This window comes from Quercus robur, chromosome 5, assembly GCF_932294415.1.
Source record: "Quercus robur chromosome 5, dhQueRobu3.1, whole genome shotgun sequence".
Lineage (NCBI taxonomy): Eukaryota > Viridiplantae > Streptophyta > Magnoliopsida > Fagales > Fagaceae > Quercus > Quercus robur.
In genome coordinates, this window is record NC_065538.1 from 16,050,975 (window position 1) to 16,123,063 (window position 72,089).

At 34.1% G+C, this 72,089-nt stretch overlaps 3 protein-coding genes, 1 long non-coding RNA gene and 1 pseudogene across 4 annotated transcripts; 3 read left to right on the forward strand and 2 right to left on the reverse strand.

Annotated features, from left to right (window-relative positions):
* Positions 1-4,737: 4,737 nt before the first annotated feature.
* LOC126727881 (uncharacterized) lies at positions 4,738-5,547 on the reverse strand. Its single transcript, XM_050433782.1, has one exon. The coding sequence runs from the start codon at positions 5,545-5,547 to the stop codon at positions 4,738-4,740; it is 810 nt and encodes a 269-aa protein (XP_050289739.1).
* Positions 5,548-21,708: 16,161 nt separating this feature from the next.
* Positions 21,709-27,109, reverse strand: LOC126725268 (LRR receptor-like serine/threonine-protein kinase IOS1). The gene is made up of 13 exons (XM_050429832.1): positions 26,976-27,109; positions 26,355-26,889; positions 25,763-26,238; positions 25,486-25,624; positions 25,318-25,389; positions 25,132-25,203; positions 24,976-25,056; positions 24,601-24,767; positions 24,287-24,510; positions 24,064-24,190; positions 23,792-23,854; positions 23,520-23,709; positions 21,709-22,344 (listed from the first exon to the last, which is right to left on the reverse strand). The coding sequence occupies exons 1-13, from the start codon at positions 27,055-27,057 to the stop codon at positions 21,933-21,935; spliced, it is 2,640 nt and encodes an 879-aa protein (XP_050285789.1). The 5' UTR covers positions 27,058-27,109; the 3' UTR covers positions 21,709-21,932.
* Positions 27,110-46,032: 18,923 nt separating this feature from the next.
* Positions 46,033-53,495, forward strand: LOC126727882 (putative F-box/LRR-repeat protein At4g15060). The gene is made up of 5 exons (XM_050433783.1): positions 46,033-46,866; positions 47,727-47,891; positions 48,027-48,161; positions 51,437-51,510; positions 53,372-53,495. The coding sequence occupies exons 1-5, from the start codon at positions 46,033-46,035 to the stop codon at positions 53,493-53,495; spliced, it is 1,332 nt and encodes a 443-aa protein (XP_050289740.1).
* Positions 53,496-53,627: 132 nt separating this feature from the next.
* On the forward strand, positions 53,628-55,290 carry LOC126729021 (uncharacterized). Its single transcript, XR_007656458.1, has 4 exons — positions 53,628-53,893; positions 54,164-54,212; positions 54,788-54,872; positions 55,133-55,290. It is a non-coding gene; the product is annotated as an uncharacterized LOC126729021 (long non-coding RNA).
* Positions 55,291-70,757: 15,467 nt separating this feature from the next.
* Positions 70,758-72,089, forward strand: part of LOC126725269 (mediator of RNA polymerase II transcription subunit 6-like) — an 18,043-nt pseudogene continuing 16,711 nt past the window's right edge.

Below are 72,089 nucleotides of genomic sequence, written 5' to 3' on the forward strand. Positions count from 1 at the left end.
ATAGATCTGACTATACTATTTTAACTAATTTTTATTTTTATTTAATAATTTTAATAAAAAAATTTTCAATTCCAATAAAATAAACCAATACTAAAGCCAACCTTTCCTACGTTCAAACAACCCAGTAAATTAATTTTAAACTCCTAGTCAATGCATGGGACAAACGTCATGTATGGGTTAGCGTCCGTAATACTCTGCTACTTTGTCCGTAATACCAATTGGTGTGTAAAAACGTGTTGCTTATTTTCGTCGCTTACTTGACTTTAAGTTTTTTCATAGCATGCACAGAGGGTTGGAATGAAACGGTAGACCTGAGTCACCTGACTTTTTCAAACGCCGTAGCATAAACAGTAATAATTTCAATCAATCAATTTTTCCAAGCACCAGCAGTAAAGTGGATAGGATACATCCTATCAATCACAAGTCCTAGAAAGTAGTGCTTCGAAAGAGTTGGCACGTTTTTTATGACTAAAGAAAAAATTGGCACGTAAGTGGTCGTAAGATTTAAGATCACAACCATCTGCACGTTTAGGGTTGTTTGGGATAGGAATTTAAGTTATGTGGGTAGGGTATTTTTGATATATAATTAGGTGAAAAAATATATAAAAATATGTGTAATGTTGTTTAAAATGTGAAAAAAATTGCTAAAACTTATCTCCCAAACAGGATTTATTATCCCAACTATAAATGTGATTCGCTGTATGTTATTTTTAAATACACAAATAATTCAAAATCAACCACATAATTTTGAAATAGATATATAATTGATTGCAGTCTTAAAATTTTTCATTTGATAAAGATAAAAAACAAAACTATAACAAAGATTTCAATAATAGCCAAAGCGGTATAAATTTCTGAAAATTAATTGACAAAAGTTTGATCTCCAAATAGAAGGATGGATAGTTGCACACAATGATGCCATGTGTCTTTCTTTCTCTAGCGTATACTATTAATTGCTTAAAATATTCTTCTAAAAAATGGCCATTATATGTTTTTTTTTTTACTTTCCTTAAACCTTATCTCCCTATATCTCTCTATCTTCTTCTCCATTAGTAGCACATAAGGTTAATTTCTCAACAAAAAAAACATATATATTTTTTCCTTTCCAAACTCTCTCTCTCTCTCTCTATCTCTCTCTCTCTCTCCTTTTTAATTAGCATATGAGTCTGACAATTGTTTTTTCACTCAAATCTTTCTATGTTGATAATGATTTATGAACGCAAAAAAAACGTAAAAGACAATCTACTATTCTACCACCACTCCATTTCCTCAACACAACATACAAAATCTCAAATCTTTATATTTTTGAAATTTGCATACAAAAAATTCATTTCTTAAAAAAAAAAAAAAAAAAGAATAACCATTTATATTTTTCCTCTCTCCCTCTCCATTAATTGCTAAAAAATTACCTTATTTATTTATTTATTTTTACTTTCCTTAAACCTTTTGTCTTTATATATCTCTTTCTCTTCTTCTAGATTAGTAGCATATAGCATTAATTTCTCAAAAAAAAAAAAAAAAAAAAGACTATTTACAAGTTTTTCCTTTCCATCTCTCTCTCTTTTTTAACTAGCATATGATATGAGTGAACAATATATTATTTTTTCTCTCCAACCTTTCATACGTTGAAATGACCATTATGAAAACGTAAAAGATTTCAACTCTTCTACAATCATTCACCTCCCTCGACAAAACATGCAAAGTCTCAACTCTTTATATGTCTCAGATTTACATTGTCTCTCAATCTCTTTTTAGCCATCCTATAAACGTAGAAAAATGTAGGCAAATATTGGAATTTTTTTTTCTAATCTGGATTTCTAATTTTTTATGATTATGTTATTTTGGATGACTATTTTTTTTAAAAAAAAATTTTCTATCATCGCTTCAATCTTTTTCCTATAATTTATGTTTTAGGTAGTGGTTCTTGTTATCTTGGAATTTAATTATTTGATAATTCTTAGAAATCTGAAATATTTTATTTCACTTTATAGTTTTTAATTGTGAGTGATTTGCTTTATTTACTTCAATTGGTGACTAAGACAATCATTGGTATTGGGAGCTTTGCAAGGAATATTAAGGAAATAAAGGAGATGCTTTCGTTCTATAGAGAGGAGGGCTTTAGTCCCATGATTGAAGTTGTTAAGATGGATTTTGCTAACAGGGCCTTCAAGGTTCAAAAGGATGTAAAATACTGAACTTAAATACAAATTCCTAGTGAATGTTGCTAGAAGTAATCACGACCAGTGAAAAAAAATACAACAAAATGAATACAAAGATTACATAATAAGAAGTTGAAGTGATATTTTCTTAAAAATTGATTTGATGTTTGTGTTATGAATTCTTAAATTATAACGAAATATGATCTTATCCAAACAACTATATTGAAATGTGGGGGGGGGGGGGGGGCCGATTTTTGATGATGATGATTATCATCGTTGTATAGACAGTCTATATATTTAGGTTGATATGGACTTTCTTTGAGATAAACTCAACAGGTTTCATCTTGTTTGTTTATAGAAAATTTACATATTTGTTTATGTGATCCTGGATCACGATTTATTTCTTCAGATTGAATTCTTGAACATTTGGAGGGATGTTCATCAAGCATTGAAGTATCAACATTTATTTCTACAGCCACATTTGTTTCTACAGTCATAGGTGTCCTAAATTTTGAATTGCTAACATCTTTTTTCTTTAAGAATGCATCAATTTTTTTTCGTTTGCTCATAATTCTTTTAGCTTTAAGAATATGACTCAAAAATTAACCTGAAAAGAACTTTAAAAAAAAAAAATCTTAATTAGAAAATTTTGCTTAATTATATGGATGTTATTCATACTCAAGAAAAAAAATAAAATTTCCACTATAATTTAAACAGTCAACCCATCATCATTCCTATTATTCAAATTTTCCTGTATTTTTTTTTTTTATTAAGAATAACCCCTCAAACAAAAGAAAAAATTAAACACACAAGTACACAACATAAACCCAACAATTTAACAACGCCCACTACCACATGATATCTAACTAATCAAAAATAGGTAATAAATAAATAAAAAAATTACCTTAGAAACTTTATCTTCACAAAGTGCAAATTTTATCTTCCTTTCAAGACTCATCACAAACAACCTCCCCATGCCCACGCCTTCAACCATATATTTCTCTAAAAATCTATGAAAAATTAAAGAGCATGTGAATACTTAAGTGTAGATAGTTGAGAAAAAAAAAAACACTAAAAAGAGATGAAGCGGAAACTGAAAACTCACCCTCTGGCTATACGCCCCTACTCTAAATGATCCATTTTAAGAAAGCAAGAAGAAAGAAAATAATGGTCATTATTTTTTTTGGGATCGTGAGGACTGAGTTTGAGAGGAGGGCTGAGCTAAGCTGAGGGTTTTTTTTTGGTTTGAGGGCTACTGTAACCAGTGGAGTGGGCGGTGGCGTGTACACAATAGACAAGAAGAGAGTAAAAAGAGAAACAAAAGAAATGGTTTTGAATCTTCTGATTTTGAGTTGGAGAATGGGTGATAAAGTGTTGTTTTGTTGGGTAGTGCTTTGGGTATTTAAATATAAGTGGGCTGTGGGCCATGTTTTGTTTTATTAGAGTATAAAAAGGCCTACAACTGAAACTAGGGCCTGTGAGTGAATTGAAGTATTGAACAGAAATAGGAGGGGGGGTTGGATGTACATCATTGTGGGGGCCCAATTAAAATTAGTATATATGCTGGTGGACATTTTTTCTTTTTTGCAGGGGCCACGGCCCCCCAAGGGGGCAATGTGGCTCCGCCCCTTATTTGTGAATGATGTCCAATATGGTTGTTCAGTTCAATATTTGTATATTTTGATTAGAAAATAGTTTTATACAAATCAGTTTATTTTACTACCATTTTGAGTATCTTCCATATTTTAATTTGTATGGCATGTGGTAGTAAATAAGGTTTTTGTTATAATTTTTTTCTTACGGGGTATGCCTAGGGCCCTATGATGCCGTATTGATAAAAGCTTGGGAAAATTAGGATGAGAAGCATGGTTTAGAAAATTATCACTCTAAATTACCATAGAAACAGGTTGCTTATTTTCTCTGTGGTTTTTGCTCTTACAAATTGTGTAAATTACCTCTACTTCTTATGCACATGAGACACACCGAAACACTCAAACAGATGTACTTTAATTTCGTGTTATATAATAATTTTTTCATGTCACTGATTTTTTTTTTTTTTTTAATGATTTGAATGTAAAGTATTATTCTTATTTTTCGCATGTGTTATGCATATTTATATTCCACATTTATTATCTTCAACTTGATATTTTACTAACTTAATACTCTTTTTGTCTCAAATTGTTTGGCCTGTATTTCATTTTGGGATGTCCAAAATTATGTTCTGTTTGAAAAATCAAACACCATTAATTTATTATCATTCCCTTTATGCCCTTAATTTATTTTGGGGAGCATTTTTTAACTAAAAAAAATTAAAAACCTAAATTTTGAAATCCACTATAAACGCATCTTTATTTAAATTGTAAAAAATAAAATAAAATGAACTTCAACAAAGAAAAACAAAAGCTAAACGTCTTAATCCCTTTACACACCATTCTTATTCAGATTTTTTTTTTCTCAAAAACAAAAAACCTTCAACAAAGAGCCATCTACAGAGGATGCAAGAAATACGTACAAGAGCAAAGAAATTGGGAAAAAAAGAGTAAAATAGAAGTTGCTAAAAATGAATGAAAACCATCTACTAGAGGTGAAGGATGGCTTTTTCCACAATATCGCGATCACATCCAAGTTGAAGGGGAAGAGGACCAAACTTCTCCAATTTTTCTTTACCCATATGTGTCAACTTGTAATTGTTTCCCCTAAAATATTTTATCACCTCAATCATGCATTGTTGCAAAGTTAAGAAAACGTGATTTAGGCTTTGTGATGGCAAATCGTGAAAAGCTTTTTCTATTGCATTGACGAAATCATCAACTTTTGAAGGTGCTTCTAAATGCTGCAGTGATTGAATAGCTCTAAAAAATCCAAGATACAAAACATTCATGTCTGGACTATTAGGCAGTTGACAGGATATATTTATATTAAATCCATCACTTGATGCAACTTCAAGAAATTCAGGGTCATTCGGCTCAATTTGAGGCTTAGCATTGTCTTGTTGAATGAATATGATATTCTTCGTATCATGTGGACATTTAGCTCGAATTGCTAGAAAAACTTCAAGAACTTCCTCAATTAAGCATGATCTTATCACATCTTTGGTCACTGATGATACCAGCTTTGTCTCTACTGTGCCAGCTACACTATTCTTACTGGTGCGTTTGGCAGGCTCCTTGTATGTGAATGGAAAAATTGGAATTTTTCCATTAAATTCTTGATTTCCAGATGAATCAAATCTTGGTTGAGCTACTGCATCAAGAACCACTACGTTGGTAATAAACCGTTTGCTTTTACGAGCATGTAAAGGCTCTTGTTCTCGAGGGAGAAGATAATACTTTTTTGATTCCTTGGACATGTAAAACCACTTTTCATCGACATGGACATAATTGAACATACTTTTAAAAATTGATTGTTGTTGAGACTATTGGGTTCAAGCATGGATAAGCAAAATTGAAGTCTCGCTTTCTTGTTCTCCATCGAAAGATATGGCTTCAAAGCATTTGAGTGTGGCCTAATAGCACCTTCTTTAATACGTCTATGGAGTGTTGATTTAGCCACATTCATAACATCAGCCATTGATCGAATATTGGTTCGTCAATGAAAAGGAATTTTTGAAACTTCGTTGAAATCTATTTGGATTCGTTTTGGAAATTTACAATTCACATCAGCAACAAAATTCTCAAGTTGAGAAGCTTTACCTTGTTGCCAAATTCTTCGAATTGTTTTGGGGCTGGTAGACACTCTAGTGGCAATCTGACTTATGCAGCCTCTTCTCAACTTTCCATTCTCACTTTGCTTGAGCAATTCTTCAAAGATTGCTTGACGTTCTGCATTGCTAATTATTTATTTGGGCTGTAAAAATTTTGTTTCTAACAGGTCATTAATTTTTTATTGGAAAGGTAATAATTGAAAAGAAGAGAGGATAATTGTGGATAACAACTAAGTAGTTGAGGCAAGGTAGGGATAGAATTTTATGTTGGCAAAGAAAACCTAGAAGTAGCAAGATAGTAGAAGTACTAAAGTTTGATAGAATTCTAATCTACCGTATAGTTTCAAAGTTTACTAAGTACTCGTAAAATTGATTTAAAGATACTTGTGGGGTTTCTTTGAAAACTTTGTTATCCACTTAACCTCTGGACATAATTCTAATCTAAGCTTGATTTACTTAGTAAGAGTAAAATTGATTTACTTTTAAAGATACGGAGTAGTAGATAGTAGCAAGATAGAATTCTAATCTACCATATTAAAATTTGATTTAAAGATAAAGATTGAATTTGGATTAGGCTTGGTGGCTATAGAATTTGGATTTGAATATAGGTTTGCAAATTGTAAGAGTAGTACACTAATAGAATTTGAAATTGACAATAACTTTGAAAGTTGCTTGGCAGTTGGTGCCAATACTAGAAATGTTATTTTTTCTTAAATAATTTTTTTATAAATTTGTTTAAGGTTAATTTAGGAAATTTTTAACTTCTTTTAAAGACATGAAGTAGTTAATGGTGTTTCCCTAAATAATTGGGTTTTTCTAACTAGGCTAAACAATTTGGGACATAGGGAGTAAATCATATTGAAATTAAATTGAGGAACAATATAGCTTAGAGTACAAGTATTGCAAACATCTAATTTTTGGGCTTTGCAATATTAGACTAATGGTTTGTTTGAATGGAAGGGAGTAGAGTAGAATTGGCTAAAAATAAGTTAATTTTGCACTAAATCTACTCTACTCTACTTTACTCTCCCTCCCTCTCCCTTAATCCAAACGGACCATAAGAGTAAAGGATACAAGAGTTGAATTTGTAGTGAAGACACATGCTCATGTGTTTTTTTTTTAAAAAAAAAAAAAAAAAAAAAAAAAAAAAAAAGAATCATTAGGATTAATTTTATTAAAAACTAAATTTTTTTTTTTTTTTTTTTTTTTTTTTGGTGTGTGTGTGTGTTTGGGCTTTTTTGTTTGTTTGTTTTGGGTGATTGTTCACACTTCAATGTTGTTATTATTGTTATTGTTATTTTTATTATTGCTATTGTTATTGTTATTATATATGTTTTGGGCAATTACTAATTTTTTTCCTTTTTACCAATATTGTTGGATATAGATAAAGAAATGATGATACGGTTATTTGAAAATATACATTTTGATAATTTAACTTTTAAAGATCGGAGGCTATGTAATTATAAAACTTATGCTCTTAAATATTTTTTGTGGGGGCCAGAGGACTTACGACCCGGCCCACTTTCCACTAAGGCCCAGGGCCCGTGCCGAGGAGGGTAGTTGCCGAGGACGAGTAGGGAAAGGTCAAATAGCCTAGATACACAGCCGAGGATGACCCTGTCCTCGGCATCCCAAGACTTCAAAGGGAAGAGCGACATCTCGTCGAAGGCTGCCTCCAAAATGCCTCCAGAAGAAGAGGCGAGTAGAATGGGACCCACATGGGGGTACAGAGTGGGGGTGGTTCAAGGTAAATACGTCACCTCCGTATTGAATGTGCCCACAAACGTCCTAGCCATATTAATGAGAAAAGACGCCTGAACAGTGTGGCTTCGGTTAGTGCAACTAACAAAAAGCAGGGGGAGGTGGCTAATGGGACAGGTATTCGACTAGGAATCTGCCTGATAAACAAGTGGAGGGTCAGGATCAACCGAGAAGGGCTATATAATGTAAAGACTTGTGCGCCAAAAAGGGGGGCTTCGAGACCAGGGAATCCTAAAAAATGGAGAATAATAAGGACATGAAACTCCTTGGACGAGGTCGAAGGACCGGAGACATTCATGGCGTATCGGAATAGATTATTATTAAACACGCCAGGTTCAGCCTTGTGCAAATCGCTGTGGAAACCCTGATTTACTACCGTCCGGTGACCAAGGCCTAGCCTTTCAAGCCTACGCTCTACAAATTATATTGTTTGGGCCTTTTAACGTACGAACCCAATATCGTTTTGGGGTCGTTACGAACTGAGTCCTTACAATTGGCGCCATCTGTGAGGAAGGCTTGTGTGTTGACACAAGCGGTGGGTCGAGAAAGTCCCCCCGTCACTTCCAATGGCCCATTGTAGTGCTCTAACACAAAGTTCTATTCGGGGCTACGCTTTTCCATTATGGGCTACGCTTCGAAGCGTCAGTAGCGTGTATGGTTCCAGGGGCTTGGCCGAGGGGCTAATCCCCCCCCACTTAAAGAAAATATCTAAGTTTTGGACAGAACCAAGATATTGCATGGTCCTCGAACTCAAACCTTTGGGGAAACCAACTACTTAAGGAAAATATCTAAGTTTTGGACAGAACCAAGGTATTGCATGGTCCTCGGACTCAAACCTATGGGGAAACCAACTACTTAAGGAAAATATCTAAGTTTTGGACAGAACCAAGGTATTGCATGGTCCTCGGACTCAAACCTATGGGGAAACCAACTACTTAAAAAACTAAGTTTTGGACAGAACAAAGGTATTGCATGGTCCTCGGACTCAAACCTATAGGGAAACCAACTACTTAAAGAAAATATCTAAGTTTTGGACAGAACCAAGGTATTGCATGGTCCTCGGACTCAAACCTATGGGGAAACCAACTACTTAAGGAAAATATCTAAGTTTTGGACAGAACCAAGGTATTGCTTGGTCCTCGGACTCAAACCTATGGGAAAACCAACTACTTAAAAACTAAGTTTTGGATAGAGCCAAGGTATTGCATGGTCCTCGGACTCAAACTTATGGGAAAACCAACTACTTAAAAACTAAGTTTTGGACAGAACCAAGGTATTGCATGGTCCTCGGACTCAAACCAATGGGGAAACCAACTACTAAGGGAAATCTGGATACCAATTTAGTCCTAACAACACATAGGACATCTCGGATGATGCCTATATCCCCACTGAAGTAGGTTCAGACACGAATTCAACGTTCTATGGGTGTGGGTAAGTTAGAGTTCCGGGATATGATCCCAGATAGCTCATATGCACAACCATTCATATATGTTAAGATAACTAGTTCAAAAATCAGGAGATCCGCAACAATAGTAAGCATCAGCAAGGGCAACTAACATGTAATTTAAAGAAAGAAAAGAATTTCATATATATGGTTAATAAGTTCAACTACCATCAAACTATAAAGTTTTCAAGACAAAAGGGAAACAAGTTAAGTAATTAAACGGGAAAAAAATACGAAGGTCGGCAAGGGCTGCTACTTCTTCAATATCGTCTTGTCCACGTCCTCGAAAGGCAGAGCAGGACTAGTCTCGGGGCCCAGGGAGACATCCCCTTCTTGGGAAGGCTGAGTGGGGTCGATTTTGATGCTCTTGGGGACCTCAGTAAGGCGAATTACCTGTAGGGGCTGAGCAAGAATGGCTGGCTCCTCGGCAACAGGAATCTAAGCTCCAACCGTAGGCACGGCAACCTCCTTAGGCATCTCGGGATTCATACCTCCAGGTGCTTTTATCACATCATGAGGCTCTTCCCCTTCAAGCGACTCGCCAGGAGGGACGCTGATCTGTGCAGCTTCTGACTGAGTAACCCCTGCCTCGTGTTGATCGCTCACAGCCTCGGAGCTGGCGGAGGCAGTCTCACGGATGGCTGGAGGATAAAATATGCTCTCCGCCTTCCTTAAATCAGACGAAGCATCCACCCCAGCTCGTTTTAAGGCCTCTTCCCAAACCTGGGAGCAGTATAGCCTACATACTCCAGGAATTTGGGCTTTAAGGGAAGCTTGGGTTTCAGCTATCCCCGTCTCGTAGCCCTCCTCCTCGGCCTTATCCCTAGCAGCTTCGGCCTCGTTTCTGGCAAACTCAGCCTCCTGCTTGGCCCTCACGGTTTCGTCCCGGGCAAACTCCGCCATGCCCTTAGCATTCTCTGCCATGATCAGTTTTTTCTTCAAATCACTGATCTGCTCCTTGGCTATCTACAATTGATCCTCGGCTTCGAGTAGACGTTTTGTCTGTTCCTCGGCCTGTTTTTGGGCGCCATTTAAACCTGCCGAGGCACTATTCCTCTCTCGGATAGCCTCCTTTAAGTCCTCCTTAGCCTTTGCGAGGTCGGTCTCGGAAGCTTTGAGGGCCCGCGCAGCATCTATGCGTTTGGCGCGTTCATTCTCAGCGGCCTTACTCTACTTATTTACTTCTTCCTCCATCCTATAGGTGGCCTGGAGAGCCTGTCAAGTGAGATAAATACATCGTGAGTGAAAGACCGGGAGCAGGAGTTAATAGAGTTTTAGGTTTCAAGAGTCTTACCATACCCAAGTACCTCTTCACGCTGAGGAAAACCTCCTGCATCCTCATGTTTTTCAACTCTTCCACATCGGTGGGAAGCAGCATGGTTCTCCCTAATGCGTCGGCCACATAACCACCCTCGCCATCTCCAAGGTCCCTCATGGACGTGGTTTCCAACAGTGGCTCCCCGTGGAGCATGGGGGCGTGAAGCCAAGCACTTGGCGCGGATTGGCCTTCGATCCCTTTCCCCTTGCCTTGGGCGAATTGGGCTTCGGTCCCTTTCCTCTTGCTTTGGTGCCCAATCTTTAGCTGTTTTTGGGCTCGCGAGGTCTCATCCCTCTCTTGAGAGGATTGAGATTTTCCCCCTTCCATGGGTTCCTTCCCCTTGGGGCTCCTCTTTCTCTTTGAGTCAGTGGCTCCGGCCGAGGAGGCAGAGCTAATTGGGGAGGAGCAGGAAGCTTGGGACGAGGAGACTGTGGCTGCGACTTAGTAGTGGAAGACCTAGTTTGTACGGGCTGAGGCTAAGGTGGGGGAGTTTGAACACTGGATTGCGGTTTCCCCTGTGCACCCTTCCCCGGCTGGCCCTCAATGAGGTCGAATAAGCTGGTCGGGGGCTTTCTCTTAAGGCCCATCTCAGCTCGGGAGGATGTCCCCACTGACAACAGTTCTGTTTCAGACAAGGCTGGGTCACCTAGATCACCAAAGGGATCCTCGGATGGGTCGGCTTGGTCAAATACTCCAAATCCCTCCTCGGACTGACCCAACTCGCCTTCGTCCTCCGCTGCTTGGTGAGATGGGGAGAGGTCCACCAATGGGATGCCCTCTGGGACAGAAGATCCTTCGAAGATTAAAAATCCTGATTCGATTATGGTAATTTTTGGAAGCCGAGGATGGCTAGCGTTGATCACGTGCCTTGGGTCGGCAAATGACTTCTGAAGGGGAGCGTACCCTAAGATTTTGTGAGCGGCTCTGACTTGACCATCCTCGTCATTTACGAAAACTGCCGCTTGAAGAACAGTTTCCAAGTCCACCTGGTTAACTAGGTGAAAGTGTCGGTGAAAAGCATTTGGATCTACAAGAAAAAGACATGTACATGGTTAGTAACCGAACCACATCAAATTAAAATGGCGCAAAGGATCGACACCCTTCCATTCTATATACCCCACCTGGTTCTCCCTCCACCATTGGGCATGGAACGCCATCATACCATTCATCGGATACGATAAGGAAGTCCTTGTTTAATCCCTTGTTGGAATCAGGGAGGCATTGGATTAGTCGAACCCTCTCGTCTCTCGTCTTCATGTAATAGGATTTTCCCTTCAAATTTTGGAGATTATAGCACCAGTTCATGTCATGGTGGGTCAATCTTAGCCCCATCTTTTCGTTTAAGGCATCCACACAACCCAGAATCCTAAACATGTTGCCGGTGCACTGGGTGGGAGCTAATCGGAAGTGCCTAAGGTAACCCTTCGTTACCGGCCCCATGGGGATTCTCATACCCCCCTCTACGAAGGCAAGAACAGGAATTACCACCTCGCCCATCCTTCTCAGAAGGTGCTACTCCCCCATCTTACAGTGCCTCAGACTCACGTTGGGGGGAATCCTATAATCGGTGATGAACTTTTCCTTCGCCTCTTCAGTATCAACCAATTTCCTCAGTCTCAATTTAACCATCTCTGAGAGTTACTAAACAAACTCAACCAATGATGGGAGAAGGAAGGGAACAAGAGAAAAATAAACTCAGAAAAGAAAAAGCACGAGCTAATGAAAGCAGAGAACTTACAGAAAAGAGGAAAGATGCCTCGGACAGGCATTTTGTGCTGGAGGTGGACTTGAGTTTGGACGAAAGTTTGGATGAACCCAGGGTATATGCACTAGAACTCTTAAGTGCAAAAGTGAAGAGACAAATCAGTTCCAAAAATCATTTATGCCTCCCATCGAAAGTAACTGCACGAATTTTCCCGCCCATAAAGGCAAGGAAATCTCCACCGTTAGATCTCCATCACGCCGTTGAACGTGAGAAGCATAGAGCCGCCCGCATTTAATGAGGACACGTTTCACCTTCCAAAGGCTCTAAGAACGTGTCTCGGGCAGACGAAAAGTCTCGGAAACTGATAGATGACAAGGATTGACAAGCATTGACAGACGTCTGATGTCATCAAAACCCTCCTATCCGTCCGAGGAGCCGGATAGCAGGATTTTAAGGGGCTATTGTAGGGCCAGAGGACTTACGACCCGGTCCACTTTCCACTAAGGCCCAGGACCCGTACCGAGGAGGGTAGTTGCCGAGGACGAGTAGGGAAAGGTCAAATAGCCTAGAGACACAGCCGAGGATGACCCTGTCCTTGGCATCTCAAGACTTCAAAGGGAAAAGCGACATCTCGTCGAAGGCTGCCTCCAAAATGCCCCCAGAAGAAGAGGCGAGTAGAATGGGACCCACATGGGGGTACAGAGTGGGGGTGGTTCAAGGTAAATACGTCACCTTTGCATTGAATGCGCCTACAAACGTCCTAACCATATTAATGAGAAAAGACGCCTGAACAGTGTGGTTTCGGTTAGTGCAACTAACAAAAAGCAGGGGGAGGCGGCTGATGGGACAGGTATTCGACTAGGAACCTGCCTGATAAACAGGTGGAGGGTCAGGATCAACCGAGAAGGGTTATATAATGTAAAGACTTGTGCGCCAAAAAGAGGGGCTTCGAGACCAGGGAGTCCTAAAAAATGGAGAATAATAAGGACATGAAGCTCCTTGGCCGAGGTCGAAGGACCGGAGACATTCATGGCATTCCGGAATAGATTATTATTAAACACGCCAGATTCATCCTTGTGTAAATCGCTGTGGAAACCCTGATTAACTACTGTCCGATGACCAAGGCTTAGCCTTTCAAGCCCACGCTCTACAAATTATATTGTTTGGGCTTTTTAACGTACGAACCCAATATCATTTTGGGGTCATTACGAACGGAGTCCTTACATTTTTAATTACATTGATGTCACTCCATGGCTTTAAAAAAAAAAAAAATGCCTTTTATGGATGGTGTTTCTTAAAATTTTACACGTCCTTTTTGTTTTAATTAAAAATTTTAAATGTTTATACTTGTTTTTTTTTTTTTTTTTTAATTGTAATGAATAACAGATATATAAAAGGTTTCTACAATATTTAAAAAATTAAACAATTCTCTCAAAAAAAATTAAAAAAAAAATGTTTTGTTAACAATAATCTTGTTTACGACAATATTTAAAACAATTAATGAAACAAATATTTTGTTTACAATAAACCACACAAATGGTTATTTGTTATTGGCTAGTTGTTAAAAAAGAGAGACCACAACTTGGCCTTGATCAACCTAAGAATTGGCAAAGAAGATTCTAATGGTTAAGTCATTAAACCATAGAGATAAGATATATAGAGATGAAAATAGTAGATTAATTGTGTTTAGGATTTCATACCTTACTGTGCATTATGGAGGGGTACCCCGTACCCCTTCCCCCAAGACTTGTCAATTAGCTGTCCCCATAATTCAAGTGAGGACATGTATTAGGATAGCAACTCCCAAATGATACATTAAATAATTAAGAGAAGTGTTACGTCCACAATATTTTTACTATATTTTCACAACAAATCATAAGTGGTTAGTTGTTTTTTGTTCAAATTTAAATCTAATACTAAGATTACTTTTTTGCCCCAATAATAACAACAAGTAACAACCTATCACCTAAGATTTGTTGTGAAAATGTTGAGGATATATTATTTTTCAATAATTAAATATGATGGTCTATTCTGATTTTAGCCAGATCGACGTGGTTGACCAGGTGCGCCTTTTCTGGTCTATCTTGTGAATTTTGCTTCTCGTAGAAGAGGAAAACCATCTGTAAGGTTGAATTTATTCAACCATCTAATTGGCTTTATTCCGTGCCAAATTTGCTTGTAATTCAGCATTTAGTAATCCTGTATTTAGGTGGGTTTGATGTAAGGGTAGTGAGTGAAAGAGAGTGAAGATTGCTCAAGAGTGTGCAAGAAAATAGAGACTCGCGGCTGGGCCTTGCGGGTGACTCGCGACTGCAAGCCGCCAGACGCAGCACACGTGCCAAGCATGCTGGAAGGTGAACAGTCATGCAAGCTGGAGCACTACAGGACAAAACAGGACAACTGGCCATACGGTTATCTCGCGACTGGATCTCGCGACTTAGTCAAGCCGCGAGCCATCCCTGTTTTATAAAACCTGACGTTTCACATTCCTCTCCCACTCTAGTATAAATACCCCTTTTACCCACGATTGTGAGAGAGCTTCTAGAGAGAATTTTGAGAGAGAAACCCTAAAGAAAAATAAGATTGATTCACCCACAATCTATACATTAGAGTCTCTTCAAATTCCTCTACTCTCTTCCTCTCCATTGTCAAATCCTTGAGAGGCATTATACCAAACCTGATTCTCACCATTATCATTACTGTGAGAGAGCTGTTTGGATTTCTGGGAAGCAGTTAGGAAGGAACCAATCTTCATTGGTTGATGCTACGATCTAGTAGCGGAATCCGGGAAGCTAGAAAAGAAAAAGGTTCGGCGCAACCTCGTTGGAGCAAGAAGCTTGGAGGGCTTAGGTGCACTGGGTAGATTAGGCTTGGAGGGTTTATTGCTGTCCATGTATCCCAACTGTATTTTCTAGTGGATTGTTTACCGCTTGGAGGGCGGCGGAGAGGTTTTACGCCGAGGGCTTCGGTTTCCTCTTCGATAACACATCGCGTGTTGTCTTTGTGTTTGCATCTTCCTTCCTCTCTATCTTTGCCTTTTTATTATCTGCTGTGGATTGTGTTTTGTTTTGGCTTAGATAGTTTTTTACCTATTTCATATTATAGCATATGTTAAGTTTCCGCACACTAGTTGTTTGACATATTGCTTGAATTGGTTAAGTTATAATTTGGGGGTCTAAACGTTCAAAGGTGTTTATACACGTTTTTGAACTTTCACCATCTAACATGCTAAAGTTTTCCAATCTCTATGCCTTTCGTGGAATGAGCCACAGGCATGTATAATTCAATAGTAAAATATAAGTTGTTTATGTGGCCGAGAGAAACATCTTCACTGTAATGCCATATAAATATAATTTATGTACGTAGAAGGAACTTAGAATTAGTATATGTACGTAGATAAGAGACATTTGAATTTAAATTAGGAAAAAAATCATTTGAATTCAGATGGGTGACGTGAATGCGTGATTGAAACTTGTCTAAAAATTTTGTTTTATACCAATTTATCTTTTTAGCATTTGGTAAAATACTTTTTGTCCATAATTCTTTTTTTAAATGTTAATTTCAATTGATCAATTACAATAATTTTGTGAACAATCAAAGTTGACCAAGAGGTCAAGAGCCTTGTAGCTAAAGACGAGCATGATTTAGTGATTTAGCTAAAGACGAACCTAAATAGTTTTAAAACAGTGACATTTTGCTGTTATTTTTGCAAAATAAGAGCAAAAGCCCAATATTCCCTAAATAGTTATACTAAAATCTCCATATTACAAGTCAGAGCTATATTACACATTTACAAATAATAACTACAATCATGTGCCTCTAAATAATACATTAATATTTTCAAAGCTCCAAATGGATAACACAAAACAACAATCCTTTCTAAAATACGCAACCTCAACATTGAATCTAAGTTTGCCACGCCTAAGGCTAACAAACCTCAAGTGCCCAACCTCCAATAGAATTGATTACGACCTCCTCAAACTTTGCAAGACTAAGTCACCAACCATTTATGGCTCGAGTCCGGCCCCCAATTTAATATAGTACTCCAGTTACCACCAATAAATTAAGCTTCATGCTCGAAGTGTTGCTAATTTATCTATAACATTGTTGGAGAGTGAGATGAGCTAAAACCTAGTAAGTAGCATAATTAATGGGGGTGGGAGAAATGCAAGTCTAATGATATGAGCATTTTACAAAACATGTTATACTTTGAGAATTTCGATTTGATTTCTAAAAAATCTATTTCAGTAATAGCATGACAAGAATGCTTGAAACACCATATATAACACAAAGCTTCTTCAAAATATCTCAACGTGGAACTACATAAGTATATATTTCTCAAAATACCTCAACATGAAACTACATAAGTATATATTTCTCAAAATACCTCAACATGAAACTACATAATCTATTTACTTGAGCAATAATAAAACATCGCTTCAAAGCCAAAAAATCCAACTCAAGGCCACATGACAATGTCGTCACAAAAATATCAGTCAATACCGCTGTTGGAGAGATAGGACTGCTGTTGGTTTCGGTCAATATCGGTCAATACTGACCAAAATCAAAAATTCAGCCGGAATGCATTTCTCACTCTCTCAAAGAAAAACTTGTGTGTGTGTGTGCGCGCGCGCTTAATTGAAGGACTTGCACAACAGGTGCATTGGTTGACTTAGATTATGACTTCAGAGGGATTAAAGAAGAAGAAGAAGAAGAATTACAAAAGAAACTCTTATTTTTCCTAGCATTTTCAAATGCATTTTTTTATGAGAAAAGTTGAAGATTCCACCGGATATAAATTTGTGACGGCCCTAAGGTAAGTTAATATGAAGAATTGTCATTTTGTTAGTTTCATTTTTTTGCTTAGTATATTTTTAATTGATGTTGTATGTGATACTGAGTTTGCAATTTGGTTCTCTTTTCAGTGAAAATATACCAGTAGTCAATTTACTGGAATGATGTGGCTAAGTTTTGGATTTCAGGCATCCAAAATTTGAGGCAATCGCAATGAAGAGGAAGAGTGCCTTAGAAAGTTTAAGGATTCATGGCTTGGAACTAAAGTGATCTATTAGCATATATTTGGTATTTCCATGTGGTCTTGTGGATATTGGCCGTGGTATTTGTAAAATTATCTTAAAATTGTAGAAAAGAATAGGTTGCAGTGGTTGAAGGTTACTATAATCTGTGCAATGTTTTTTATGATAGTGTGCAACTTTTGAGAATATAAGAAGAATGCAATTACCAGTAAACAAATTTATTTTTTGAAAAATCTGAATGTGTAAATCAAGTGGTTTTTAAACTAAAGTAAATCTTATTTGCCAAAGAGTATTGTTTGTACGCTAGATTTTATTGCACATTTTTGCAAATGTAAAAGCAAGTAATTTGGGCCCAAAATATCAAAAAGAGGCATAATATGGATATATCCAATAAAACTATAATTAGATAAAGAACACGAACTTCATATACTCTAGAAAAACTAGTAGACAATTATATTTATATATCTCTTCCAATATGTCATTGTGCAGCTTTCTTGCCGAAATTGTACTACGGAGCACATATAATAAGCTGTGGCTACCAATTGGAGTTGCAACCTATTTTAGAAGACATTTTCTACCTACAAATCACATAAATAATGCCTTTTTTTTTTTCTTTTCTTTTTTTGGGTAAAATTTCTAATTTTCATGATTGCTAAGATAATATTTGCGCGTAGATATATGGTCCAGAAGTGTAGAGCCTTTTTTTTTCTATTTTTTTAAATGTTGAAAATTTCATTCATTTTAATTCCGGGTTTATGCATGTGCCAATCAAAAAAATTAATTGAAGTATGTAATAAGATCTAGCACCAAAAACTGAGCCCATCCAGACGCCCACATATTCTAACATGGCTTAATTTGCCTCTGCAGTTACATTAACTAAATATAAAATTAATAAATTTAGCATTTACATAATAGGTGCTGTAAAATAATTGGAAGGCTCAACAAAAGATGTTGCATCATAATCTTTTTTGCTGTACACTGTCATATATATATATATATATATATATATATATATATATATATAAGTGGAAGGAATTTTTAGAAAATATTTTTTATAATCCAAATATTGTTACAGTTATGTCATTGGACAAAAGCATATTATTTATGGACAAAATACTAATCAATTAACAATCACATTAAAAACAACATGGAATAGCCTCATCGCATGCGCTCCTCATGCGCATGAGGCTTTTTTTTTTTTGGTTTAGTATCATAAATTTCGATTTATCACAATTTGAGCATAAATTTTGATTTATCAAAATTTGAGATTTAAGTGTATGTTCGATACTTTAATCATATTATGCATTTGAGAACTACTGATACAACGGAATGTTATGAAGTTAGCTCCAAAAAATGAACACATCCACACAAGAATATATAATTAAAAAACAAATTGTTGTTCTTTTTTTGAAATTAGCTTCATGACACTTCGATGTATCAGTAATTCTCAAATGCATAATATGATCAAACATATATTTCAATCTCAAATTGTGATGAATACAAAATTATGACACTAAACCAAAAAAAAAAAAAAAGAGAGAGAGAGAGAGCCCCATGCACGTGTAGAGCACGTATGATGAGATTAGTATTTTTTTTTTTTTTTTTTTTTTTTTTGAGCTAATATGATAGTGAGGCTAGTATAACTATATGAGTAAGAAAATGTCAAAATAGTCTATGGTAAATAGATAGTAGTCAGAAATAGAGAAAAATGCTAGAGCATTAGGAAAACTTTCAAATAATGTTAAGTGAAATCTGTATTTTTTAAATCAAATATTTTAAAAAAGTTTTAATAGTTCCTTGTATTAGCCCAAACTTTGTAGGTTAATTTATGTATATTAAGGGAAATTATTATGTAATTCCAAAATACCATAAATGCGTATTCCTTCCTTTCACATAAATAGTGGGTCCCACTAATTAAATTCATGATAGGACCCACTATTCATGTGAGAGGGGGGACTACGCATTTATGGTATTCCGGGAGTACCTAATAATTTTCTTTGAATGAATAATATATGCTATGGTTATAAACTATTTTATAACAATTTTACAAATTGCTACAACAAATTGTTACTAGCTTTTATTTTGGTCTTACTAACATCATTTTTTTTACTTATAAATAATCATTACTACATTAGTAATTTGTAACTCAAAGCATTTTCTTTATTTGAATAGAACACACACAAAAGAAGCTCTAATAAACAGTGAAAGGTCATGGGTTTTGAAAAAACAGTAGGGAAAAAAAAAGAAAGAAAAAGAGGTGGAAGACTCAAACTCATCACTTCATCCATGATCAGTAATCAAACTTAATATCAATCCCACACAAGCCACTCGAACTCACAGACATACCCCAAATCCAAATCACCATGAACTCTGTTAGCTCCTGAAGCCAATAAACAATGTCACCCTGTGTAACACGTGTAAGCCACCTAACGGCAAAGTCTTCGGTGCAGTACATAGTTGCCGGTCATTGTTGGGAGCTTCACCGCCAAAGCTCATCCAAATCGGAGCTGGGTACATTGCTTTATACTCATCATCTAAATGTCCTTAATTTGATTTGCTTGCTTGCACTTGTGACCTAACAACTATTCATGTGTGTTTTCGAGTACATGACATTTTTAGATAATTTAATGATAATATGAATTGGTATATTATATTATTATGAATCAAAAGAATTTCCTTCAAATCGATATGAATGAAATTTTGAGAGATGTAAACCCTATAAATTAAAAATATTTAATTTATTTTTTAATGCAATAATATATGAATATATATATATATATATATATATATATAAATATATGAATATATATATATATATATTTTTTTTTTTTCCCTTTTCCGAGAAGAATAAAATCTACATTTAGATTGAGGGGACTTTGACTGAGTTTTTTTTAAAAGTGATTCGGTCCATAAGAAGCCCACTCTGTCTTATTTCTCAGGCAATAAAGGCCACATCTTTCAGACAACATAAAGTCTAGCCCAATCTAATTTTCCAATATAGCCCACTTCCTCTTCCTATTAAATTCGGAATAAAATTTAGCTACAAAATTTGTTGTAGTTTTAAGTTACAAACTCACTCAATAAAATAAATATTATAATATATTTTGAAAATTTAATTATTGAATTGCATGTTATTTACGCTCTTAATATACATTTTAAATTTTGTGTCAATTGGATATTATTTACTATATGATCTATAAACTTATATTTTGTGCATAATTTTAATTACAAAAACTTGCAATTAAAAAAATTTGTTGATAACATAGCTCTTGATCTTTAATTTTCTTAAAATTTTGCAAGCATAGAGGATATAAGAAGAAGATGTAATCTAATTGTGGAAATAGTCTATTTAGCAATTTTTTCCAAGTTTGTAAACTAAGATTACAACTAATTTTATAGCTAAAATTTGTTCTTAAATTCAAGCCCAAAGTAACCATGAACTCAACCATAGGTCAAGTGTTCATGCTTTCCTCTAAAAAAAAAAAATGCTCAAGTGTTCATGCAAAATATAATTTTAAGATACAAGAAGGGAAAAATAATTTGTGGACAGTGGCAGGCACTTTTGCACTCCCCCCTCATAATATTCTTTGATTAACAAAAAATTAAAAGGTTTTTGGCCTCTCTTGAATATTTACGAATATCCTATATTTTGTTTGTTTTAATACTTTTATCAATTTTTGAATTCGTATTTTTATATATTTTTTTAAATTATTAATTTTTTTAGAATCAAAATTATTAATTAGTAATATGTTATTTGGGCCTTTTTATTTATTTATAATATCATGTTATTATGTGTCATATCACTTATCAATTTTTAGATATAGAACTAATTAATTGTAATGCTATAATTACAAACATTGTGTTCACAATCACATACATTTCATAACATCGTGAGATTAGAGTTAAAAAGAAATTAATAATAATAATAATGATAATGATATTTATATTTATGTAATATGATGTTGGATCACTATTTAGTGAGCAAGATAAGTAACATAGTGTTTGTTAATTTCACATTTCTCTGGAGTTAATCAACTTGTGAATTTTATACAACGCAAATTCTCAAGATGGGATTGTTATTTTGGCAAGTAGTGATATATACGACTTTTCATATCATAATATAACCGTTAGGCACCATAATTTATTTATTTATTTATATATATTTTTTTTTTACTTTGTCATTGCTTATATAGTTTAATAATAAGGGGTTTTATTTCTCCGGTTATTTCACAAAAATAAAATAAAATAAATGATAGTTTTTAATTCCCAAAATCTTAAATAAAATTAAATATTTTAAAAAGAACAAAGTTTTTCTACAATTTAGGTTGTAGGAATTTTTATGCTACCCATTACGTATGTGCTTGTTAAAAAAACTACCTGTGTATTTATAGTTACATGACATTTTTAATGAGTCATGTGACTTGGGGTAAATGGAATACGGTGTCCACAATAATGGCATATTTATTAAGTGTTACTTTAGAATCTATATGGTTGTTTTTCTTCACCCAAAAAAAAAAAAAAAATCGAAATTAATGATTTTTTTTTTTTTTTTGATAGGATCCAAATTATTGTTATTCATTAATTATCTGCAAAAACAACTGAAAATCTTGATAAATTACATACTACAACCCCATTACACTCAGGTTTCCAAAAAAAGAAAAAAAACATGGGCCATTAGGACCATCACAAATACGCTTTTAACACTGAAATTAATTGAAGTAAAATATGAAGTATGAACTGACAAAAATTACAAAAAGCAGAACAGGTTCAAAATCCAATACGCCAATTTCCATCTTGGAAAACATTTTACCTGGCTAAAGGATTGAGTGCAGTCGTCACATTGATGTTGATCATGTCAAATGAATCTTTTGATTCATCCTCATATCGGTCTTTCCTTTGAGCTAATTCAGTTTCCACGGACTCCTTCAGTTCTGCCACTACCTGATCCATTGTTGGCCTTTTACTGGATGTTGGAGATAAACAAAGCATTGCTATTTCAACAGCTTTCCACACAGAGTTGACGTTGTAATTTCCATCCAACTTTGGATCAACAATATTTTTTATATCCCCTTTAGCAAGCATGGAACTCACCCACTGACTTATGTGAATCCTTTCTTTGGATCTTTCTATCACAGGTCGATTCGTGATTATCTCCAAAAGCACAACTCCAAAACTATATACATCACTTTTCTCAGTTAACCAATTGGTTATATAGTACCTGCAAGTGATAGCATGTTGTCAATTAGGCTATGTTTGGTTCTCGTAAAATATTTTCTGGAAATGCTATTTTTGGAAAAGGAAAATATTTTCAAGTGTTTGGTTGCATTATGAAAATTGTTCTAGAAAATATTTTTATGTGCTTGGTAACATTCTAAAAATGCTATTTTCCACCACCACCCACACAAAACCGACCACCACACAACAGGAAAACCACCAAAACACCACCACCCACACCACCACAACAACAACAAAAATCAAAATCACACAGAAATCAAAATCACACAAAGAGAGAGAGATCGGTTCGTGGGTTTCCGGCGAAGTCAAAGGCTCGTGGGTCGAAGGCTCTGGGTTCGTGGCATGATCTGGGCTCTGGGTTCGCCGATGAAGTCGAAGATTGGTTCGTGGGTTCGTGGCGCGAAGGCTCTGGGTCGCCGACGAAGTCAAAGGCTCGTGGGTCGAAGGCTCTGGGTCAAAAATCGGTGGGTCGAAGGCTTTGGGTTCGTGGCATGATCTAGGCTTTGAGTTCGCTGGCGAAGTCGAAGATTGGTTCATGGGTTCGTGGCGCGAAGGCTCTAGGTCACCGGCGAAGTCGAAGGCTCATGGGTCACCGGCGATGGGCTCTCTCTCTCTCTCTCTCTCTCTCTCTCTCTCTCTCTCTCTCTCTCTCTCTCTCTCTCTCTCTCTCTCTCTCTCTCTCTCTCTCTCTCTGTTTTCCGGAAAATGAGAGAAGGTAAAATAAAAACGGAAATGATTTTATACCCCAACACACGGTCAACTGAAAAGCATTTCCGGAAAATTTATTTTCCATACGCAACCAAACACCCGCATTTATGGAAAAGCATTTCCGGAAGTGATTTGAAGCCAAAACAAACACAGCATTAATTTTTGTTGCAATGTTGTTTTTTATAAATTCTGTAACTCTCTTGATATCAAATGTATCAAGATTTGAATGCATTTCTTTGGTTCGGAAGATAAAAACAAAAAGGCAATGCCACATAAGACCAAATTCCGAAGTCTTCCTTCTATATTCTTTTATTAAATTTACATTAAGATAATTTAATTGTTGTCTATAATTGTCAAATTTGTATTTATTTCATTTCAGAACTGGTGACACTTTTTGGATTATGAACATAGAAGATGATAATAAGTAAATTAACTAAATGAAATACTCACTCAGGGTCTAGGTACCCAGGGGTGCCAGCAACAACAGTTGAGACATGAGTGCCACCATCAGTTGGGAAAATCTTGGATAGACCAAAATCAGCTAGTTTGGCACGGCACTTTTCATTCAGTAAGATGTTTGTTGTCTTCACATCTCTATGAATTATAGGTGGCTTACAACCATGGTGCAAATACTCCAATCCTACATTTGACATTGCAAATCATTTATAAACACACGATGAAACACCGTAAGGAAGAATTACGCAAATCAAATCATTGCTAACCTTGTGCTGCATCCATTGCTATTTGAAGTCTGGCTTCCCAACTCAAGATATTTGTATTCTCACCTGCATCCGTAAATTCAATGACGTAAATCTTTTTGGTTGTGTTATTCAACTGAAGCAACCTTTGATCATGTGGGGATTACCGTAAGGAAGTTTCAGTGAGGGAAATTATTAATATGTTACTAATAAATGAAAAATTTCTTTGCTAAGGAGAATAAATTGATGGGCTAAGAATTTGGAGTCTTTGCTAGACACTTCAATTATGACCAAACCTGAAAGATGTGCTTCTAAGTCTCCGTTGGCCATGTACTCATAAACAAGCCCCATGTTTGTTCCTTCATAGCAATACCCGACAAGGGTAGTTAAGTTTTTATGATGAACTCTCATAAGAAGTTTTACCTGTAATACAAAAATTATCATCTTAGTTAATTTAACTTAAAATGCTATGTTTGTATCTATCATAGGAGCTCAAGAATTTAAATTGTAGTTGCTTGCCTCTGCTTGAAATTGCTGATATCCTTGAACTGATGATGCAGAGAGCATTTTCACTGCCACTTGAGTGTTTTCAATGCAGCCATGGAAAACTGTTCCAAATCCACCCTTACCAAGAATTCTCTCAAAGTTGTTGGTAATTCTTAGGAGATCAGGATATGTAAATTGTCGTTGTATTGACTCCAATGATTGATTCTGGACGTTGGGTTCAAGATCTACTTTGGCAACTGCAAGATCATCATGAGCATGATAAGCAAACGTCTGAGGTGAATGTTCTGTGTTTACATGAATGTGTAACTTATATTTAAAATTTTAACCTTTAGTCGTATGTTGTTGTTTTCTGCTTCTTAGCCCCCACAAGATGGCCACAACAGTTAACGAGAGGATGAACAATCCACCAACTGATGCTACAATTGGAAAGGCAATATTCTTCTTCTTCTTGTTGCATGAACCAGATCCACAAAAATTTGAATTTTCATCCACACTAGCAATGACAACAGGGTTGGGCAAAACAATAAAAATTAAGGCAAGAATTACAATTAATTGTAGTTTCTTTTTTATGTATCATAGAAATTATTGCAACTCATGCTTAAGCTTCTACAGAGATATTAGATAGTTTATTATTCTACGAAAAAGGAAAGTAAGGAGAATCATGACAATAAAAAGCTCATGGTCTTTGACAAAACTCATACCTTAACAATAGTGAACCCTTCTCAGAAATTTCAATGAGCTTAGCTGGAATTGAACCATTAAGTTGGTTTTGTTTTAAGTTTCTGCAAGAATAGATTAAATATGATTTTCCTCTTATCTAACCATGAAATTTGTAATATCAAATCCAAGCAACTTACAAGACCCTCAAGTATTTTAATTGAGTTAAAAACGCTGGCACCGATCCCGTTAAGCTATTGTTTGATAAATCCCTGAAATCAGCAAATCACTTTCCTTCAATATTGATAGTCAAAAAACTGACACCTGATTCTGTAGTCATTATAGTGTTTCAATTTTTTTTGTCATGTAAGATTGTAAATACTTACAAGTATTGTAACATTACGAGATTTGATATATCAACTGATATTTCTCCGGTTAATCCACTTGAGGACAAATTCCTGAGCAAATTTTACATTTTACAATAAGCTAATTAGTTGATGCTTCAAAATAACTTTTGAAAGTCAAAAGGGTTTAATATGAATGAAAAAACTCACAAGGATATTATTCTAGGGGGATTATAACCCTCGTAGCTACAATTAAGACCTTCCCACGAGTATGCTTTTGGGGCACACGGATCTCCACGCCAATTCCTCTCCACTCCGTACGTTGACTTGAGGTTTGTTATGGCACCAACTAATATTTTCGTATGGATTCAAGTAAGTAAATTTCTTTGTAAACGAGGATATGGTACCATACTGATAGTGAAAACTGAGAAAAGTATAAGTGAATGCCATGTAATTTTTAAGTACTTTTTCATGCATAATAACATACCATCTTGTTGGTCGGTTTCTGATCGTGGGAGATCTTTGACTGTATATATCTCAATTGCATTGATGATTGGTGGAAGTGTTGAATTCCCAGTTTTGAGGATAGAGAAAACATATTTTCCTCCTGTCAAGGCCGTTGTGCTGTACACAGTATCCGTCAACAAGTATGTAGGAGAAAGGGGTCCATACCAGAGTTCTCCATTTATTGTAATGTTGAATGATCTGGACTCATTCGCTCTTAGCTTTACAACTTCAGCAAAGTGCATGTAGACATAAAATTCAGAATTTATGTCAGTTGGCTGAACGTAGAATTCCATGGGAGCACTCTCATTTATTGGTGTAGCAGCAGTACTCATGACAACAGATGGTACCCAGTAAGCATTGTGTCTTTCTTTGTTTACTGTCAACGAGGTACTTACAGCTTTCCAATCATTGAAGTTCAGGCTTGACCAATAGCGATCATAAACATCATCCTTATACCTAAGTAAACATATATAGTCAGTACAAACTAGGGGCTAATATAATCTATGTTCATATTTGAAGGAGAAACTACATATTTGAGTAGCTAGGATGAGATTTTAAATGAAATTACTCACCTGTATCCTTTTTCTGAACCCAAATCAGAGCGTAAGAAGAGCGACAATGATCCAAAATTTGTCACATACAATGAACTGTTTATTGGCCTTAGCTCTAATGCTGATATAAATGGTGTCCCAAGACCAGTGTTTACAAGGCAGACTTGTATGTGATTTAGAGATGGTACATGTATGAGCTCCTTGATTACACCAAGGGAACTATTCTCTATTTTGATGGTATCCCACAAATTTGGTCCAAGATGCAGATCAAATTCAGGCAATTTGCCCTGACCATCATAATTCATATAATAGAAGTTTGCTCGGATAATATATTTAGCGCCTTGTGTAATGTTGTTTATGCTGTAACAGTTCCGGATACCTTGTGGAAAGCTTCTGAGTGTCCACGCTTGTTGTTGTAGGCCATCTTTGAATTCAAGTGGTATGCTCTTACTTACACCAGTGTTAATGTAGATCGCATCAGAAATGTATTTTATGCCTGTTGTGGGCTCTGAATAGCTCGAATTTTCTGCTAGTCCACAATCTATGCTTATGAAGCCTGAGACATACAGAACAATTCCTCAGCTTGTTAACCAGATAACCAAAAATTAATTGAATAATATTCCAGGACTTAGATTATCATACCCGATTGATCCTGAGCTTGAACCAAAAGAATGAGAGCCAAACCACCAAACAATGCAGGGATGAAATTTTTGAACCGCCCCATCACAATGTAAACTTCTTGCTTATTGGAACAATGTGGGCATATCTTTGCTGCCATCTTGTACTTTATACTGACAAAGTACACTACCAAACGAATTAGTGTAGTTTTAGCAGCCTAGTCAAAGTCTACTGTCCTTGCAATAGCAAAGTCAACTGTCCATGTTACAAGAAGGGTTACCTTTCCAGTCTTTGTTTGTTTCTTTTTTATTATTATTTTTAGAAAAATTCTTAGTTTCATTTTAGACACACAAATGTGTGCAATGTTGTAAATGGAATTTAATCAGATTTCCCTTGGAAAATAAGTTATTTTATTAGTTAAATTAATTGGAATTCAAAATTCTTTTGCATGTTGAGAGCTCATCAAATTGTTTAATTCAAATGTGATGCTTAGCAGAGATGCAATGTACCTAGAAATTTACTTTATTATGATTTCCAAAAATGGGGACAAAAATCCCCTCCAAGTCAATGAGAAAAATGTTAACACGCAATATGTTAATATGCATAATACTCTTTGAAGTCTGACCTTATTATGGAAAACCTAACACAGCAATTGAAGCGTGTGAAAGGGGGTTGATTATTTTTGTCACTGATAACAGACACAACTTCTTTCCATGTCCCATTGCAAACAGGGCATACTTTCATTCAATGGGAGTTTCCAAGCAAAAGCAGGTAAGTCTATACTTCCAATCAATGACAAAATCCTAGCGCCAGTGTTTGGGGCATGTAAGACTCATAACTCGACAATTTCAATTGTTAAAATAATCTTTATGTCAGAATAGAATCAAAGCCAAGGTTGGTCGAATATTGAGTTCCGCTTAGGTTAGCTTTTCTGTTTACGCGCTACTAAGCGGCGCACAAGATCTTAGACAGGTTTCATCTCCTTTTGAGAACACCTTCTTACTAGTAGGGGCTAAGCCTGATGCAAATATACCAAAAGAGAAGATATATAGTGTTGATTCTACGAAGAGTGGATTCGACACATGTATTATGGCTCAATAATTTAGTTTATAATGAGGAATAGGATATGTTCATTCTTTTTGTGTTCACATAATACAAATAATAAGTTATGTATATTTTGAATTGTTTGTCATTTTTTTTTTCCCTTTAGTAAATTAGCACCAAGACATACATTAGTGCAAGGAGCACATACCAGCCATCTTCCTCGAACTAATTGTAGGGAGTAGATCAGTAGGAAGTAAATGAAAAAAGCTAAGTGGAGGCATATGAGTTTCTCCAATGACTCTCAAGTGCATGGACAATTTCCATCTTATTTTCCGTGGTCTTTACCAAATAGCCCCACTTTTGAAGAATTTTTATTAAAAATGTCGTGGATTTATTGTTTGACTTGCTAAAGTGTACGGTTTAATTTGAAAATGTCAACAGTATTCTCGAGTTTTCTAATACGAAAAAGATTTTGATTTTGAGCCTCTCTCTTGTCTCTCCCAAGTAAACAAAAGAAAAGTTTAATTTGAAAATATGAATATATGGCCAGATTTTAGATGAAAATAAACTTAAAGGTAAGTTATTCCTTTATTTTTTAGTAAAATTAGAAACTAACTTTTTTTTTTTTTTTAAACTTAAACATAGCCCCAAGGTTGTTCAGAGCTCTATCACATAACGAGGTTTCTCACATGACGATCTTATTAGATATCTCTCACAACATGTGAAATCCATATATAGCAATTGCGTATTTCATTTTTTTTAATTTTTAAATTTTGGAGAATTTCTCACTTGTAATTTTGCTCCATTAGCTACTCTTATCATTTTCTGTTAAGGAAAGAAGACCAAGAAAAGGCCAAGATAAGCATCAAAAACATCCGCTAGGTATCTTAAAATTATTGTACGTAAGGTAGCTATCAAATTCTTCCAGTCAATTTATGCTGCTAGACGAGTATATTATATGTCATTATGTGATTGTGTAATGTCGGTGCCCAATTGCCAGTATAAAACAAAGATAATCAACTTGCTATTGGTTGACCAATTACTATTTCGTTTTTATAGTCCTCTTAAAAAAAAATTAAAAAAATTATTTTCAAGAACTTTGTGGCCTAAATTTGTCGTTTGAGCATGGAGGTGTCAGTTTCTATAGTTGGATCGGAACTGACTGTAACCAGCGTGATGGGCGGGGTACAATATTATTATAAAACTAAAATAAAAAATACTAGCCTCATCACACGCACTTCGTACGTGTGATGAGGCTTTTTTTTTTTTTTAGTGGTCCTATTTTGTTGGAAAAAAAACTGTGTTTTTTTATTTTATATTTATAATTTTTATTTTGAAAATCTAATTTATAAGTGAATAAATCAATTTGAAAATTAATAGAAGAGTAGTCCTATTTTTAGGCAATATTTAGTGGGAGTTAGAGTTACATTTTTACCGAATTGTCCTTTAGTTTTGTCTCTACTTAAACATAAAAATGTAGGGGTATTTTTGAACTAAAAAATGATAATCCAAACAGGGGAAGCCCTTAAATAATAGTATAGATGACAATATTTTTTTTTTTTAAATAGATATTAAAACCATCCATATATTATTGGTAGGTGTTGAAATTTTTTTTTAGTAGATGCAAATATCTAGAGCTCGTTCATTTATGCAATACAACAAGTGATCAATCATTTGTAGAGACTGGCAAGTTGAAAATATATCCAGACACATCCCATATCATCCCACCATGCTATATTCCTCTCTGTTTCGTAATTTAAAAAAATTAATTAATTAATAAAGCATTCCATAAAATTTAAAGGAAAAAAAAAAAAAAAAAAGAGTTGTTGACTCAACATTTCAATCCACCCGTTTTGGTTGAGTTGAAAGTTTCTCCACTCTTTTCGCTTACCTACCGTATACTGATTAAGTAATGGCTACAGTGGAGTATGGGGTTTGATAAAATAAAAAATTTATATTTATATTTGATAGATTAAAATGTGCATTTTAATCTATCAAATTTATACAATATGTCATTTAAGGTTTGCATCATTCAGTAGTATTTCTTCTTCTTTTTTATTTATTTATTTATTTTATACTCATAAACTTGGCAATTCTGTAGTTCATAATCTGGCTAAGTATACAAGACATACTAGAGATTTATCAGTGTGGATGAAAGATGTTTCTGCCCACTTTTATGATGTTCTTTTGGCCAACGATAATTAGTTTTTTTTCTAATAAATTTCCCAGTTTTCTTTCAAGAAAAAAAAAAAATTTTTTTGAAAGAAAGGGGGAGAAACTAGAAATGTTGTCCTAAATTCTCAAATTAACCCCTACATTCCAAACATGTAATTAATCAACAGTTGCTTAAGTTTAGATTCAACAATTTGGTTGATAACAAAAATATCACCGCAATCCAAAAATAGTATAAAAAAAATGCATAAAACAAACACAAGGAATTTCGTAAAGAGTGAAATTTTTTGAAAAACTCTTCCAATTCTGTAGCCTACCCTACTCGAGAATTAACTACAGAATAATATTAGCTAAAATAGTCTGTACTTATAAAACCTTTTCTCAACATCATGATTTTCAGACCCAGACCGTTCAAAGAACCGGAGAAGGGAGAGGTTCAAGGTTTTTAAGGTCGGACTGAGGTCCAACTAAGGTCTAACCATAATGACGTCAAAATTAATTTAATATTAATTAAAATACAAATAAATGTATTAAATGTGAAAAAATATGAAAATTTACCCTTAAAAAAATATCATGCAATTGAAACAACTTTCCAATGTATTTTCGTTATTTTTATAAAGTGAATAGAAAATAATAAATATAAACAAGCTTTAAAAAATTGTATTTATTAATCTTTTAAATAAAAAATGCATTTCAATTTAAAATAAAATCATTTTTAACATAAATTTACAATTTTCATATTCATATTTATTGATGTGAAAGAATAATTCTTGAAAAAAAAATTAGAAAATACTATTAAGTAAATAGTGATAATATTAAATCCAAAACTATTAATCTTGTAAAATTAAAATAAATAAAATATAAATGTCAAGGACACAAGGAAGTTTACTAGTCCAGTGGGTAGCGAGTTGGACAAAAGTCCAAAACTCGTAGGAGGTCGCTAGTTATATGCCTGGAGCATGCATTTTTCCTAACTAAATTTCAGGACCCATTTTCTCTTGCTAAAGAATCGGATTGGGGTCCAGGTCACGGATGCTCGGGTCAGACCGTCCAGTCCAATCCGGATTTAACAACCTTGCTCAACATACTAAACATATAACATGACCATATTTCTAAATTTTCATAATGAATTTCAATTTTAATATTTTTCTAGATTAAATTTAGGTATCTTTTCTATTTGGGATCTCAATGCTACAAAAGATGTCTTGCTATAGTTGTGTCAAAACTAATTTGTATATGGTATACTCTATGTCTTCTTCAATTTACCATGGTAGATGATTAATTTTGATAAATGTCAGGTTTTGAGCAGTATAATATATGTCGGTTTGAGATTCATATTTACAATTTTTTGAAGCAAGATCCATGAGGATTTTCTTTTCTTTTATTAATATTGCAAAAGATGCTGATAATGAGTTGGCAAATTTCAAAGCATGGTTTTACTATGTTTATTATAAATCCTTAGACCCAAAAGTATGTTCCAACTTCGACCATTATTTCATGAAATATATGTATCTTCTATTTAATGTTGTTGACAATTTCTAATTTTTATAGGATCTTTCTTTAAGAAACGGCAGTGATACATAATGAGAAGTCTTTATAACCCAATGGCATTGGTTTATTTTGATGTTGAGAACTTTAGAGCCCCAAAAAATAAAACCAATGCTATTTCTTATGACCTCAGTGTTTTTTTATTCCTTGATTTAATGATTGATTTTTTTTTCTTTCTCGATTCCCTTCAAAGTGTTTGAAGAAATGCTTGGACCGAATGCATTTGATTGGGTTTTACTAAATTTTGCAGATTGATTTTGGCTTAGGGAATATATTTTTTTATTATTAAAGCAAAGTCACACTCAAAAGCTATTAGTTGCATGGTAAGTGGCGGTATACAGTGAGAAAACGTTAGAAACCAGTGTCATTAGTTTATTTTGTTGTTGAGGACTAGGGATGTACATGGGTTGAATTGGGTCAGGTTAAAAGGCTTTTTCAATCCAACCCACCATGGTCGGGTTTAAAAAAAATTTATAACCCAACCAACCCAGCCCATTACAAGAGTCCAACTCAATTCGATCACTTGACTCACATTGGACCTATGGATTGGACAGTTTTTTATTTTTAATTCAGCATTAGAACGGTATAAACACAAATAAGAGCAATTTTATAGCCATATAAACCTGAGTACAGCACCAAACCAACATAAACTACTTTATTAGTGCTTCAAAGTTCAAATCAACTTAGCTAAGAAACAATATAAACATGAACTAGTTTTATTATTCTATAATTAGTAGGATATCATATAGTTCTAGATATTCCAACTCAATTGATAAACAAAAGAGTAAATAATAAAATTATATAATATATTTTTTTAATATATATTAAATATAGGGGGGTCAAGTTAAGTTAGGCGAATTTGTGAATCTGTTGACCTGCACCTAACCCGACCCACCATAAAAAAATAAAAAAATAATTTTACAATCCAACCCAACCTATTAACTCTTAAAAATTAACTAGACCTAGTGAATTGGATTAGATCAAGTCAGTTTTGGCAGATCGATGGATTGGTGACTTTAGAATTATTAAAAAAGAAAAAACAATTTCTTTTGAACTTGGTTTTTAATTTTTTTGGTTTAATGACTGATTACTATTTTCTTTAGTTTTTCAATACTTATGATTTTTTTTCTTTGGTTTCTCAATTCCCTTCAAAGTGTTGAAGAAATACTTAAAACAAATACGTTTAATTGGGTTTTACTGATTGTTGTAGATTGGTTTTGGTTTTAGGAATTATATTTTTCCCTATTAGCAGAGCAAAGTCACACTCAAAGAGCTGTTATGTGAATTTTGTTGAAAAAATTGTGAAGTATTGTATTAGTAAGAAGATTATCATTTTTTTTATTATTACAATAAGAAGATTATCATTTTAGTATGCAGTTGAATCTAAAGCAATTAGGGCTTTTTAGTCTATCCTATGTGATGCACGAATTAACGACTAGTTAAATACTTATATTAAAAAAAATGAAAAACAAAAAAGTAATTTGCAATTAATATACTATTCATCTAAAATTGTTATCATTGTTAAGGTTGAGCCCTCCTACACCTACTTGTAACCTGGGTTTTGTTGGGTTGAAGAATGCAAACACAATATTGATTCTTCTTCGATTCCAAGGTAATTAGAATTCTGAGGTTACTTTAGTTACGGAAGTAACATTGTTAATTTCCTCATAATTCACGTAGTAGATTCGTGATAATCCTAATCTAGATTCTCCTAAAAAAAAAAAAAAAACACTCCTAATCTAATCCAAACACCAAATTCTCCGAAGAATACTCAGCCTATGCTACAAAGAACTCTCTCTCTCTTTCTCCTTAATAGAACAAAAGTTTTATCGGGGGATTTAAACTCTAAATGTTTTCCTTAAAAAACACAAGGAGATGTTATCAGGCCTAGGGTTTTCCTCACTCCGATAGAGCACCGCAGCGAGTGAAGACATGTTTTCCAATCCATCTTTCCAATCTAGGAAGATGGTTATTCAAAGGAAGCAGAGGGTCCACAAGCTCGATTACTCTCCGGTTAGTATTGATGCATTCGATCTTATATCACAGCTGCCTAAACACATCATTCAACACATCCTCTTCTTCATGCCTTCAAAAAACGCAGCTCGTACTAGTGTCTTGTCAAAGACGTGGCGACGAGCATGGATTTCGCTCCCTATGTGTGATTTCGGTTGCGTTCAATTTTGTTTGTCTCGTCAACATTATGAAACTGAGTTTGTGAATAGAGTTGATGAAGCTCTAGTAATACTCAAGGAGCAGAAGGTACTTGTCAGAGAATTCAAGTCGAGAATGAAAATTCGTGATACTATAGATGCATCTTGTATCGATAATTGGATGCAATTACTCATGAAAAATCACATTAAAATTAAAAGCTAGACCTTGGAATTGAAGGCCAAGAAAATATCAAAAGCTATACTTTGCCTAGGACTGTTTTTGGTGCTGAAGCATTAACCGTATTGAAGTTAAGAGGTTGTAAGCTGGTGGATTCCTTATTCTGCGACGACAATGGAAAGTTTACTGTTTTGCGAGAACTGTCTATAGAGGAAATGGATGTTTATCCAAGTGAATGGAAGAGAGTACAGAAGCTCCTATAGTCCTATCTTGCTGCCCTTCGCTGGAGGCACTTACTGTGGACATGTTCCCAAGGAGTTACATTGGAAGGTGCAAAAGCTCTCTTCAACTTGTCAATGTTCCCAAGCTTAAAAAGGCATATTTAAGAAATGTTCAAAAGATTAGGATTGAAGCACCTACACTCGGAACTCTCTACTGTGAAGGCTGGATCCGTGCCAAATTGGATTTGAATTTGATTGCACGCAATAATGTAAAGGAGCTGGAAATTAAAGGGTTCAGACTTACAAAGAAATTCTTCCAAGAGCTTAATTCTAAATTTCCTCTTCTTGAAGACTTAGCAGTGTTGTTCGACTCCAAAGATATTGATTTTTCAAGCCATCGACTTATGAGGTTACATTTGCATCATTACTCTGATTCTTCACCAACTGTTAAGACCAATTGTGAAAATCTGCGTTCCTTCAAATATAGTGGCACGTCAACACCATCAATAATTCTTGTCAATTCTTCAAGTCTACAAGAAATTGAACACAATCTGTTCAATGACTATCAAATAACCATGCGATGGTTACTTTGGTTGAGACGATATGTTGGAAACTTTCAGCAGAGTTCTAAACTTTTGGTGTACTGTCATTCCACTTCCATCGGTAAGTACACAATTAAATGGAAACACACACACACACACACATACATACATACATTCATATATATATATATATATATATATATATATATATATATTGATTTACTTTCTCAATTATAGTGATCATAAGCTAAGCACTCTGATACCATATTTTCCCTTTCCTATTTATTAAATTTATCAAATAAACTCCTAGTTTACTGTTTTGATACACAGTTAATCAGATATGAGGCGGAATTAAATGAAGAAAGCATTCCTCCAAGACCAAATATTAAGCATTTGATGTTGTCTAATGCTCCAATATTAGAAGATTACACCGCTCTTATAGATGGCCTGTTATGGAGTTGTCATCCAAAGATATTATCAGCACATTCGAATCCTGAGAGCAAATTCATAAAGGTATACATTTTGTAATGAAAAGAAAACTGTTTATTATTTATAAGTGAGAAATTTTTGTTCGGTTTACGAGTATCATGCTGACTATTGAATTTCTTTTGATTTATATTATAGCCCTTGTACGAGACCTTAATGAGCAGAGAAAAAAAGCCAAAGTGCTGCAGTGGCTTCAACACCAAATGTTGACGTCATTACTTAAACGCTGTGAAATTAATTAATCACTCTGGTATGAGATATAGAGGAGTATGGGTGCCTCAGAGCAAAGCGTTATCCGATTCATTTCTAACTGCTGAAGTATATTGAAGTATAACTTTTAAGCTTGAATGGTAATTAGAATATTAATATTCATTTATTGACTTCTTTTTTTCTTATTTTAAGCTGGTTTATTTATTTATTTTTTTTTTTTTTGAAACTGACGTGATATTTTAAAGCAAGTCTAATTATGAATGTGAATGACAATCAAGCTATAAATACTTTTTCTGTCACAACTCTTTGAAATTACTGTTATATTTTCTCAATTACCACTATTAGAAGTTACTTTTTTATGTACTTTCTTTTCGCCTTTATATTTCTTCATTCTCAGTGGCTCTTACAGTCTACGAGTCCTCTAGTGTAGTTGCAAATTGCCAAGGATCGGACACTCCACTTGTATGTAGGCTCTTAATTTCGGTTAAAGTGATTAGCAAAATCAATTTTTGGAACCCCATCTTTCCTGCTTGAATCATTGCCTCCCCTGTAACCATCTATATTGCAGCTAATTCTGCCAGCAAATATTGTTGCCAATGCGCCTGTACAATAATCAATTCTTCACAATCTTCCAATGCTTTGCCACATTTTGGACATATGTTTACTTTTTAGTTAAATTTGATTCTTTGTACCTGCCACCCAAATACTTATATTAACAGAGTTTCAAAACTGCCTTCATGAAGAACCTGATTTCTATGCAACCATAGGTTCCACGGGGCATTGAAAACAATCCCAACTAGATGGAATGAAGAAATTGTTATCCAAGAGCTCATACTAACAAAATCTAGCACACCTATTCTTAGAGGTAGGTCTTAGTCTTACTCTTGAACATGATAATGAACAAATAAATGCTCCAACGTTTTATCTCCATGCATGATTAACATAGTTGGAATCACATCTAATATATATGAATATTAAATGGTCGTGTAATAACTTTTAAAACTCCACCTTTAGTTTTATTTATTTTTAAGGAACGTACTATATCTTTCAATCCTTTTTGGGTTATCTTGATAATTAATTTTAACAGAAAAATGACTGAAGAATTTTGTTATGTATATCAAGGGCATCCAAACTTGAAGAAATTATGATGCAGACTAGACAACATAGATTTTGCAAATTAAGTGATGAAAACTGAGCTTTAACTTTTATTCTTTCATTGAGTAGAGAGACAGAGAAATTCAAATGGTAGAAAAGTATTAGTAGAGATCATCAATGACAAAGATGGAATTACATGAAATTTGGTGACATACAGGGAAACGAAGTTAGGAGTAAAACTTGTAGCCTTTGGCTATGATTGAGGCCGCTTTCAGCCAAATTCCTTTGTTAGGCAATTGAAATATGCATTTTTGCCGTTTTTAGTAATATTTATTTTTAATAACTTTTAATTTAAAATTCAAAATAAGATATCGTCTATTTTAAGACATTTGTAGTTTTAATTTTTGCAATTATCTCAATTTTTCTGTTTTTAGTAAAAATTACTACTTTGCCAACTAATTTTGTGATAATCTTGAATTAGGCTTTTCTAGGTGTTTTCATAGTTGCCCACGTTTTCTTTTTACAATCTAAGTATATTGTAGTTTTTCAGATTTATAGAAATACAGACTTTTGTCTATTGTTTTCTTATTGTTTCTCTTCGGTAGATTCCAGAACTCTATCATCTTATGGATTCAAGGAATTTCTCGTAGATTCAAGGTTTTGTTCCGAAGTTAACATGTTTAGTTTCTTTTTATTTAGAAAGTAACGTTTTTTTTTTTTTTTCCTTTTTTTTCTTGTAGCTTCTATGACATTAAATTAGAAGCTAAATTTTGGTTTTGTGGTTTCAAGTTTCAACCCTCACTTTTTTAAACACAACTTTCTTAAATTTCAAAATTTATAGATACAACCTTTCAAATAACCTCATTTTTGAAACCCTGAAAAATAAATTGTATCAAGTTGAGAATTATTTACAATAATCAATAAAAAGAGTGAATGTAAGTTAGTGAATATTACAATAAGTTATGATAATTTATATATATATATATATATATATATATATATATATATTATCAATTCTGAAATGATTGAAGGTATGGTGTATAGAAGTTGATATTAAGGAATTTACAAATGGAGTCATCATAGTCCAAGAATGTATCTTCTAGAAATCAATTACATGTATCTGTTCAAGTGATGATATGGAAATAAATTTTCAACAAAAAAAGATTGAGATTAAAATAAAAGAGAAACATGGAAACATTAAGAGGACTGAACCAAAAGGCCTAAAGCCTCCTTTGAAATTGTCTTCGCCAGTTTTCCATAACCATTGCAATGAGATTTTCAATTGCAGACATTTCTATAATGAATTCATGGTATAAACTAATCTGGAGGCCCCACCAAAAGGCAAAGACAAGCACAAAACCATGATTTTCAATCAAAAATTTAATGAGAAAACAAGATACATGAATTCAAAAATGCTCCTTTCCAAATATATTCAATAAAAGTAATCACATATAAGAATTCTGATTTCCTTAACCTTAATTTCAAGTGCATGATCATGTTTCCATCTAGCAACCCATTGATGGAAGTCCGAAAATATAAAAGCTCAAAGTTAGGCGTAGAATCACGTACGCACCTATTAGGGAAAACCATAATGATATGTAGCTGCCTAAGATTGCCGTACTAATCTCGAATAGATAGAAATTTGTTAACAATTGCAATTATTCATATTAAAATTTGACTCTAATTGGACAAAAATCTTAATAAGCTAAGAGGAATTAATCATGTGTCATAGGTTCCAATTAGATCAATTAGTAATTCTCTTGTTCCCAAATAAGAGATTTGAGATTTAAATTCCACCTACAATAAAAACCAATTAGTATCTTGGCCAAATAATATAGAACAAAGTTTCTCTCCAAACTAGTTTGGAGAGAAACCCTTCAAACTCCTTGTATATCTTTATATTGAGTATGAATTTTGAAAATTTAACCACTAGTTTGTATGTTCTTATTCTATCCTTCATGCTTGCAAAATTTCAAAAAATTCAAAGATCAATTGCTATGTCATCAAACAAATATTAAAATTTCAAGTTTTTGTGATTTAAAATTGTGTATAACAAATAAGTTTATTGATCGAATATTAAATAACATCCGATTTGAACGAAATTTGATATACATGTTAAGAACATAAGGAATATGAAATTCAACGATTAGACTTTCAAAATTCACACCTCAAAAAGAGATATATGAGAAGTTTGAATAATTTATCTCCAAACTAGTTTGGAGAGAAACTTTGTTCAATAATATAGAGCCATTATTTTGAAATGGATGCTATAGGTTGAAATTTTATCATATCAAGAGAAATTATCGAATGCTAGAAAGGGTAGCCTTGGGTTCTACACTTCTACCCATGGGCAGCTTTAATTTATCTTAATTACAGTTTTTTTTTTTTTTTTTTTTTTTCATATGTTGGAATTTTTTAAGAACAATGGCTAACCCAACAAGTTTCATATAATTTAACTTAACATGATATCAAAACTCAAACACTGCTTGGAAATCAAGAGGCGCAAAACCAATGTCGTCCAAGTTTGATTTATTGAACCAAAACAACATGATTAAATCTCACCACAATCCATTGCTGCAGCAAAAACCAGAAATAAACCCATAACAAAATTAACAACACACATATTATTAATAATAGAACAAAAAACATAAAAATTAAATCACTGCAAACCATATTGAATTATTAAATTGCTAAGAAAACTGTAATGAGAAGAAAAATGTTTATTATGCATAACTAAGAAATTTTAGTTCAGTTTATGACTATCATGCTGAAAGTTGAATTTTCTTTTGATGATAGTCATAAACAGGGCATATAATGTTGGCGCCACTACTTAAAGTCTGTGAAATCAATTCACTACTCTGATATGCAGAGGGATATATCGGCTCCTCAAAGCAATGTGTTAGCTGATTTATTTCTAACTACTAAAGTAAATAGGAAAATAAAGTTTAAGTTAGAATGGTAAATGGATGATAATTACTGAAGTAATATTGAATGTGAGTGATAGGTCAAGAATATATTGACCCCTTTGGTTACTTAATTAAATTAATTAGCCAAGTGAAATTAATTAGATTCAATTATATGCAATAAGCATGGTAGCACAAACAAATCACGAACTAAGGTGATTTGTTTACGAATGGAGAAAACCACCAAGACAAAACCCTACTGGGTGAATTTAAGGTCACCACTCTCGAGAATCTACTATTATTAAAACAAGTAATTACAAGTAAAAGGAATCCTAGTACCTAATACCGACCTACAGTTGAACCCTTACCCCAATACCCAATTGGACTTGTAGTGACAATCTCTCCTTTCAATGCATGATTCCTAGTACGTGACTAACCAATCGATGCACGGATCCAAGTACGTGACTAACACACCAACTTAAGGAAGATGTTGGCTGCAAAGTTTTTCAATTCATCCAGATGATGAAGATCAAGAAACTCATTGGTTACAAAACCCTTGGCGCACAAACGCAGCAGCTTCTATAAGAGAAAGATGAACTAGGGCAAAATTGTCTCCGGTCACAATTTGTGTGCAACAACAATTGCAACAACCTTTGCATCAAGTGAGACAGCCCTTAAAATAATCCTTATATATGTCTAGGGTTATGAGAAAAGAAACCCTACATAAATAGCTTGGATATGCATGAAAATCAAATCTAGAAATATGAATTTCGTAATTCTCAATAGATACAGCTTCTGTCAAGAGCTGTCGAGAATTATATATTAAATCTTGATAGATACATCTGTTGAGTTATCTGTCGAGCTTTAATGAATAGGACTCCTTCATTTGATTCTTGGACAAATTTGCATGGCTTTAATACTAGACTTGAACTATTGTTCTTTGAAGTATTAAACACATCCTAGATCTACTCAATTACATGTAAAGTGTGTTTTGTCAAAGGATTAGCTAATTCTATATGACATATGTTCTTAACAAGTTCCACATATGTCCTTACAGTGAGTAACAATTAAGCAACATTTTCTTACTTAGACAAAGTTTAGCTATAAAATTGGTTGTAGCCTAAGGCTACAACCTTACTTAATAAAATAAATATTACTATATATTTTGAAAATCTAACTATTCAATTGCATGTTTTTTATGCTTGTAATACACATGCCAGATTTTGTGTTAACTGAATATTATTTACTATATGATCTACAAGCTTATATTTTATACATAATTTTAAACTCCAAAAATTTGCAATTTTAATAATTTATTGATGGCATAGTTATTGATCTTTAACTTTCTAGAAATTTTGCAAGTATGGATGATATAAGAAGAATGTTAAGTTTTAGACCCCTAGAAAACACAACATGTTTAACCTAATTTATTAGCTAAGTTGATACTTAGGTTAATAATTCAAACCCAGGTTAAACATTCATCACAATCAACATGCATAGCGGAAAACCATTGAAACAACTCATTTCAAGGTAAAAAACCTCTGGGGAAAGATCCCAAGAGAACAATCCACTATATCAAGTTGAGATTTATAGTTCAAGAAAACCAATTCTTAGTAAATCTAACGCAGTACCAAACTGAGCTCTAAACTCCTCAAACTTCTTTGATGTGAACTTGCTCTCACATGAACCTCCAATTTACACTTTAGATCTCCCACATAGTCCTCCAGTCTATGACTTCAAGACCACCCTCTTGAAGGTTTAAATCTCTAGTACCTTTAATGACTAGTGATGGCAGCAACTTCTAGAACACTAGATTTTGAGTTTATTGAAAGAATATTGTCGGTAGAAGATTAGAGAGAGCTTTGGGTACATAAACCCTAGATATACAATGGAGGCACAAGATGCACTCCGCTCTCTCTAAAAAACCCCTTCTAGAGTTAGTATATAATGTTCTTTAAATACTGCAACAAACAGATCATGATTTGGGCTTCAAACTGACAAGTTTGGGCTAATGGACCAAAATCTAACGTAGTTACCAAACTGAGCTTTGACCCCTCAAACTTCTTTGATGTGAACTTGCTCTCACATGAACCTCCAGTTTACGATTCAGATCTCCCATATACACCTGCAGTCTATGACTTCAAGACCACCCTCTTGAAGGTTGACATCTCTAGCACCTTTAATGACTAGTGATGGCAGCAACTTCTACAACACGGATCTTAAGTTTATTCAAAGAATATTGCCGGTAGAAGATTTGAGAGAGTTTTGAGTACATAAACCCTAGATATACAATGGAGGCACAAGATGCACTCCGCTCTCTTTAAAAAAAAAACCACTTCTAGGGTTAGCTTATAATGTCCTTTAAATATTGCAACAAACAGATCACGATTTGGGCTTCAAACGGACAAGTTTGGGCTAATGGGCCAAAATTAAAAGCCTGCAAATCAAGTATCATAGACTCGATTTCTATGAAAATTCATGTGGAAATCAAGTCTGCGAGACTTGAGTTTCACAGGAAAACCCAGAAATCAAAACTTAAAACACACAAGCATACACAACCAAACAAGCAAAAAACAAAGATCAAACCATGAAACCCACGACAACAAAAAAAAAAAAATATATATATATATATATATATATATATATCAAACAGAAACCCAAAACACGAAGACAAAAAACAAAGAAAGATCAAACTTAGAAACCCATGAAGACAAAAAACAAAGAGATCAAACCAAAGAGATCTTTCTAACGAAACCCAAACCACGAAGGCAAAAACAACAAACTAGAGAGATCAAAACCAGGTGGCAGCGGTGGGGATTGAAATCAAGCTCTCGGAGTCTTTAGGTGGGTCTTTTTCATTCTTGTTGTTGATTTTCTCTCTGGGTCTTGATCTATCACTCTGGGTCTTGCTATGTTAAGGCTTCCATGCTGTGTTAAGTTTTGATTTCTGGCTTTTGTGGAACTCGAGTCCATAAGACTCAATTTCCACTTGAATTTTGATAGAAATCGAGTTTGTGATACTCGAGTTGCTACAGTAAACTCGACTCTTACACACTCGAGATGTTAGTTTCTTAAATAGTTTGAAAATAATGCTAACTAACAAAATTGTTTGAAAATTGGTGTTATTTTGAAAAAGAAAAAAATCCCTTTGTTTGGTTTAAGCGAGTGATTATAGGGCAGTGGTGGCTTTACATGCAAGCTAGGGTGGTTACAAGACCACCCTGCCTTGCAAAAAAATGTATATATACACTTACAAAAAAAATATTATATGCTAAACTAACATATTGTGACCACCCAAATAAAAATTATGAACGCCCTAACTTGAGAATTACAAAAATTTGGGTTCAACAAAAATAAGAATAGTGCTACTACATTTACAACATTTTCACAATAATTTTACAACAAATATAATGCAGTAAGTTGCAACTGATTCTAATTTGGGCCAAATATTAATATCATTTTTTTACACATCAATAATAGTTTTTTTTTTTTTTTTTTCGCTTTAGATTTATTGTAAAAATGTTGTGGAAATAAAATTACTCCAAAATTAATTCTGCCTCCAAATATAATTCTTAATCCCTGTATTTTTTAAAGCTTAAATGACAAAAATAAAATATTAGCTTAAATAAAAACAAACATAAACCAAACAAAAATAAGACAAGACTAGATAACAACAAGTGAAAAAATTATTCAACAAAAAGCCTATTATAAAACAAAAAGATAAAATTTGTAACTCATTCAACTTATTCAATAAAAATAATTTATAATTTCATTTTTCTTTAAAAAATTGTTCCAAGAAAAATATTGTGGTAATTTAAATTTTTTAATAGCCACCTTAAAAAAAAAAAAAAAAAATCAAAATCGTAGAGCTACCACTTTATAGGGAGGATGGAAATGAAGAAGAGAAAATAATGTTTGTGGTTGTTTGGTTGAGGGTAGAAAATTGGAGAGGTTTTGGTGGGGCTCACAAGTTTACTCTCCTACCCTACCAAAACATAGTTTCTCCAAATTGGAGAGAAAATAGGGGAGAAAAGTGTGCAAAACGATTTGGACAAAATTGCCCATGATTCCATTTCACTTCTTTGGCTAACTAGGCGGCTTGCCTTTTTCCTTTCTTTTTTTTTTTTTTTTTGGGTTGGCTGTTTGCCTTTAAATTTGCCCTTTTTTTTAAATTAGGCATCATTTTTAATAAGAACATATAAGTAAATTTTAATAAATACTATTTTCTATCTTCCTATTTCTCTTCTCAATTAAACAAAAAAGTTTTCAACCTCTCCACTTTTCCACTCTTCTAACCAAATATAAATTAGAGAAACTAAAATCTATTCTATCCTCCCACTTTTTCATTTTCTCTCCATTTTCTATCATCACACTTTTTTATCCTCCCAACCAAATGGACCCTTAGTCTATAATGGATTTTGATAGATGGTGAGCTTTTTGGTTTGTTTCTCTTAGTTGAGCTGGATTACTGACAATGGTGAGCATTTCTATCTCGTATAAGTGTGTACTTGTGTTCACTTCTTACTTTCCAAAAAACTTTGGTATCAATGCGGTACTATCTCTTTGGTTTGGTTTTGGTTGTGGTTGTTGTTGTTGTTGTTGCAGGCCTAATGTCAAAGCCTCAAGAGCGTGCCAAAGAGACCTCCACAATGTAGAAGTGGATGAGTTAAGGAGACATATGCAACAACTCCAACTACGTTTGGAGCAACACATTTCATGAAGTGTAATTTTGAAATTGAACGAGGAATTCTTTTCAAATTTTATCATCAGTTTTTATCTTTGTTCATGTAAAGGATCTAAGGGAATGATCCCGCAAGATTTGGATCGAGTGATCACTTTCTGAGGGAGAGTCTTGACATAATACTGAGCCAAGATGCTTTCGGTTTCATCATCATAAAGTTTTCCTTTTTCCTTCTTTACCATTCAATAAACAAAAGATTTTATTAAATTTTATATTTTCTAAATAGGCCCTTCTTTTTGGTTTTATCAATGGAAATCAATTTTAAATTTGTTATTAAACTTGAGAAGAAAAAGAAAAGGCTTTCTAATTTAGTTCAAAAATTAAAAACCACTGGGATTTTGGTTCACAAATTTGAAAGTAGTATATTTGAAATTGTATTTGCTGATTCTATAAATTTTTTTATTTAAAAAAAAAAAAAAAAAAGGATTTGCTATATGTGAGGTTTTAACATTGAGTGATTTAAAAAAATATATACATACAACATTGAATGATGTTCGAGATATTATAAATACTCATTCAGGATGACTGTTTTTTTATAATCCCATTGAGCCCTTCAATTCTCTCTTATTTTCAAGACATGTGGTATTTAAAGTATTAGGTCGGCTAAAAATATTATGTCATTTTAAAAATGTTATACATAATTTAAATTTATATATATGTGTGTGTGTGTGTGTTTGTATTATTAATAAGAGGATTCCTCTCTTTAAAGTGGACTTTTATGTAATTCATAAATACCCTTAAACTTTAACTTTAACTGGGAAAAAATTTGAGGATAACCTAATAAAAATATATCTCCAATTCCACTTAAATGCTTACAAAATAAGACACTTTCTTACTAATCTATATCTTCAAAACAAACTTATCCAAAATTATTAAAATAAAAAAGGAAAATAATGACACTACACAAAAAAAAAAAAAAAAAAAAAAGCCTCATTGCACACACAAAGCACGTGTGATAAGGCTAGTGTGTGTGTGCGGGAATATATATATAACTTCTCTCTCTCTCTCACTTTGCACTCTCATGGTCATCTCTTTCCTTCCTCTTTCAACTTTATTTCATCAATATTAGAACCACCTTGTTAGGCATGGTAAAATGTTGAACTCGGGACCTCTTGCTCTGATACCATATTAAATTACCAATTGTCTTAAAAGCTTAAAATTTGTAATGTGGTAAATTTAATCATTTCACTCGGTGGGGTTTTCATCTGAGAATATTTTCCCCATCGTGATCAAATTGTCATGTCAAACTTAACTTCCATTGCACTCTATTTAGTTTGGTGGTTTGATTGTGCCTCCACCTTTTTTTTTTTTTTGGGGGGGTCTATTGTGCCTCCACTTGATTTGCATGTTATATGACTGATTTATTAACATTGGATCCAATTTATTCAAGGTACAAATATAATGACATCCCATATATAAATAATACCAAAATAAAAGATTAGTATTAGTACAAGTAATGAATAGATTTATATAAGGATCATGAGTGCAGGAAAAGGTTTCTAGAGTCCGAATACTAATAGGAATGAGACTGATATTTCCAAATCGTATCCACCTTACCAGCAAAGTAAGATGAAATAGAAAGATAATTTGTAAACACGAGTTATTAGGCAAAGGTCTTTGTAGTTAATTAGGCCAAGGATTCTAGAGTACTAGTACTATAGTAACTAGTAAGAACAGGTTTTCCCTTTCCAACAAAGTAGCCGAACTGATTATAAATATAAAGTAAGTGATGTGGTGCAGAAAGAGAAGGATTTTGAGGAAAAAACAAAAACCATATTTTTATTGAGAAATATGGGGTTCGAAAAGGAGAAGGAAAGAAAAAACATATTTTTATTGAGTACAGGTGATGCTTTGGATCGGATATCTCAGTTGCCAGAACACATTATCCATCACATCCTCTTCTTCATGCCCCCAAAGGATGCTGCTCGTACCAGTACCTTGTCCATGACATGGAGACAAGCGTGGAACTCACTCCCCAGGTCCGATTTCACATTCTCAAGTCGCAATAGCTATTATAGTTTTGTTTCGGAAGAGGAAAAGGCAGAATTTGAGGAGGAAATGGAGCAGTTTATTAAGTCCGTTGATGAGGCTTTGTTTCCACTCCGTGAGCAAAAGAAAATAATCCAACGTTTTAGTTTGAACATGAGCCTTTGTGATGCTATATACGATTCTTGCATTGATAACTGGATAGAATTGGTTAATGGAAATCATATAGAAACGCTAGACCTTGGCATTCTTAGCATGATTCACGTGAAAAATTATGTTTTACCACAGAAAACATTTTCTGTTGAATCTTTGGTCAAATTGTCTTTGAGTGGTTGTAAATTAGAGAGCGACTACCTTAGCCACAATATGAAGCCTATTTGTTTGCGAGAGTTGACTCTGCGCTTTGTGGAAATTGATTCCCATACAATAATGAAGATCCTACGCTGTTGCCCTTTGCTTGAGGTGTTTGTTCTAGACTTATGCATGAAAATGCGCTCTGTTGTTCACCTTGTTAATGTCCCTAAGCTTAAGAAGGCTAAATTATATGGAATCAGTTGGGATAGAGTTGAAGCTCCAAATCTTGAAGTTTTTCACTGTGAGAGGTTTATTGGGAAATTGGACAATATTGCTTGCAGTAAGGTAAAGAAACTGAAACTAAAATCCGTCGAATCCAAACAAATATCTATTCCAGATATCAATTATAAGTTCCCCTTTCTTGAGACCTTGTACTTGAGTCTTAAGGAGTGAGAAAATTAAAATTTCCAGCCGTGGACTTAAGAGATAAAGTTTGTCATGTGATGATCAAATAATGCCATTGCTCCAGATCAATTGTGAAAATCTTCATTCCTTCGAATTTGATAGTGAATCAATACCAAAATCATTTTCTATCACTTCTTCAGCTTGTCTAGAAAAAATTGTACATACACTTTGGCCAAAAGGTTTTATAGACACTTTCTGGTTTCTAAGACTCAAACGATATCTTGGAAAGTTTAATGAGCACCAAACTTTAAGCTTGCACTTTCAGCTTACTACGGTAAGCCCATAAATTCAATTTTATTTATTTAATTTTCTATTTTTAATGTTCATGTAGTGACAACATTATTATGTACCTAGTCTAATTGCATTATTTCAATACCAATTCTTTTTTCTTACTTTATTTACAGGTACACTTTTCTACCTTGATCAATTTACAGAAACAGTTTCTTATCTTGAATTACAGAATGAAATAAGCTTACCCCTATTAATTTTTGATTAGTTTGATTTGGTAGGTGTGAATTGAAATTGTGTAGAAATATCATCTACACGTGCATGTCTATTTCTTTCGCTTTTTACTGTTTGACTACACCAAATATTTTTTCCTCGTAATGTTTCTATCACTTTATTAATCATTAGAATTACAGTATGGGCCTTGTTGTTCAAGTTTGTAATACAGCAACATATATAAAATTGATTTCTTGAACTACTAAAGTTTTGTTTAACATTTTGACTTTCTTATGCAGAATAACTTAACTTCAGAAGAGTTAGTACCAATTGTTAAGCATTTTGTGCTGGATGATGTTCCAACAATGCAAGACTATACAGCTGTTTTAGATGGCTTATTATGGAGTTGTCATCCAAAAGTTCTGCGGACATATTCAAATATAGAGAACAATGATTTCATAAAGGTAAGTAAAAATTTCCTAACGAGGAGCAAATGGCTTTGATGTAATATTGGGAATTTTTTTTCACTTGGACTGTGATATTTTGCGTACTAATATTATTTCTGTTTTTGCCTATCATTTATTTGTTGTGTATTGCAGTTCCTATTTCAGGCACTAGTTAACAGAGATGAAGAGCCAAATTGTTGCAGTGACGGTCACATGAAGTGTTGGCGGCATTACTTAAAAGCTGTTACGGCAAATTATTTCGATAGGAGGAAGCGGAAGTATGTCAAGGTTCGTCATTGTGACGCCATATTTGATTCATTGTCAACTCTTGAAAATTGTCACAAAATTGAGTTTAATTTGGAATGGTCATTGTTTACACAAGAGTGTGTATGGACACGTGAAAAGACTACTCATAGTCATATAGGTGTTTGATAATCCAAGTATAGTACTACTCAACGTTCAAACAAGTTATAGCAGTATTTTTGGGCATTTTGGAAGTTAATTCTAGAATTATTCTGAATCAGTTAGTTAGCCAGTAAGACTCTAGTCTCCCATGCATCAAGCATTATGTAATTGGAGCTTTGTAGGAGTTATAACTTTCTTTTTTTACAGATAGTTTGGGTTGAACTAATGTACTTTGAAAAGGGCGAATTTTGGATTCTATTGCTCTTAGATGTGTCTATTTGGTTTTTCAATTGTATTTTCTAATGAATCTATTTAATGGATACTCTTAGGTCATTTGTTAATGAACTATTTTTAAAAAGTTTTTCTTTTTCTTTTTATCAAATAAAAAAATTAAAAAAAATAAAAAATTCTTAAATTAATTTTTAAACCAATAACTTTGGTACCTCCGATAACTTTTCCCTTTTCTAATATCCATCCTTTACCTTGTGTGAAGAAAAAGAAGGATTCTTCTTGTTATACTCTTAGTCTATAATGGATTTTGATAGATAGTGAGCTTTTTCGTTTGTATCTCTTAGTTGGATTCCTGAGAGTGGTGAGCATTTCTATCTCATGTAAATGTGTACTTGTCACTTGTGTTCACTTCTTACTTTCCAAAAAAAAAAAAAAATCTTTGGTCTCAATGTGGTATTAGCAGTTTAGCACTTTGGCTGTCATGGTAGTTGTTGTGGACTAATGTAAGAGAACCAAGAGCTCGCCAGAGAGACCTCCACGATTTACAAGCCCAAAAACATTTGGAGCACTACACTTCAAGATTTGGACGGAGTCACTCTCTATGAGGGAGAGTCGGACACAAGGCTGACCCAAGATGCTCTCGGTTTCATCATCAGAAACTTTGCCTTTTTGCTTCTTTACCATTCAATGAACAAAAGATTTTTATTAAATTTGATATTTTCTAAATAGGCACAAGTTTCTTTTTGGTTTTATCAACGGAAATCAATTTTATACTTGTTATTAAACTTCAAAAGAAAAAGAAAAGGCTATCTAATTTTCGTACAAAAATTAAAAACCATTGGGATTTTGGTTCACAATTTTGAAAGTAGTATATTTGAAATTGTATTTGCTGATTCAGAAAAAGAATGAAAATATATTTGTTATGTGAGGTTTTAACATTTGAGTGATTTTTTTTTTAATGCAACATCCAGTGATGTTAAAAATAATACAAATAATCATTTATGATGACTGCCTTTTATCATTAAGTCAAGACACAATTAGGTTTCTTCTCCTATTAAACCCTTTCCCTCTTATCTTTATTTATATGTAAGACATATCATAGTTTAATAGTTTTATATACAATTTAATTATATATATATATATATATATTAAAAACTTCTCTCTCTCACTTTGCATTCCCATGGCCATCTCTCTCCTTTCTCTTTCAACTCTATTTCATCAATATTAGAACCACCTTGTTAGGCATGGTGAAATACCTCTAATCCATTTTACTTCCTTCATGCATAGATTTTTTCTAGTCCAGAGAGGAGATAGGACATGGGCCCCTAATGATCAAACTCAGTCCCACTCTTGCCATTCCATATGTGATTTCAATTTCAATAATAATAATAATAATTTCTTTTGAGAAAATAATTAAATTTTAAAATTTGGCATTCCAATAAATGAGAATCATATTGACAATGATTGTGCATGAGGGATTAAAGTGTATCTGAATGAGAATCATGTCTGCAGATATTGCGCATGCCTGGACCTTATTTTTGTTATTGTTATAAATGTGGTTAATAAAGAAGGCATGCAAGCGAGCAATATATATATATATATATATATATATATAGGAATAGATTTTTAAGAAAATATATAACTTTATCACCACTTACAAAGTAATCCCCTCCAATAATCCTTTTTGTCATCACGGTTCTGCAAACAGAGATTAAATCCCTCCATTTGTTAACAAGGTTAGCTTTGATTTCTTTTAACTATATACCAAGAATTTGAAGTTTGATGATATATATATATATATTTTTTTTTTTCCCTTTCTTGGTACATACCACATGGGTTTATTTTTTGTCAACTTTTTCTTGCCCTTTGGATGTCTTTTTATAAAGATTGGCAAGAACAATGAGGTGGACAATACAATTTGTCACACAAGTTCAAGATATCCATACTGAGATGGAGAATGACGAGTCTATAGCACATGCTCTTCAAGAAGAAGAGCACTTTGGTGCTAGGCAAGAGCATTTCCAAACTTCAAATATTTTGGCACATAGTTGTGTTGGTGCACCAAGAAGATACCCTAGCCTTTGTACTTGCAATTTGGGTTAGCACCTTGGACTGTGATTTATATATTTCTTTCGCTTACATACAATGCTAGGAAAATTTTTTGTGATGTGTGTAGGTCATTTTAGTTGTCTGAAAACATCATATGATCCAAGAAGACGAGTAACCGAAATCGAAATCCCCTGTCTGTGTTCTACTCCGTTAGAAAAATTACTAAGTGGTGCCGAGGAATTGTTAAGATCATTCGAAATAAGGGACATTTTTGCTACGGATGATTATTTGAACAGAAGAATGAACAAGCAGATTAATACTGTCGGTGTAAGTATTGCTTTTGTACAGTCTTTTATTGCCAACAGAAAATAAAAGTTTAATCTTCTCTATACACAATTTGAATAGAACTCCTTAGTCTTTCATTTTCACTTATTTGTACTTCCAAAAATAACTTATTTTTTTAATTAAAAGTGATTTAACAATAAGACAAGATAAATGACATAAATTATCCAAAAAACATTTATGGACATTTAATTAAATTAGAAATTTAAAATTTTCCATCATATTCTACTCTCTCTATCTTTGTCTCTCTCTATACATACATACATGCATATATATATATATATATATATATATATGTGTGTGTGTTATTTAATTGAAGCAACTGTTCATAAAAAAAAAAAAAAAAAAAAAAATTGAAGCAACTAGAACTAGTAGTTGAACATACAATGATTTCATTTGTTATCTGAATTAGTGTTTTGATGCTGTATTCTGGTCTAAAATAAGTTGTAATATTTCCTTTCTTTCATCTTTTTCTTACTGGTAAGTTATACAGGCATTTTGTGGGTTAGCCTTATTCTCGTTTTATTTTTTGGCAGTTCGTTCCTAAAACAAATGCAAAAGTTCCCTCAGCCAATGATGTGAAATCCGATCATCAACTACTGCTAGAAAGGTTCAGTGCTAATTCCTCCTTGATGTTGCTACATTAAAATTATATGTATAGTGAATGGTAGAGCAATTAATAAAAACATATACAAGATTACACATCAAGTACATTTTTGGGGAAAAAAAATGACTATGTAACTTTACCTTTGAGTGCTGTATAGATAGTTGAATAAAGAATTATCCATTCACAATTAAATACAATATGGTAAGAAAGTTTTAGTATTACACTCTCATACAATAAAGAATTATTGTACTACACTCTCATACAATAAAGATGTAGCCCTTAAGGGATTCCTCCGTGGATGTAGGCCGTAAGGCTGAACCACGTAACCTTCGTGTTCTCAGTGTTCCTCCTCTATGCTTCCTCTTTCGCATCCACTCTAGCATATACAACATGATATAACACATCTCTATGCTAATATTCAACATGGTATCAGAGCCAAACTTCGTTCTTGGCATCAAACAAATATCTCTAACAAACAAAGAAGATTCTTACGTGCACACCGCCAACAAAAGTCACACATGCTTGTCTGCTGGATCTAGACTCCACAGCTTCTCGCAGCCGCCATGGCTCCCTGCTGTGTCTAGATCCTTAAGCCCAAGCAATCCGTGCCTCTCCCTATAAGATCTGCGCAAATCCAAGCCTCGCCTGACAAAGCCAAAACCACAAACGTGCTCCACGGCATATCGCAACCAAAACCCAGGAACCCGACCTCCAACGGCAGCCGCACACGCCACCACGCGCGGACAATGGCTCCAGGAACTCTCACAAGCGCCGCCGCAAATTCTTGACTCCCAGGCTAGATCTCAGTTGCACGCGCCGCCAAGACGGCCTTGTCGTCCACCGATCTACTTGGCCTGAGAATCTGGTGGTCATCAGATGCCGCACGCGCCACCTGGGTTTCTAGTTGCTCCTTCACGCGCCGGTGAACATTGCACACTCCTGCCACGCGCCGATTCTGCTACTGATGTCATCTTACATCATATGATGACGTCATTACTCCACGTCAGCAGCCACGTAAGCTCGCACACGTCAGCCCTGGTCCACGTCAGCGACACGTCATCAGCCACGTCAGCAGTGTCGTCCCGTCAGCACCACGTCACCTAGCTGACCGTTGACCCGGACCGACCCGACCCGGACCACCCGGATCTGACCCGTGAGCACTTTGACTGTTGACTTTGACTCTAACCAGTTGACTTTGACTTTTTGCGTTGACCTTTGACCCCGGCTCAGTTTTTCGCGTAGATTCCGATTTTGGCCTCTGTTTCTTCATTTGAAATTTCGAAATTGGACAATTGGCACATTCTTCATTGTGGTTTCTTCAAAGGCATTCTACAAGGCATCTTCAAGTGATTTTCTCATACTTATCCAACCTCAAACCTTCATGGAGCTTCCGCCTTGAGTTTGAGGGAGGGTGTTAAAGATATATATTAGACATATTAGCCCAATGTAATAGGCCCAAGCCCATTCCTGCTTATACTAGTAGTCTAGGGTTTAGTTGCCTATATATACTCATGTTAGGATTCATTGTAACACAGAAAGTTATTGTACTACACTCTCATACAATAAAGATGTAACCCTTAAGGGATTCCTCCGTGGATGTAGGTCGTCAAGGCTGAACCACGTAATCCTCGTATTCTCAGTGTTCCTCTTCTATGCTTCCTCTCTAGCATACACAACATGATATAACACATCGCGTTGTTAATATTTAACAAGTATCATCATTTCCTGCAAACCTATAGTTATTTCCTCACATTTAAGGTTATAAAACTTGTAAGATGTTTATATTTCTTTTTGTGTACTTTGTATCAGTGTAACTGATATTAAAATGTTGTATATCTGATGTTAGAATTGTTTTATCTTTCAGACTGAAGTTGTACAATCTGGTTGAGAATGAGGTCAAAGGAGATGGCAACTGTCAGGTCAATCCTTACCTTAAGTTCAAGATGGCTTTTCATAAATTACTGCATAATAACCGTAACATAACTTAATCTTAACTGTTCCAAACATTTTGACTATATAATTTTTTTCCCGTTACCTTTAACATGTCAGCTCTACAACTTAATGCTAAAGTTTATTATATGCAAAAATAATATTTCAGTTGATCATCAACATGGGCATAAATTCTTCTTTGCTTCCAAATTTTGTCTAGCAATCTTTTGCCATGATTTCTAAGTAGTTTTAGTTCAGCCTTATGTATGACTTTTATTGACATGTGTTTCTTTCTTTCTATTGCAAAACCTTAGTAGTAATGATCATGTGTCCTCAATATTACTAAATCAAAAGATATGTCATTACTTTTGTACTCTTCCAGTTTCGTGCTTTAGCAGATCAGCTATATGGTGATCCTGACCTCCATACATTTGTAAGAGAACAGGTTATTGAACAGGTTGGTTTCTATTCCAATAAAGTTACTCTTTTATAAAGGAATTTGAGTCCTAATGTCCAGAAGCAAGTCAAGGTTTGATTTTTTTGGGGTGTTGATGTCAACAGCTCAAGTCTCAACTGGAACTTTACCAGAATTACATTCCTATGTCTTATAATGACTACTTGGAGAAAATGAGCAAGTATTTTTGGCATTCTCTTTTTTCAAGTTATAGCATTCATGAATGTTTACTTGGAACTATTTCATACTTACTCTTTGACATAAATAAAATAGGGAAGGTGAATGGGGTGATCATGTCACATTGCAGGCTGCCGCAGATCGGGTAAGAGGAGCTTCTCAAACCTTTCTATATTCTCCATTTGCTTTGAGCTGTCCTGTCCTTAGAAAATTTTGAACACATTAGGTCATTGAACCCTCTATTACTTCATAGCCAAAAAAATTTGTATGAGGTCACATTTATTAGTTTCTGCTTAGAGGGTCCTAATTAACAGTTCTTCCTTATTTTCATTTTAGCTATTTTATGATTACAAATTGCTAACAACTTTGACATTAAAATTTGGATGCGGAAGTTCAAATTGCAAAATTCAGAATTTTATTGGTGGAAAAAAATTGATGAGAGCAATTTATTTCTAAACTCAAAATTTACCTTTATCTAATTGTAAATAAATTGGTCAATTATTGATTAGGAAAACACTAAGTGCCTTAATGTTTTTTCATCATCACTTTCTTGTGATTTTTATAGAAATTTCCTTTTTTTCTGTATGGGTTCATGCAACCTATGATGTACTGATGTACATTTGTGATTTACCATTTTTTTTTCTTTGTTAATTTGATTGCCACTATACTAGTTCTTCTTCTTCTTCTGATAACTGATGCATGTTTACCTTGTGATTGTAGTTTGGTGTCAAGATATTTTTGATTACTTCCTTTAAGGATACTTGTTACATTGAGATTCTTCCCCACATTCAAAAGTCCAAAAGAGGTAAACTTTTTACAAATACTCATTTTATCCCTATGAAACTTGATGTGAATTACAAACTTATATCAAGTTCATAATAGTTCTAATTGCTAGATATGTCAAGACTTTTTATTAGGACCCACTTTTAATTTTCACTCAAATGACTTTTCCTAATTCATTCTTATATAAAGTTGCAACTTCATGCCCCTTACTTTTTGGGCCATGCCTTAATTTTATATTTGGTAAACTGTAAATATGAAATTAATGAATTGTGGATTTTGCAGTTCTTATGTTAAGCTTTTGGGCAGAGACCCATTACAATTCAATTAATCCAGAAGCAGGTAAACATCTATATAATTATAAACTTCATAACTCAACATATGCTGAGCTTTATGGTTAGATAACCCACCTTAGGATCCATTCTATTAGTGGACTTAAAAGTATGCTCCTAGCCTGCATAAGAAGAATCAAGTAGAAGGGAAGCTAGATTCCCAAAACAAAATACTCTCTCTTGCCAATTAATCCCACTTCAAAATGACCATTGTAAATAAAAGGGGAAAGCACTACTTGGAAACACACCTCAAAATATGGGCTGCTAAATGAAGGCGGCTATGCAGTAGTAGTCCCTAGCTTGAGTTGATACTAATACCAGAAATACTTCCAGAAATCTATTAAAAAGGATGGAGTAATGAGTTAATGAAGGGGCAGCATAGGCTATATATTTAATCTAAATGTATATTGAACTGTTGCCTCCTGATAATAACAACTTTCCAGTAAAATGACAATGCAGCTATAGTTATTTCACCAAGTTGTATAAATAATTTAAATTAATTTTCTTTCTAGATGCTATTTCACATCTAGATGTACCTATATCACAAAAGGAAAAAGGCAAGAAGTGGTGGAAATTCTGAAGAAGCTTCAGTATCTTAGACAATTCATGGTTTCACAGTATGGTAGACGGGAGAATCATGCAGATGGTTTCTAACTTTTACTGCTGCTGCCGCTGAGTTTAACGGTTCTAGAGGTGCACCTTAACTCATTTGTTCATTATTTTATTCTTTGACCTTGGAATCTTCATTTCATATTCCATATTCCATATTCTTTTCTCAAATCTCTTTAATTTTGCCTATACTCAGATCACTAATTCATTCATTTTATTTCTAGTTATTAATGGTTTAAATTTTCCATTTCATGATCATAACATTTTGAGCGTCAAAATCAATGTTATTTCCAATTTATAAGCATATAATATTTTAATCAAAGCGATTTGCATCATGCTTTGTTAGATGTTCACTTGTTATAATCTGTTTGAAGCTAATACGACTGTCTGCTATCTGCATTGAGCATTTTCTTTTTTTGGGTTACTAATTCAATCAAGTCGTTAAGCTTGATACCCAAAAAAAGGGGATGGGGGGAGGGGGGGATGTTTTATGTACATTACTTGTTTCTCTGGTTCTTCCTTTATACTCTGCTTCAGTTGATTTAAGATCTTAGGCTGCATTTGTAACTACCTAAAGGCCATATAAAATAGAGACTAGATTTAATTGTATAACTTTTATATTAGTTTTTTGTATTAAGACATGGTCAAACGGTAGGGAAATGGAGCATTTTAAGTTTCATTAATGGGACTCAACAACTGTGAAAGATCAAAGATGCACAAAATGATATTTCATAATAGTAACCAGTATTTCACAGCATTTAACTAGAAAAAGCCCACGAACTAGATAGGGAAAAAAGAAAGGTTCCCAGTACCAAAGTCCTACTTTCACTTGCAAACAAAAATCTCATTATGTAGACAATTATGTAAAATGGAAAAGACTCATGCCTGCAAATAGTAAGCCTAATGCTGGTTTAAAATATAGTACTTGATAAATTTAATATTCTGACAGCACTTTTGTATGAATGGAGCGGAAACTTTATAATCTGAAGGAAAATAAGAATGTACAATATATTACTGTTCATATAAGTTTGTTAAGGTCTATCCAGTTCAGCATGAAACAGGATACTGAAGTAGGCTAATGTACAAAATGAAGCCGCTGCATTTCAATCTAAAGTGCAGAATCTATGTATTAAGTTGACGCTGCTGCATTTCAATTTAAAATATGGGATTTAAGTACTAATTAGGCCAATGGTTTTTGCTGACTGAAAACTTTATTCTTCAGTGTCATAGGGAAGCACCTATTGTCACAGTGGGAGGAATAATTATTATGATTCATTTGTAAGTTTTTAATTCAGTCTGATGCAACTTGGTATACCTGAATAGTTGTGGTTTTTTATTCTAAAATACAGAATCTGGTTGCAGGAACAATGTCATCTCTTGGGTTGGAGACCAGCTGCTAGATGCCTCTAATTTGGAACACCACTGATTACTACTACTAATTGTCTTACTATTCTTCTGTTACTTGTCATCCTTCTTTTACAAGTCTGTTTTGCTGATTTGTCAGATTCTTTCACTACTATATCAAGTAAAATATGTTGTGGCATTGTTGGTAGAATCATTCATGAACTAGTACAATTAAAAGAATGTATATGGTCAGTGAATTAAGCATTTTTTTATTAGAATAAATTCGCGCTGGAGGAAAAGAAACTTAAATTGGGCATATCCATGTGCTTTACTGTAATCCCGTAACCTACTGGTGCTAGTGTACTAATTGTACATAGTCAATACTTTCTGATGGTCCCATTTAAAGGAAAGTCTATACATGATGTTGCCTAGAATGGCAAGATTGGAGATGAGATTATCAGTTAGACTGAGACTTGGGCCGTTAGTGGAATATCTCTACTGAAATGTGAAGGATTCATAACTACCCCACCTGAGGGATCTTGTTGCTGAGCTTGTGATGTCGCGAAATGTGCTTGATGATTGTTTGGGAGACACAGCTATTGGAAGGGATTGGCCCTAAAGGACATCAAACATTTGAACTTTTCCTCTCACCATTTATTGAACCATTATGGTGTCATCAATGAGAAACTTATGCTATAAGCACTGGCCTTATAACCAAAATGGCATCTCTATCCTCTAAAGGTGATAGAGAGAGATGTATTGGTTGTCTAGCCCAATCTTGCACCATCTAATAAAAACAAACTATTCCCTTCTTTGATTTTGAGCTACTATCTCCAATTTTATACGCACAAAACCTGCACAATATCCCTCACGCAGTTTCAACAACTAGATATCAATTGAAGAAAGTCACAAGGAATAACATCCATAAACAAGGACACTACTTGATGATTTACAAGGCTTTTCTGCTTTTAGCCAGTCTCTTCTTTTGTGTTTTTACATTTTTGGAGCCTGGCAAATATAAACAAAATTTTTTGGAAGATTTAGATCCTTTAAAACTGAGTGTATTTAATTAACCAATTATGCTCAAATAATTTGAACCTCAATCGAACAATCATATACCGTATTGTAAATAATAATTAGCAGAAATAAAATTAGACACGTGATATAAAGATAAAGAGAAAAGCCTAGAAGGAAAAATCTCTCTTAGGATTTATTCACCATTACCAATGAAACATATATATCCATTATCATAGAATAGAAGTTTATAACATATTTAACCCTAAATCTATTGTTACCCCATGTAAGTCCCCAAGAGCTTTTATTTCGAGCTTTTTGCTAGGTTCAAGAGATGAAAATGAGAGAGAGAGAGAGATTTGTGCGTCAAGTAGTTTTGGTTTTTGTGTGATTTTTTCTTGGTGCCTATGCCTATATAATACAAAACAAGTAGAGGGGGGATTAAGGCAATTTTCAACATTGTGATGATTAATACTAAGCACATGCAGAATGTACATTGTGTGTGCTAAAAAATGTCATACAATATCCAAAACCATCAAGACCATTGTAATTAATGTGGATTTTGCATGTGATTGGTTTATGATCTCCCTCTTATATGGTCGGCCTTCCATCTTAAGGAAAATAAAAGTGCAACGACAATGTCAAATTGAAAAAGAAAATAAAATACCTGGATTGTATTATTTACATAGTCATCAATTTTGAATAAGTCATATATATTGGGTTATGATTTTTTTTTTTTTTTTTAAACCAGGTTATGAAAATTTTTGAATCATAAACATTAATAAAATTTATATTTTTTTTTAAATAATTAGTGTTGTTATAATTATTGATCTTGTTATTGTCATTGTTATTGTTAATATTAACAATATAACATTAAACAATTTATCATCATCATCATCATCATCATCATTATTATTATTATTATTATAATATCTCTTTCAATACGTTTTCTAGCTTTTTTGGTGGCATGATGATTGGCATCGAATCAACTGATAGAAGAATAGAAGAACTGCCCAACGGCTATTTTTTCAAATCAACGGATACATTTTGTTTCAACACCAAAACGGCATCGTTTCTCATTAAATTAGACGATGACGTTTTGGACAGAAAGTTTAGCTGTTGATTATCTGGCACTGCACGATGTCGTTTTAAGCCCTGGTATCTGGTCTTATCTTCTTCCACGAGAACTCTGAGACTCAGAGTTCTCCTCACAGTGACTGGCAGTTATGGTTATGAGATTATTCTAGAAGCTAGATATTGTTCAGTTAATGACATGTTGATCACGTGTGTAATTGGGGAATAACTGCACCCAAACTTTACGGAATTATAGTTAGGAAGTTAGCTTAAGCCATCATAGATTCTGTATATACTATATATATATATATATGTATTGATGTACACAATAATCAGTTAGTGTTGCTGATCTTTTCATTCTCTCACTAATCTCTCTCTCTCTCTCATTGTTTTCCTTTTCCGCCATTGTTAAACTATAGTTCTATCAGTTTCTATTCATCAACAACCATGCCTAATGACAACTTTCTTTCTCCAAATAAGTCGATGTGGATCCTTAAACCCAAACTGTTTAAAGTTTCTTGTGTCACTTGTTAATGTGTTTGTTAACGTGTATTAGGGAATGTGGGCTTTAGGCCCACCTTGTTTACTTGTATAGCACACTTACTTGTACTACACACTCTGCCTCCTATATAAAGGCACTTATGTATATTCTATTACTTGAGAAATACAATACAATCATTCAGTATTTCTAACATGGTATCAGAGTCACTGCTCTAATTTTCTTGTGTCTTGCAGTCTTGTTTCGTCGGTATTTTCCGCTGCCTCATCTTCTGTGGTCAGTAAACCCTTTCAGTGCCATCTCCCAACTGCTCCGCCGCAATTAGAGGTCCTCAGGGTTGAATCCCCATCGCTAGAAGCTCCTCCTCGCCGCCAAAACCACTGCCATCATCGGATTTGTCACCTCTGACCTTCGATTAGGACATAAGACCTATCATCGTGTAGATATTCAATCGATCTACACACCGCCGCCAGAAACATCCACATCTGACCATCCACACGCCGCCACGCGCCGGTCAAAGTTTCTGCGAAGTTGATCCACGCGCCTCACGCGCCATCGGGGTATCTCTGATCTTGTTGCCGCCGACACCATAAGAATCGTCCTTCTCCGATCTGCATCATCGAAAAAGAAACGGCATCATCGGACAGTTCACGCGCTCTCACGCGCCTTCAGAATCTTCTGCGAAGCTGGTCCACACGACTCACGCGCTGCACGCGCCACTGGGTTATTTGCTGATGTCATCCCTGCCACGTCAGCCCTGGCTGACGTCGCCTGCTTACGTCAGCGCCACATCATCTGTTGACGTCATCCCCTGTCAGCCTACTGACGTCATCCTGTTGACTTTGACCAGGTTGACCGTTGACTTTTGACTAGAGTTGACTTTTTGCAGTCCAGTTTTTGCAAACGTTTTGGCCACAATATTGAGACTTGCTATCATTGCAACAAATCAGCTGTGTCAATTTCCGCTGCTGTTGTTGCTAACACTGAGAGTGTCCAATCAATGGCTCCCGTCTCTGCACAGTCTAAGTCTTCAGGACGCACTTTCACCATGTCCACAGATGAACTTAAAAATATCATCGCCAATGTCATTCGTATGGTTGGTAATGCATCTTATTCCTCTTCTCTCTCAGCTCTATCTGGTATGTCTCCTTCCTCTTGGCTTATGGATTCTGCTTGTTGCAATCACATGACTCCTCACTGGTCCTTATTTTCTGAACTTAAACCTGCACCACACCCTCTTAATATTCACACAGCAAATGGTTCCACTATGTCTAGTCATAATATAGGTTCCGTTTCGACCTCCAGTTTCTCGGTTCCTGGTGTCTTTAATGTTCTTGACCTTTCTTACAATTTATTTTCTATGGGACAATTAGCTGAGTTAGGTTATCGCATTATCTTTGATTATTCTGGGTGTATTGTGTAGGATCCAAGGACGGGACAGGAGCTTGGGACCGGTCCTAGAGTTGGGCGTATGTTTCCCGTGGACAACCTTCGTCTTCCACTTGTTGCTCCTGTTTCTATTGTTGTAGCTGCTGCAGTTTCTTCTACTCCTTCCCTTGCACTTTGGCATGCTCGACTTGGTCACGCATCTTCCTCTCGTGTACACCAATTGGCTTCTAGAGGTTTGTTAGGTTCAGTGTCTACAGAAAATTTTGATTGTGTTTCATGTCAGTTAGGAAAACAACCAGCTTTGCCTTTCAATACTAATGAATCAATATCCACTGATATCTTTGACCTTATTCATTCTAATGTTTGGGGGCCTTCCTCTGTCTCTAGTATTGGTGGGTCTCGATATTTTGTTGTCTTTGTTGATGATTACTCTCGCTATAGCTGGATTTTTAATATGAAACATCGTTCTGAGTTATTGCAAGTATATTCTAATTTTGCAAAAATGGTTGAAACTCAATTTTCCAAACGTATCAAAATTTTTCGATCTAATAATGCTCTTGAGTACACTCAATATGCTTTCCAAGTTGTTTTGCATTCCTATGGCACTGTTCATCAACTAACTTGTCCAGGTACCTCTCAGCAAAATGGTAGAGCCGAACGAAAACTTCGTCATATTCTTGACACTGTTCGTGCTCTTCTTCTCTCTGCCAAAGTTCCTGCTCCTTTTTGGGGTGAAGCTGCCCTTCATGCTGTTCATGCTATTAATCGCATTCCAAGTCCTGTTATTCAAAATCAAACACCATATGAGCACCTTTTTGGGTTACCTCCAGACTATCATCACCTTCACTCCTTTGGTTCTACTTGTTTCATTCTTCTTCAGTCACATGAGCATAACAAACTTGAGTCTCGGTCAAGGCTTTGTTGTTTTCTTGGCTATGGCGAAACTCAAAAGGGGTATCGGTGTTATGATCCTGTCTCTCATCGTCTTCGTATCTCCCGCAATGTTGTCTTTTGGGAACATCGCTCCTTTGTCGAGCTCTCTCACTTCCGTGCCTCCCTATCTTCCTCCTCTGTTTTAGATCTTTTTCCAGATGAGACACATATTCCTTCTGTAACTGCTCCTGATCCTCCTATAGTTGCTCTTAATCCTCCTATAGACTTCTCTATCCAACCACCAGATACCTTTGATCCCTTTCCTAGTTCACCCTTTAATGAATAGGTGGAAGATGCACAGGTTGAAGACGAGCTACCCAACCTTGAATTTGGGTCCCCTGCTCCTACTCCGCCTGAAGATCTTGCACAAGACATTCCACCTCGTCACTCAATTCGGGTAAGATCCATTCCTACACATTTACTTGATTATCATTGTTACACTGCCCTTGCTACACTGCATGAGTCTCACACCTATTGTGAGGCTTCCACTGACTCTTTATGGCAGATTGCAATGAAAGAGGAACTTAATGCATTATCTAAAAATCATACTTGGGATTTGGTGACTCTCCCCCCTGGGAAATCTGTGGTTGGTTATAAGTGGATCTACAAGATTAAGACTCGCTCTGATGGGTCTATTGAGCGCTACAAAGTTCGTCTTGTTGCAAAAGGTTTTACACAGGAGTATGGGATTGAAGAGACCTTTGCTCCGGTTGCTCGTATCTCATCTGTTCGAGCTCTCTTAGCTGTTGCTGCTGCCAGAAAATGGGACCTTTTCCAGATGGATGTCAAAAATGCATTCCTTAATGGGGATTTAAGTGAAAAAGTTTATATGCAACCTCCTCCTGGTCTCTCTGTTGAATCAAATAAGGTTTGTTACCTTCGGCGTGCTCTTTATGGCCTTAAACAAGCTCCACGAGCTTGGTTTGCCAAATTCAGCTCTACCATCTCTCGCTTAGGTTACATGGCCAGTCATTATGATTCTGCCTTATTTCTTCGTCGCACTAACAAAGGCACTATTTTACTTCTCTTGTATGTGGATGATATGATCATAATTGATGATGACCTCAGTGGCATTCAAGAACTCAAGGATTTTCTCAGTCAGCAGTTTGAGATGAAAGATCTTGGACATTTCAACTACTTCTTGGGTCTTGAAATCATTCATTCTACAAATGGACTTTATATTACTCAAGCCAAGTATGCCTCTGAACTCTTGTCTCGAGCTGGACTCACTGATAGCAAGACTGTTGATACTCCAGTTGAGCTTAATGCGCATCTGACTCCGTCAGGGGCGAAACCGTTGTCTAATCCCTCTCTTTACAGACGCTTAGTTGGCAGCCTAGTTTATCTTACTGTCACTCGTCCAGACATTTCCTATGCTGTTCACCAGGTGAGTCAGTATCTGTCTGCTCCACGATCGACTCACTATGCTGCTGTTCTGCGCATTCTTCGATACCTAAAGGGCACTCTCTTCCATGGTCTTTTCTATCCAACCACCAGATACCTTTGATCCCTTTCCTAGTTCACCCTTTACTGTACCAAATAGTTTGTCTCTTATTATTAACCATTTTAGCCTTCATTATTATCTCTTACAACCCACATAATAGCATTCCAATCAGTGATTTTTTTTTTTCAACCTCTATACTCTTCCAAAGATAGGAATGTCTATATAGTCATTCATTTTTAAAGTTGTTATTTTCACCGAGAAAAATTGATCAAAGACTATTTTGAATGAGTAATTGTTCAAGACTTTAATTGTGTGGAAAAACAATATTTTGAAATGTTGGTTTCAATATATAATACGTATTTTGTATAGTTATAATCATTAAGTGGGGCCTGTGGATTATTGAGAGCAATGACACGAAGAATGATAATGACAATTTATAAATGAATCACGAAAAAGTTATTTATAAGTAAATTAGATATTTAGGGTTATGAATATTGGAGATGTTATAGTTTTATTTTATTTTGTTTTTTGCTTTTTTCGTTGGAATTATCGATGTATTAAAAATTTAAAAGGAAGTTTTAATAGTAAATCAAAAGAGAGTTTTTTACAGAACACCCTCAAGTTAATTTTAATTGATTGAGACATTTTTTGGCCCCAATCCTTTTAATTTAATGTTGTTAATCGTTTATTTAATGACTTGTGATAAATTTGGCTGAGGGGAACGTTCAAAATCAAAGCTTGGGAACTTCTTTTTGAGGTATTAAGTTTCAACCTTCCTTTTCTCTTTTTAGTCTTTCTTTTGCTATTTAATATATTTTTCTTGCTTTGTTTGTGTTATAAAATGTTTGCTTTGTTTAGTTTTATGCTTGTTTGATGCTAGGTTGTTAGAATTAAGGTTTTCTTCTGTGCTCTGTTTTTTTTGTTTTGTGTTTCTAGGTTGGGGTTTTGAACAAGTCCCACGCACGCATGCCATAAGCATGCGTACGCAGATTAAACCTTGCGTACGCAGGTCTCTAGTTGGGTACGTAAGCACTTGCCTAGAAACTCTAATTCAAATTTCTTATATTGTTTGGTTTGCTTACTTCACATGTCTTGCCTCTATTTAAACCATTTTCATATGTATATACGTATTTGAGTCTCTGGTTCACATGCTTTATTTGTTGGTATCTCTCATATGCTAGATTAGGGTTTTTTTTTTTTTTTTCTTGTTTCTTGATCTTAATACCGTACTATTCATTCACATACCCATGCATTAATGCCATAGGTGCTGAGTTACTGCAAGGTAAGTAAAGGTAGGTCATGCATTGAACATGCATGTTTTGTGATGAATATGCTTCTTTTGTGATGAATATGCTTGTATGATGTTTGGTTTTGAGTATGGATGTTTACATGATCTTGTGATTGTTATGACTAAGTTGATGGCTTGCGTTAGATGTATAATAAGGTTTTCACATGCTAGATGAATGTTAGGGTTTGTATAAGTGTGTGGTTTGGCTCTTTATTGCTCTATGGATAGATATGTGTTTTGGGATGAATGATGCCATGTTGTATGTTAGATGCATGCTAGCGTGTGTGTGAGTTAGAATACAAATGTTGAATTTTTTATTAATAAGGTTAAGACATAAGACACAATGATAGGAAACCAACTTTAGGATTGGGCGATCTTGGGTGCCGAACACCTTCCCAAGAACGTATCTAAACTCCGAACCCATACTTTGGTAGTAAGATCAAAGGTCCTTCCTCAAAAAGGACGATATATATATGGTTCCTAGACCATTGCAAAAACTAGGTGGTGACTTCTTTCTTGTGTCCATAGGCATTTAAATCTTGAAGAAAATATGAATTTGACACATAAATAGACAATGGTTGTATTGGTATTAACCTATTAGGATTTGATGAAAATCTTGGTGAACCACTAGCATGCATATTCTCATTAGATGATATCCTTACAGGTGGTAATGCTTCTATTAGCCTAAAAGACATAATAGTAAGGAGAAGTAATATATTATGGAGGATTGTAGAAATGTTTAAAGACTAGTAAATTATTAGGAAGTGTCCCTTACATCCTTATGGTATATGGCAAGGTGGATTAATTATATAATTGTGTTACTCCTTTACTTTTAGGTGTGGAGGAAGAGCTCATTTGATTCTGGATCTAGACTACAAGTATTAGCAAGAATGGTAAGTAATTATGCATAGTATTCACAAGTTTTGTCCCTTAGGTTCTTAGAAGTCAAAGGTTGTTATGTTTTTTTAAGCATACGTTTTCTAAAGTTTATCAAAAGCATTTTTACACCATCAAAAGAGAAATTTTGACTTTTAAATAATGGTTTAAAGAGAAACTTTGAATTTCAAATAACGTTTTGAATGTTCAAATCTCATTTAAAAGATGATTTCTAAACTAAACTATTTTCAGAAAAGAATTGAGTTCCAAGGTAAGTTTTCTAAAAAGATTCTTATTCTTTAAATTTGTTTAAGACCAAGTGATTTCAAAATCATATTCCTATTTTTCCAAATGGTATTTAAAACGTTTCTTTAGAAAATTGATTTTTCAGTCTTACTTAAGAATTGTAAAATATTTATATAAACTTCTCAGTTCCTATTCGTTCTCTAAGAGAGTCAAGCATCCTTTGATTTATGTTCGATTCGATATTGTGATCTTCAATAAGCCTCTATATTTGGAGTGATTGTTACTATTAAGTAAATTATTCTACTTTGTATAAACATTGTTTTCGTGATATGTGACTCATTAAATGCTTTTAAAATTGATCAGATATATGTGTAAGCCATTCACAGGGTTGTATGTGAGAATATGTGTTGAACCCTTACCAATAGGGGTTAAATGTTGGTATCTGATCACAAGATTGTATTTGAGAATATGTGATATTTGTATATGTGACACTATGCTCTGATCAATTTTCTGTATGTGTTTTCGAATGATTTTAAGATTGATTACATATGTATTAAGTGGCTCACTATATGTTTGGAAATATATATTTGATATCATTGAGTGGATTTGTGAAATCTAAATACTCGTGCTTTGTTTGACTCTATTCTGTTGTGTATTTTGTATAATTGTTTACTAGATGTGTGGCCCGCTTACCTCCATCAATTACAAATTTCATATTAAAGTTTAGTTGGGAAACAAAATCTTTGGATCTTTGTAAGGTGCAAGGTAGAGCGTGAGACTTTTTAGGCGTCTTCAATAATGCTTGAAGCCTTATAGAATTTTTAGCTATTTCTATTTTGCTTAAGATTTTACCATATTTGGAGATTTCTACTCTATGGATTTTAGATATTGTATGAGGTTTGTAAAGAGCATTTTTTATTTGGAGTTTTATTTAATTTGGAATTAATTATTTTTATTGAGATATGCAAGATCAGCAAGTTAGTCATGCATCTAAATTCATTTTCCATAGATTTGGGTCTTGCCATATGTATTCTATGGTTTTAGTTAATGGGTTCTATAGAAATTGTGATTTTAATTTATGGGATTTTAAGATTTTGGTTGATTTTTAGTCTATATCTAATAACTGGGTTCTTATACATGTTTATGATTTTGTAGCTGATATGATTGATGATTGGTTTGTGTTTTTAAGAGGTTGTGATTTTTATTAAGTAATGTTATGTTATTTGTGAATGGGTTTCTGACTTAAGGGTTGTTTTCCTAGAATTTTAAAATATTGAAGTATTGCTCACAATGTGTTTGATAAAGTGCATGAGTGATTGTGTATATTGTTTGAGTTTGGGCAGATAATTATTGACTCATGGTTTGTTAATAATCATTGTTATTTAGACCATGTGATGAAAAGCCATTAATCCTTTATGACCACCCTTATGACTACCCACACGTTAAAGTTTCTTGAATGCTAAAATTGTTATTTAATCTGAATATATATAGATATGTAGCAAGTTACTTACAAGTATGGCTTGAATGGTAAAATCATATAATTTTCAAGATGCTTATAAATTAAGCTTACATATTGAGTTATATGGAGGAGGTACGTAGAGGTTATACCATCTTATACGTAGTTCTCATAGCTCAAGACATACTTTCAAAACTTTTCAGCTTGAAGGGCCGGGAGAAGTTTTTTGCTGAGTACTTCGGTTTTCTCTTCTATAACACGTCTCAGTGTTATCTTGTGTTTGCATCTCTCTTTTCTTACTCTTTAAGTTTTATATTTACTGTTGTTTGCTTGTGGTTATGGCTTAGAGAGTTGTTACGGTTATTGCGTCTCATTTACTCTTATTCTGCACTTAGATAAGTTAGAGTAAAAACAATTAAGCCAATTTTTTAAAATTGGGGGTCTAAACAAGTTATAGTGTTTTACACTATTTGAGGTTTCAATATATATATATATATATATATAAAGTTAATCAATTCGCCCAATCAATTTTTACAGCTAATCAGTAATCAATTCCTTAAACAAAATAAAAAAAGTCAACATTAAAACCATACACTCATTTCAGTCATATACTATAATTTGTATTTAGCCTTCACCTTCAACCGCTTCCTCTCCTTCCCCTTTTCTTGTTGTTTTGGTGGTTTTTTTTTTTTTTTTTTTTTTTTTCATCCTTCACATTTTTGAAAAGCTGAAGGTCATTTAGTTTCTAATAATAGAGTTAGTTATATTATTGTGCATGTGTAATACTCCTGTTGGTTCTTATAGTTTGTAATATGGTTAGTTTAGGCACCAAGGTTGGTTATATATATATATATATATATATATATATATATATATATATATTCCATAGTTTATTAAAAGTATATATATACTCTGTATTCAGTAACTAAATGTAGTTTGTGATAATTGTTTTTAAGAACATGCATACCATTTTGAAGTTTATTTGTCATGTTGGTATGTTATTATTTTGAATCATTGATGTGACTTTGGGAATGTTAAGACTTTAGGCTTGTTGATTTATTTCCCCCTGGTTGTAAAGCAACAACCTACTGTTGTTGTTGTTGTTTTTTATTTATTTATTTTTATTTGTGGAGACAAGGTCTGTTAGAGATTATATATCTCTTTTTTATTGATCCTATGTTTGTGTTGGAATTGAGATTATTCAATGAAATCCACCTTTAATTTTTTGTGTGCATTAATTATATTTTGAGATTATTCAATAACAAATTGTAGTTTGTGATAATTTTTTTAAAAGAACATTGTTAATGCCAACCCGCCTAACCTGTCGAGTTGAAATTGCCAAAATTTGTAACCAATCCACAATTACCTTACCATTCTTTTATGATTGAATTTCATATAATAATACATAAGAGAAAATCTTTGTCATTCAAAGAATTTATCTTTCTTCAGAAAAAAAAAAAAAAAAAAAAAAAAAAATTATCTTTCTACTTAATAGTTAATACTAGAGCTGTTAGCACACATTATGCACATGCTAATATTGCTTTTGTTTTTGTCTATAACAAAAGATATAAGAAACACACACACACACACACACACATATATAAAGTTGGGTTCAAGTTACACCTGGTATAACTCTAAGCAATATTACACCACCCAATAACTTGTTATTGGGTTAATATTTTGAAAATCCAACCGTTGAATTACATGTTCTATATGTTTTTAACATGCATGCCAATTTTCATATCAATCGGATGCTATTTACCATTTGATCTATAAACTCATATTTTATGTATTATTTTAAACTACAAAAATTTGAATTATAACAATTGATTGATGACATGGATAATAATTTTTGATCACCTTAAAATTTTGCAAGCATAAAGAATATACAAAGATAATATAATCTAACGGTGGATTTGTCAATATTCGCATCCAATTAAAAAATATTGAGTGGTGTAACATTACTTAGAGTTACACCAAAAGTAACTTGAACCCAACTCACATACATACATACATACATACATACATATATATATATATATATATATATATATGAGTTGGGTTCAAGTTATACTTTTTTAAAACCATTAGATTTAAGTAGATCCAACGGTAAAAAAAAACCCTCATTAATGTTAATATTCTAATTGATTTCATTTATTATCTTTTGTTTAACATATTCCACACTTATTTCTAAACCCAAAAAAATTATACATCTAACCCTTTCTCTCTCCGTTGCATGTTTCTCTCTCTTTCTCTTTGCACATTTCTCTCTCTATCTCCTCCATAGCTCTTCCACCTCCACGGCCAAGTCACTGGCAAAAAAAAAAAAAGCTATTGCCGCTGGCTTTGTTGAATAACACAACTATTGCTTTTAGTTGTTCTCTATCTCCATTTCTAGACTTTATCGTAGATATGAACTATTTTATTCTATTGCATCTATGTTTAATTTATTTTCTCACGTGAATCAGTAATCTGATAGTTCATAGATTACTATGTTTGATATATTTTTTTCCTTCACCTTTAAATTATAGTTCGCAATCAAAACTATGTAAAGGTAATAGTTAGTCATCATTTGGTTGATATTTTAATGAAAATTATATATATATATATATATATATATATATATATGTGTGTGTGTGTGTGGACATTATTATTACCACGTCCAACTCTTTATTAATTGGAATGTGAAGCAGAAAGTACAACCAAAAATTTCTATAAAGTACCCATTCGATAGCTTCTTTGTGGAGATGTGGGAGGTTGGCTATGGTGATATGGTGGGGTGCTAGTAAATGTAAGGTTTGTAGGTTATTGAAAATGGTAGTGCCTTTAATCAAGTGGAAGGCAACAAATAAGGAGAGAGAAAAAAAAAATGCTAGTATTAATTAGGTAATAAGATGGAAAGTATTAGCATCTAATGATATTTTTTCAACCATTAGATCTCTTAAAAATCTATGGTTTAAAAAATGTGTAACTTTTATGGAGTTACATCAAGTGTAACCTAAATCCATCTATATATATGTTTGTTATAATATTACACTTTGAAGTTTTAAAAGATGAATTTATTAATTTTGATCTTAGCTCATTTGCTAGAAAAATGTTGATATTTTCGTTAAGTGACACATTACCATGTCATGTGTATTATTTGATCCAATCAAAACATGATGTATGTTATTGACTATTCTACGTCAAGTTTAATAGCCTAAAAAGTTTTAAATAATTAAAAGAAATTCTTTAAAATTTGAAATTGCATAAACTTAAAACAAAATGTAATAAAATAATAAAAATCCAAAGCAACTAATAAAAATTATTTTTTTAAAAAAAAATTGAAATTTATTACTAAAGTAAAGAGAAGAACTACTAAAAATCCAATCTTTAGCTAGCAATTAGTAAAAAAAAAAAAAAAAAAAAAAAAAAAATCCCCAACAAAGAATTTTCATAGCCCAAACGTAAATCTTCCTCCATGCTCACTTTCCGAGGTACCCGCAAATACATCCACTATCTCGAAAGCTCGAGGGCCAACTTTGGTTAATGAAGATTTCGCAATAGTTTACACTTCACAATGTTCTTGGGCTGAATTCAAGCCCACTTGAGTTCAAGCACTTTTTCTTACATAATTACAGATGGGTTTTCTTTGTTTCCCACTTTCTCTCAGTTTCTCTTCAGTCGAACCAAAGCTCCTCAAACTACTGAGAGAGAACCCAACGAGTGGGACTAATATATTACCATGGCGACGCCGCCGGTGGCTGGTGGTCCGGCAATGAACCCGGAGGGTCTAACGGCGGTGGCTCCGGCACCGGGGACAGACATGTATGCTTCAAGGACCAGTTGTGGCTCAACACTTACCCTCTGGACCGAAACTTGGTGTTCGATTACTTTGCTCTCTCACCATTCTACGACTGGACTTGGAATAATGAGCAACTCCGCATGCACTCCATTCACCCACTCGACCTCTCTCACCTCTCGTAAGTTGCCAACTTTATGAGTTTATTTTTACTTTTTGTCCAATTTGTAATTGTGGGCATGTGTTTGATTTGGTTGGATCTGTAGTTTTAGAAGCTTTGTTGGGGTATTTTGGCACATGGGTTTGCTTTGCTTTTTGTATTTTTTTTGAAGTTTTGAGTGTTGCCCATTTGGTTGCTGAGTAAAGGGAGCAAGAAAATGTGATAAATTTGGATACTTTGATTTGGTGGAAGTGTAGTTTAGAATTTTGTTGCGGTTTTGATTTTGGGGTGTGTGAGGTTATGTAAGTTTTTGAGTGGTGCCCATTTGGTTGTTGAGTAAAGGGGTGAATAAAAAGTTATAAATTTTGAATTGTTTCCTTGTTCTTCTTATGGTGTTTGATTAGGTATTTAGGATGGAATTAGGGAAAGGGGTAAAATGCAAGGGGAAATCTTTCTTTTGGAGTTTTAAGATAATGAGGCAATTTTTGAGAATATTGTTTTAAAATTTGGTTGTGAAATTCATGGACTCGGGTCTTTTTTTATTTGGAAATAGGATAATGAACTTTGAAAGTGATGGCAAAGGTGTGAACTGCCCACGAGCTCAAGTGAGTAAAAAACACTTTGATCCATTTCATAGCTAATGTATCAAAAATCCAGAGAAAACTTGGAGAAGAAAATATCTAGAAACTGATCTTTTGCATTAAGCTTAACCAAATGAATACAAAGCTCTGTTCCAATATTTATACAGCAAACTAACAGACTCATGTACACGTGTAAATAGGAAATTACAATATGAT

Bases quoted from the DNA above. Each gene is read 5' to 3' on its own strand.
- LOC126727881 (XM_050433782.1), bottom strand. From the start codon at position 5,547: ATGTTCAATTATGTCCATGTCGATGAAAAGTGGTTTTACATGTCCAAG.
- LOC126725268 (XM_050429832.1), bottom strand. From the start codon at position 27,057: ATGGGGCGGTTCAAAAATTTCATCCCTGCATTGTTTGGTGGTTTGGCT. The intron at 26,890-26,975 runs GTATGATAATCT...TGTATGTCTCAG, and splicing joins TCAAGCTCAGGATCAATCGG to GCTTCATAAGCATAGATTGT. The intron at 25,390-25,485 runs GTGAGTTTTTTC...AAATTTGCTCAG, and splicing joins CCCCCTAGAATAATATCCTT to GAATTTGTCCTCAAGTGGAT.
- LOC126727882 (XM_050433783.1), top strand. From the start codon at position 46,033: ATGGGGTTCGAAAAGGAGAAGGAAAGAAAAAACATATTTTTATTGAGT. The intron at 47,892-48,026 runs GTAAGTAAAAAT...TGTGTATTGCAG, and splicing joins AGAACAATGATTTCATAAAG to TTCCTATTTCAGGCACTAGT. The intron at 48,162-51,436 runs GTTCGTCATTGT...ATTTTTTGGCAG, and splicing joins GGAAGCGGAAGTATGTCAAG to TTCGTTCCTAAAACAAATGC.